Here is a 72,089-nt window from a genome sequence, read left to right as displayed (position 1 = left end):
TGTCAAAACATATGGTCCAAACAGATAATGAGACAAAACACAAAGACAAAAAATACATAAACCCAAGAACTAATAATAATTAACTTTAGGAAAAAAAAAAAACCACTAACTACGTTATTGTGTACGCATGCACTAAATTTACGTATGCAATTACTTAATAATTAAAAATAATATAATAACAAAACTTTATTGCTTATTATAATCAATATCACTTTGAAACACCCAAGTGAACAATACACCTCATCATATCATATAAATTAATTTATATATATATATAATATTAAAACTAAGGTAAATTATGGAAACCCACATATGCATACACACAAACATATATATATATATATAATGTTATGTCTCTTTGTTATTTATTATTACTTTCTATAGAGAGCAAATCGTTACATGACAAACGTAAAGTTTGACTTGAGAAAATATAAATTGTGTAACAAATTGGGTAATTGACCCCTCCATCACTAATAAAGATTACAAAAGAATCATATAATATTAATCGAACACACTACTATACCAATTAAAAAATAAATTTAACGATAATATGTCATCAAAATATGGTGTTTAACTAATCCAATAAATTAAAGAAAAGTGACCATGACCATCAATCAAGGGTGAGTGCCTGTAACTGAGCTGTGTCCATCACCAGGGCTTGGTCCCGAATCTTTGATTCCTCCAAGGATATCAACATTCGTAAACTTGTGTCCATCACCGGGGCTCGGTCCCGAGTTTTTGATTCCTCCAAGAGTCTTGGCGTTGGTAAATTTATGTCCCCCACCGCCAGAGCTCGGTCCTGAGTTTTTGATTCCTCCAAGAGTCTTGGCATTAGTAAATTTATGTCCCCCACCACCAGAGCTCGGTCCCGAGTTTTTGATTCCTCCTAGAGTTTTGGTGTTGGTAAACTTATGTCCCTCACCAGGGCTTGGACCGTCCTTGATACCTCCAAGGGTCTTGGCATTAGTAAATTTATGTCCCCCACCGCCAGAGCTCGGTCCCGAGTTTTTGATTCCTCCAAGAGTCTTGGCATTGGTAAATTTATGTCCAGCACCACCAGAGCTCGGTCCCGAGTTTTTGATTCCTCCTAGAGTTTTGGTGTTGGTAAACTTATGTCCCTCGCCAGGGCTTGGACCGTCCTTGATACCTCCAAGTGTCTTGGCATTAGCAAATTTATGTCCCTCGCCAGGGCTTGGGCCGGCCTTGATGCCTCCAAGTGTCTTGGCATTACTAGATTTATGTCCCTCACCAGGACTCGGACCAGAGTCTTTGATACCTCCAAGGGTCCGGCCATCTACGAACCTGTTACCATCACCTGGGCTCGGCCCAGATTGCTTAATGGACCCAAGAGAAAGCCCATCAAAGAATCCCACAATCCCTCTACGAACAATATCACTTTTCCAGTCCTTCTTCCCATTCAAGATCCGGGCTTCTGTTCCATTAACGAAGGAGTTGATCAACAGAAGAAATAAGAAGAAAGTAAAGCATCTGGGCAATAAAGTATTCATCATAACAATGTTTGGGAAGTGAGAAAAGAAAGTAATGAGAGAAAATGAGAAAGACCCAGAAAGGAGAAAAAAAGCCAACTTATTTTCTCAAGTGTGTGTGTGTGTGTATGAGTTTGGTTGAAGCAAAGAAAGAGAAGTAAAGAGCTATTTATAACACTTTGTGAGGTATGAGATTATGCTATAGTATGTAGGGGACACAAGGAATTTGTAGATTTTCAAAACGTGAAGAAATTAAATTTTAGAGAAAAGGAAAGATCTAGGAGGGTTCGTATGGAGACTACAAAATGGAAAAAAAAAGAAGAAAAAAACCCATTAATTATGGAGTCCAAGTAAGAAGATTCATAGAAAAATATAATACATTTGATTTTGGAAAACAAGTATTGAATCTATTTAATATTTATTTTATGTAAACAAAAAAAGAATGGAATTGCCGGCGGCTCAAGTGATGGTTGTATAAGTTTGGTTTTGGTGGTGACCGAAGACCATGCGTAAATGAGAGTTTGAATTCCAATAGTAAGAGACGGCAAAAATGTGCCATTGGCATAGTGTGACTTGTTTTTCTCTTTGGGGATTATAAGGCATAAGCAATGACTTGTCAACACCACTGAATTGGGTTATGATGACTATTGGGCCATGTTGGCTTGGCTTGGCTTGGCTTGACTTGAATGCCCTAAAGAAAGATTCTATTTCTATATACTCATTACTACTCATCCCTCTACCCTTTTTCACAATCAATATCTCTATATCTACTTATCCCTAACTTTTAGCTTCCACCTTTTTAGATGCTAAGCTTGAATAGTATTCCATCAATTAGTACACAATTAAGTCTTAAATCAATAGCACACTTTAATATTGTCAATCAAGGTGATGAGTGTTTTAGTTATGTCGAGTTTAAATGATTTTATTCTAATTTTTATGTTGTTGATGTATTGAGCTGGACTCGGTTGTAGCTTAGGCCATCTCCAATCGCAACTTTATTTTATCACATTTTTCGCTTCAAATTATTATTTCATCTCAAATCACCACTTCAAATGTTACTTTAAATTTTACTTTAAAAAAAATATTCTACTTTTATTCTTTTTAATCATCGATAAATTTTAGTAACAATTGTTGATTTTTTTAATTGTTGTTGATTTAATTTAGTAATTTAAATTTGATAATGTTATTGGTTTTTTTATTTTTATTATTAATTTTTGTGTTGTATATTTTTTTTATTTTAATTACTAGTATAACATAAATTTAAATTTTATATATGAAATTTAATTGATATAACAAAAATATATAATTAAAACTTATAATATCATATATGAGGATATATTTGTATTTTAAAAAAAATTATTAAGGCTAATTTAGACATTTAATTTTAACTTTAAATGAATAGTAGTGTCTTCATTAATGAAGGTAATAATATTTTCTTTTCATTATAAAGATAAAATTGAAGCTTGGTTGGAGATAAATTTTTGATAAAAAATGAAGAAAAAATAGTTTTAAAGATAAAAATAGAATCTCATTGGCATCTTATTATGAATTTATAAACAGTATAAGAATTCAATAAGATTCCATTCATTTTCAGTAGCATCTGAGATTACTAAAAAAGCAAATGAGTATAGTCACCAATTTAACAATTATTAATTATATATATTTATCTATTTGTGTACTCTTGAATTATCATGATTCTCACCTATTAGAGTCAAAAAATTCTATCTAAATCATTTTGACATTAGAAAAAACAAAACAATATTAAAAAGAAAATTGTATATCTTTTCAATGAAGTTTACTAAGAAAGTGGAGTTCAATTGAAACAAAGAAGATATTAGAATAATTTGCTCAAAAACTGCTAGTCAAAAATAACTTTTTCTAAGCATATTTTTAGCTTTGGGCACGTTATTGTAAACAAGAAAATTACCTTTTTACTTCTATAAAAAAGAAGGGTTGGATTGGTCATTGTCCTAAACATACATTAATTGTCAAATTTGTTTGTCATGTGACTAGTCTTATGAAAGCTATACTTCATTATAAAAATCTCTATACACTTATCTAATGTATTTAAAATTTAATTATTTTTTTTTGCTAAATATATATAATTTTCCCACTTTGTTTTACATTTTCTTATCATCTCAAATTTGATCAATAAATATAAATATTTATTATTATAGCAATGACTTTAGCTCCCAAAATAGACTGACGTGTTATACCCTTTCCTTTCAAAGTTCTCGTCCATGGATTTCCCAAACCAAAGAATTTTTGGTCCACTTTAAGGTGTGAGCAAAATGTGATTTGGGTTTGGTATATATTTGAATTAATATATTAATATAATATTTACAAATTTGAATATCATGTATTTCACACATGCGGTGTATTTCAAATTTATTAAATTTATTTACCAATATATATATGTATATATATAAATATATATATAGGGGGAGTAATTTCCTAGTGGGGTGTTTGTCTCTACTCGTAGGAATGTCTCCGAATTTAGCACGTAGAAAAATGATAACCTACTTTTTTTTATGTGACGGTGTACGTTGTAGTTATAGTAGACATTACACTAATTTTTGAAATTTTTTAAATAATTTATGGTACTGAAAGCATGGTTCAAACAATTAGTTTCATTTGTGCTTGTTTTTTTATGAGTAATGATATATACATCCAAAATATACACCAAAATATTACACACAGTGATGTGACAATTTAGCCTAGCCAATCACATTTATTAAAATTGAGACTCGTTGTTTTAAAAAACAGTGATACGTCATTGTGTGTAATATTTGAGTGTATATTTTATGTGCACATATCATTACTCTTTTTTATTAGCATACAAATGATTATTTTAAAGTTTGTTTTTCAGCACTGTAAATTATTTAGAATTTTAAAAAAAATTGGTAGGTAGTCTGCTATAACTACAAAGTACATCGTAATATAAAAAAAATTGGATTATGATTTCTTTATGTGCTGAAAACAAAAACACCCCTTCAATAGGGACAAAAGTAGCACCCTACTATAAAATTTCCCTATACATATATATATATATATATATAGAAAATTTACGTTGGTAACACCACTTTTGCCCTTACTAGTAAAGATGTCTCTATTTTTGGTACATATAAAATTATAACCCAATTTTTTTAATATGACGGTGTACTTTATAATTATAGTAGGTATCCCACTAATTTTCATAAAATTTAAAATAATTTACGGTGCCTAAAAACAAAGTTCAACTAATGAGTTGCATGCGCATAAAAATAAATAAATACACGTGCAACTAACTATGTTTTCAGCATTATAAATTATTGGGAATTTACTCATTTGGTACCCTGTATTTTTACAAAGTATCATTTTGGTACTTTCTATTTTTAATAATACTCATATAGTACCTTGTATTTTAAAATTATACATATTTGATACCCTAGATTCAGATTTGATAGATAAAATTTTGTCAATATGATCAAACTGTCATCAGTTATATGTAATTAAGTAATTAAATTTAAATTTGGAACTTACATAATTGACAGCTGTTTAATTAAATTGGTAAAATTTTATTAATTAAATTTGAGTTTAGGGTACCAAATATGTACAATTTTAAAATACAGGGTACCATATGAACATTATTGAAAACAGATGGTACTAAAATGATACTTTGCAAAAACACAGGGTACCAAATGGTTACTTCCCTAAATTATTTATAATTTCTAAAAAATAAATGGGATAACTGATATAATTACATTGTACATCTTTATATAAAAGAAACGACCTCCTAGTAGCCCCTACTCATATATATTATGAAAATCATTTTGGACAAGTATTTTATTTTTTTAGTAGAGCCTAAGTGAAGTGGAGAAAGAATAAGGAAAATATATGATCATTTGGTGTGGTGGGGCGGGGTGGGGAGCCGTCGGCGGAGTTTGGAGGGACAACCAACCGACTGGGCCGACAGTGATGAGGTTATTAGGGGGATGAGTGATGCGAGCGGTGTACGAGTGGAAATGGGACTCAACAAACATAACAACAACAACGTAATCTATGTCTATCACTCAATACCCATTTTTGTCTATGTTCCAAATTCTCATATATATACACAAACCCACACCACCCCCCACGTGTTTCTCCCAATTTTCTTTCTCTTTCTGACAAGTGTTGAAATGCTAGTTGAATACAACTTGAGAGTACATAACTCATAATTTATGGTGAAATTTTCTACCAAGCTGATAAGGATGTCAATTTAACCTGCCATGTCCTAAACTTGTGGGTACTCGTCCTAATCGGGTGGGGCAGGAGACATGATCCTTGCCCCGAACCTGCCTGTTTATATTTTTCTAATAATGTAATTTTAATTTTTTTTAATTAAATGAGTATTCTTTGAGATTGTTAGAGTTGTTGGAACCCGTAACTACGACACGTGACGGGGGTGGGAGAGCCATCCCATACCCCCGTCTGCCCTACTCCATTCACATTCCTATTAGTTAAGCTAAGACATGAGCAGTAATATTACAATTATACAATATATGAATCAGATTTACGCTTAGAAAGACAGATAATAAGGATCTAATGTTCCTAAGACAATCCAAAAAATTATCTCTCTTTCCTTGCTTTCAACAAATTAATTCAATTTTTTTAAATGCATTAAGAGAAAGAGTCATTTCAAAATCTTTACAATTGATTTGTGGTACCCCAAATCGCTAACAAATTGAAGAATATAGAGATTACATAATGTAACAAATTGAAGAATATACATTTTTAAATATATATATATATATTTATTTATAAAAGAAATCAATTGTAAATTAATAACCTCAACTAGTTGTTTGGCCACAACTCACCACAAGATAGGTGAAGTGACTAGTGGAAGTCACATTAGTCAAAAATAATAAAAGTGCAAAAACAAGCCTCCATGAAGTAGGTGTTAGTGTCCAATCTTTTTCTTAAAAAGTATATTTAGTTGGCCCTTTTTCCAAGCATCATTGTAGAGTTTTCCTTTTCTCTTCTTTACTATGGTTTTGCAAATAATAAAAATATTTTTATTATTATTATTATTAATAATTAAAAAAATTATTATTATTTTCCCTAAAAAAAGGCTGCTCCATTGGAAATATTATTCATGGAAAAAACAGTGAATAATATCAACTAGTAGTGCCTCTTTTCCTAAAATGACTTAGATCCACCCATTCTGATTCTCATGATTTTAACATCTGTGGATCCAGTTTGGTCTCAATGTTGCATCACTCCTTTAATTTTTCCTTGTATTAATTTTTTTTATTAAATCAAAAAACAAAAAGAATGAAAATATATATATTTATTTATATTTTTTTATATATATTTATATAAATGTATGGAACAAGACATAAAAAATTCCCTAATTACCATATCCTCTCCATGTGACTACTAGTACACAAACTATTCTTCCCCACATATAGTTTTGATTTCATTTTATAAAATAATAAAGTATCAAATTATACTATCCTATTCAAATAATATCCACACGTAGTCTAACATAAAAATGTAGGTTCATTTGAAAAGGAATCAAAACTGTGATCACAAATTAATTCAATATATTTTGCCTTTAAACACAAATTTGATTTGGATACTATTTGATCGATTTTTTTTTTTTTGGATGATTTATATCTTATAAGAGTACAAAAAATATTGTATTGAGATGCCCTTTTTATTTTATTTTAAGAGAACTTGGATATAGAGTCAAAATTAATTTTGTTTAAATGGATTTATAAGCTTTTCTTTTTTTCAAATTTATTGCAATATTTGACTTAAAATTTTAATAATATATTAAATAACTAAAAAATTGAATTAGGACCCCCTTGTCACATTTTAGAATTAATAAAGTAATAATTCACTTTGTAAAATTAACCCCTTCCATCCAAAAAGTTTCATTATTTTACCATTACTTTAGTGGGTCTACACAAGTTGGAATGAATTTCAATCCGAGAATCTTGTTTATGCATGAAAGGTTCTTTTTTTACTTTCTTTCTTTTAAAATGCTAATCAATATTATTAGACTATATATGCTCTAATAACAAGGATAAGCATATTATTAGTATTATTAAATGAAACGACAATACCCAAAAGTTCAAAACCATTAATATTGGTACATTATAGAGTTTTTAATAATCATTTTATATCCAAAAAGAATGTGGGGGGTTTTATTATTGGTTTCATATTGATTTCTTTTTTATGGATATTTCTTTACATGTTGAGTCTGACTGATTGACTATAATTTCGCCTTAATTTCTCTGAGAGATACATATATATTTTAATACTAGGTTCTTTATTAAAGAATATTACAAGTTTGTTATCTAATTTTCCACTGATAACTTAGTAGTACATGTTTTTAGATTTGTATTATACTTGGATTATTTTCCAATGAATATTATTGATAAAAATCTTTTTTGATATAATAACATTGGGTACGTCTAAGGTGCACCCCCTCAAAATGGGCATGCACCCCCTCCTGTTTTTTGATACCGGAATGATTTTCGACAAATTTTTTTTATAACTATGTATAATATAATTATTTAAAGCTTCATGTAAATTTTCAGGAAATTCCGAATAGTTTACAGTGCCGAAAACAATGTTCAAATAGTATGTTACACGTTTGATTGTTTTTCTTATGCACGTGAAAGATAACCTGTTTGAACCATATTTTCGATTTCGTAAATTATTCAGAATTTCTTAAAAATTTGCAGGATGCTCTAAATAACTACAACGCACACGATCATAAAAAAAATTTACACAAAAAATCATTCCAGTACCGAAAACAAAAAAAATAGTGCAGTGGTGCTCCAAAAAACATGGGTTGGACCCTAGAGTTTTCGAATAACATTTATATTTGAAGAGACCGACCATACTATAATATTAATAATAATAATAATGTGAAAGTGAAACTCAAGAAAAATAATGGAGTCAAAGACAAACACTAACACTACTTCTACTACTTCCTCTTCATATTGAGAGGACCCACAAATGAAAAGCTCTTCACCGTCCTTTACTACCACTCAAAATCAAACCAAGACTATAAAAAGGGACAGAAGCTTATAATATGGAGATGCTAAACCAATCTCCTTCTGCTCCATCCTTTTTGGTTTACAGAATATTATATATATACATATATATATATATATATACACAACTCCAAAAGAAAGAATCATCATATATATAGTTATATACAAACCCATTCACCAAAAAACCAAACCCTAATAAACTCTAGCTACTACGCTCAACATGAGAAAACAACTCTTATTACCCTTGTTTCTCTTGACCATGTTACTCTTCACAGAGCTAAATATGGTTCGAGTGGCCGAGACCAGAGCTCTACGACGATCAAAGACGACCAAGAAGAGCCATAATAATGTTGTGGCTAATAACTCAGTCTCCAAATCCAAGTCTATATCGTCATCTGCTCAAAACGGCCGCGTTTTGGCTGATGATAGTAATAGTAGTAGTGATCGAGTCTATAATAAGTTCGCTTCTGGTCCTAGTGGGAAAGGCACCGGTCACTAGATAATCTCTCTTTGTAATTTTCTCTCTATTCGATTTGTAATACTATTTCTCTCTCTCTCTTTTTTTTTTTTATTATATCGATTTGTACACATTTTTAGTTGAGTTTTTTCTTTGAGTGTATATGCATGTAAATCAATATATATAAATGGGTCTTATTGCCCTTTTATTTGTAAATAATAACATTGGCTATTATTTCAATATTGAACAAAAAAAATATAATTTTATTGTTTATTGTTCTTGATATTCTACTCATCTTTTTTGGTATAGAGAAAGGAATAAGTAACAGAAATGAGGGGAAATATCAGTCTTTGATGATTTAAAAGAATATATACTTGGTTTATCATAATATGGTTATGTGAGATTGTTATAATTTGCTTAAGAAATTTTTTATTTTTTATTTTTATATATATATATATATGTAGTGGGAGTGGGAGTGGGAGTGGGAGCCAATTAAAGCAAATTTGGTACATTGCTAATAAGTCTAAGAGAATAAGAAAGCTTTATGCTTAAACCAACAAAACTAGCTGTGATATTGGTTGGTTCCTTGATGATTGGAGTCAAAGCTATGAATATATATAAATAATATATATATATATATGTGTGTATATATTCTCTTGCTTCTTTGGGAGAAAGTACCATGGCCATTGGTTGTAGCTGAAAGCCGTTCTTTTGTACAGAGCTTTTACTTGGAAAAATAAGTTAGAATTTTCTTAGGTTTAGTCATCACTTTTGATCTTAATTTAAGAACGTATTTTTATATTTAGTACTTGTAGAAATTATAACATTTTTTTTTATGCATGATAACTTATATTATAGTTATAATAGATATTCTGCCAATTTTTAAAAAATTTCAAATAATTTGCGGTGTCGAAATTAGAGTTTAAATAGTTAGTCGTACGTGTGTGTGATTTTTTTTATATGAGTGAAAAATAAACTGTTTGGACTCTGATTTCGGCATTGTAAATTGTTCGAAATTTCTTGAAAATTGGCGGGATACTTACTATAACTATCATGTACGTTCTCATATAAAAAAAATTGGATTATGATTTCTCTAAGTGCAAAAAATATAAAATGTTCATTCGGTAGAGGCAAAAATAGTGTCACTATCTAAGAAATTCCCAAAAAAAGTTAGTTTTTTTCTTAAAATATATTTATTTTTATTGTGAGTCAAAATAAAAATTTGAACCATTGGAAGCAAAAAGTATGCCATCTTTTTTATTTGAGGAGTTTGTACCGATTCCGTTTTAATTATTTTATTATAGATTATTCCAAAGTCTTTTGAGTATAATATAGTTGAAAATACTCTTTTATAGTGTTTTTTTAAATAATATTTAATAAAAGAATATTTACACCTTACCTTGTAAATTGAACTTTAATTACAAATTTACCTTATCTTTTTTTATTTACAAAAATATCTTATGGTCTTCACAAAAGTGACTACTTTTTAAAAATATTCCCTAAAAAAAAACTTCAAAGATAAGAGCACATCCCACAAAAATTGGGCTAAATCCCACAAAAATTGGTAATTATTTTGCTTGCTCGTCGCCCAAATTTTTTTATTTTTCTTGGGTTTTTCAAAAGCAATATTTTAGTTGCTTAAGACACCGATATTAGTTACATTTTTATAAAAAGACTGCATTTTTAGGTTTTATTATCGTAATTTAGTTTTTAAGAAACTTTTTGGTCACCTTAAGACACTGATAATTAATTATCTTTTAAAGCATAATTTCATTTTTATGTTATATTATGATGTTTTATAATTTAAGAAACTTGTTAGGCTAAAGAGTGGTACTATCGCGATCTACTATTCGAGATGATTATTTTGGTATATTGCAAACATAGGTTTCTTGTCTTCATCGGAGAAGATGATTGGAATGAGTTGTTTTTATGTTGTGTTTGAAAAGTAACTTTGTAGTTGGTTTTTAATTTGGTTAAACATAAATTAATTTTAAGAGTTACCGAAATGTGTATTTTTTGTTATAATTAGAAAGTAACTTCTAAGTTTTTCTTTTCTGATTGGTTAATAAAAAAACTACTATTTACATGTAAATAACATTAGTGACTAAAAAGTGTATTATTATTTTTTATTTTCAAGTTACCATGTATTATAATAAGCTTTACGATAATAACAAAAAAATAACTAATTAGTTTTTAAAATGGATTGAGGTAACAAAAAAATATTTTACATAATAAGATACCATAATATAACATAAAAATGAGTCATGCTTTAAAATGTTACTAATCCACATATTAAGGTAACTCAAAGGTATCTTGAATAATGAGATACTATATTGTAGCCTAAAAATTAAGTTTTTTTTTTTTTGAAAGTTAGCCAATAAGTAATTTAAGCAACCAAAATGTAGCTTTTGAAGAACCTACACAAAAGGGGTTGCAACCAGGCTTTCCCTAAGTCTGATCTGGCGAAAATCCCCAACTTTTGTGAGATGTGCACCCAACTTTCATATTTTTTTCTTCTTCAAAATCATGTATAGATTATTTTTAAATAAGGTAGTTGTTATCCTGTTTTCCCCTCGGGACACGTGGCATGACGCAATGGGTCCATGGGCTCCCTCAAAGAGATCCAGGCCCATCCGGAGGCTGAAGAACATGGAAGAAGAAAGTCCTGACGGCCCAATAGTCAATGAGCCCAACAATATTCGATGGGCGCGACCATAACAAGGGAACCCGGACTAAGATGCAGGCCTAACTCATCTTCCCGCCCCAACCTATCCGTATCCTTCGGGATACCAATAGAGGTAGCAGGCTCGCTAGTCTGGGAATTGACCTTATCAAGAATGAACCCGTCCTGGTGAGCGAACTAGGAATCCGGTAAATGAACCAAGATATTAGTAAAGGAACGCGGACCAGACATTCGGATAAGGCAAGTTTGATCTTCCCTGACACTGACATGTCCCCGAGAAACACGGAAGTTGGTCTCCTTAACTAACCTGCAGAAAATGGCACACATGGAACATACATTGTTCCTAGGAAACAATACTGCCACTACTCTAATAGATCCTGTCCCCAGGATCTCCTTAGAAGCCCACGCGAACCAGTCCGAGCTAGCGTACTAAGGCTTGGCCATGCCCAAGCTGGCCAAATGGGCCCAGATTACTATATTTTATTATGTAACATTATTTGTAGTATGACTCCATTAGTGATTAAACCGTGATTACACCTCTATTGGGTCCGAATTAGTCCGGCCCAAGCCCATTGCACTTGACTACTTATAAATATGACCAGTTGTGCACTGTGGTAGGGATCCGACATTTTTTCTTGTAAGCAATTATTCTGCTAAAACTTGCAGAAAAACTCATTGTCAAAAGCTCTCTAAAATCTAATACAATAGACTCGTGGACTAAGGTTTATTAACGCCCCAACCACGTAAAAATTATGTTTGTTTCTCTTTGATCCTTTCTTCCTAGCTCTTATTTCTTAATCTATTTCTAGTTTCCAAAAATCTCGGTAAACAGTAGTTTTATGTTATTTCCTTTAAATTCAAATAAGAATAATAGTTGATTTTTGTAAATAAAGTTTGTTTTAGGTATACTATTGTAAAGATCCCTTTAATATAATATATACATATATTTTGCAAAGTAACACCTTCAACACCTTGTTGATGTTGTCTGCGTGTTGGAAATAACATTTTATAACCCCTTTATTTAAAAATAGACCTTTTGATGGATTGACATAAAACATGTTTTTATGGCAAATACGCTTATTGTTTTAAAAATTTGATAATTATCCTGATTACATTCTAGTTGAAATTCTGTGAAATACAATCCTAATTAAATCTTGAAAAAACATTCAAAACTACAACAATAAAAATATGAGCTAGAAGCTATTGGTATTTTCTTCTTCTTCACAAGTATAGGAATTTTTATATACTTTACATACATATGGCAAAATGATATTTTTAAAAAAATATGAGAATGATCTTTTGAAATATGAGATTTTTTTTAATTCATATATAAAATTATAATCCCGTATTTTGCGAAGTACAAGAAAATGAGTTTCTGCCACAGAGATCACCCCAACCCTCAACCACCATCACACCCATGCCTAAGATCCACCACCCCAAGTCCTCGATGATGAAGACGTTGAAGACCTAGCCACCAACCAACGACATCTCACTCTCGTTCTCTCCCCCTGCTACTTCTTCTATCTCTATAAGTCATGATTTCGGGAAATCTGACAACCACGAATGGACTTGAAGAAAGTGATAACATAATCTAGGAAGTTTTTATGGCGAAAGAGTTGTAAAATCAATGGATGGATGTTGCGATATTGGGATCCTAATATAATATGTATTATAATAGGATCATCACAACGGTGGTTGGAGGAAGACTCCAATCCATTAAATTAACAAAGTACTAATGTGGTGGTGGTGGCTATAAGAGTGTAGGATTTTGGGTGGTAATGCAATATTTCCCAATATAAGAAATTTGGTCTATTGAGCCATATATTTGTTTGTAAAAATTTCATGTGCTTACCTTTGGTACATTTGTGATCCTCTTACAAAAAATGTCTGCTCATGTAGAGAAAAATTGCCTCTAAGGCAACTAGTGACTAGTATACTCAAAAGGAGATTTACATTAGGAGTCATGATCTTTAGAAACATTCATTGAAGCACCAGTCAATTACTTTGATTTTCCACCAAAATCAAATCATGTCATAGTAATGTTATCATGTAATTCACATCAAGGAAGACAAAATAATTTGATAGTGGTAACTAATTACCACCACAACACTATCTTAAATAATTTTTTTGAAAGTGGTAATAGGTTACCCTCACATAATTTTTATTTAATTTCAAAATGTAAGGTAATCAGTTACCTATATTTGTAGTAATATAGGTAACTAGTAACCCAAAAATTAAACACAGGCATTAAGCGTAATTTGTTATAAAATTCTTAGTTTTATATTGTATGCTAACCGGTTACCTGAAGTTGCAAAAATTAAGGGTGTGATTGGTTTATGATTTGAAAATAAAATATTTGGATTTTGAATTTGATCTGAAAAGAACTATTTGAAAATAATATTTCAGCTTTTGCAATTATTGATTGGTTTGTGATATTGTATTTATAATAGCAGTGGGGCCCATTTATTTTAGTCTAAATTTTGAGGATTTGTAGAAAATTGTTGTTTTTTATTTGCATGTGTAATTGTTATTAAATTTCAATTTTTTTTTTGAATTTAGTTTTGGAAATGACCTACCAATCAAGAATTATGTGAGCCCATTTATATTATAGTTTTAAAAAACCTTTGAGGAAATTACATTTTATATGAGTTTTTTATAAAGTTTGCAAAAATATGGCTTTTTTTCAAAAAAAGTTATTCTATAGCTTTTTCTAAGAGTTTTTACTTTTATGGGTTTAGTTTCCCATATTTTGTGTAAAAGTTATTTTAGCCATAGTTTTGCTCTTAATCAAGTTTCCCGTATTTAGTTAGATAACAATTATGTTTCCCATACTTTGTTTTTTTCTTTAATAAATTATTCCATACAAATTAAGAAAAATATAATCCCCATATTTTTGTACAATAATAGCATAAAAGCCATATTTATGAAAAATCCCCAACTTAAAATTGTATATAATAGCATAAACCAACCACTCCCTAAGTAACAAGTTACTTGTGGACTTAAATTAGAGCCAACTCCATCCGGTCTCTTGCGAAACCACTAGGCCCAGGCCTATACAGGCCCATTTTTAGGCCCAGCCCAATATTACTCCCTATTGCTATTCATGGAGTTTCAGAGGGAAAGGAATCGAAGACTACAGTGTATATAAATACCGGTATCAGAACAGAGTTCTTAATCCATTGCAAAGCATTTCGTTCAAGAAAAAGATAATACAATTCAATACATTTCACATTATCCATACAAACCCTAATTTTTCGTTATCGAGCGGAATTCTCAGTCCTCATTTGGGGGAACGATTCACCAGCTGTCAACTCCGACAAATTTTCGCTCAGAGTCGTGGTGTCATCGTCAATGTCGATGGTGGAATCCAGTGACGGTAAACGCCGGACGTCAGGCATTACGAACGCCAATGAATGCGTTATCGTACTGTCTTCGTGGAGTTCTCTGGGCACCGGCGTTTGTTGATACCGCAATGCGTACTCAAGGTCCCAAATCACGTCGACCATGGAGGGTCTATCAGCTCCTTCATCTTGCAGACATTTCTCCGCCGTTTCGATAAATTTGTTCAGAGAATTAGGGTTTATCTGGCCCTTAAGTGAAGGGTCGATGATTTCTTCGATTACTCCTTTGTTCTTGCAATGTTTTGCCCATTCAGCTAAATTGATTTGATCTCTTGGTAGAAGGTTATCAATGACGGGTCTTGCGCACAGAACCTCCAGGAGAACAACCCCAAACGAGTAAACATCAGATTTTTCTGACAATTGTTGGGATTTGAAGTACTCGGGATCAAGATAACCAAAAGTGCCTTTTACTTTTGTGCTTATATGGGATTCTTCGGGAGGACCTGATTTGGAGAGTCCGAAGTCGGCGACTTTAGCTACGAGATTTTGGTCTAGCAAGATGTTGGTAGACTTGACATCTCGGTGGATGATTACTTGAGGTGAGTCGTTGTGGAGGTACTTGAGGCCTCTGGCTGCGCCTATACAGATTTCGAGTCTTTGTTTCCATGGTAACCGAGGTAAGTCTGAGTTGCAAAGGTGGTCTGTTAAGGAACCTTTTTCCATGAATTCATAGACCAATATCATCTCTGATCTTTCTTCGCAATACCCAATTAAGGAAACTAGATGTTGATGGCGGATTTTGGAGAGAACCATTATCTCCGTTTGGAACTCAGACAAGCCTTGGCCTGAACCAGGTGCGCTTCTCTTTACGGCTACTTGTGTGCCGTCTGAAAGGGTTCCCTTGTAGACGATACCGAATCCACCTTTGCCTATTTGCTGCTTCGGACTGAAGTTCTTCGTTGCTGACTTAATTTCAGAGAAAGAAATTGTCAGTCCCAGGTTTAGATTTGGAACAGGGTGTCTTGTGGTGCTGGATCTTCTGCTTGAAATTATCCAGCCAAATGAAGCATGTCTCCAAATGGAATTTTCGATGGAGTTTGGCCTTCTGCATTTTATAAAGAAGCAGAACCCAGTTGCCAAAATGCAGAGAAGTGCAACACTTCCCAGAACTGAACCTACAACTAAAGTCTTGGTTGAGTGGTCCTCTGTGGCTGTGGGCATCGAAGCCAATGCGTCCATTATCTCGAATATTTCTAGCCCATTCAGAAAGGGATTTTCTCCATATTTTGGAGTGGTATGGCCTATGCTCACGTTCATGACTCCAGAATCGTAGGAACCAACTTCAAGATCAATGTAAAATGGGATTGAGGAATCCTTGAGATAGTTAGTGTAATTGATCTCTCGGCTGATGTTACTATTTATGTACACATTGAACGCTAGGAGATTAGCGGCTTGAGTAGCAAAGTCAAAGAAGTGTGCTCTTACAAGGTGTCTCGCAGTCTTATTAACCACAAAACCCCACGTGACGTTTGAACTTCCGTTTATTGCTCTGGCAGTTTGGTAGACCCATTGTGGAGCAGCATACTTCATTTCCTCCGACTGATATCTAATAATGACGGAAGAGGTCTGAGTAAATGTTTTGTCTTTACCATAGAGATAACTGTCATCTGTTTCCCAGTTTCTCCATACGGGGTCTTTATCTGAATCAACAATTGATGTGGCACCAACGTCGATCCTGTATATTGTTTGCAGAAATGTAGTGGGTGCAGTTTTCAAAATACCCCTAGTGCTCTTAGCTTCCCCGAGGCTAAAGTTTAGTGGAGGAGCAGGGAAAACTTCTATGGCATTTACAAATGCAAAGGATGATTGATTAGGTGTAAAAGATATTTGGAACTTGCTGGTGTTGGTTGGGAGAAAAAATTCCTTTATTAATGGAGATTTTTTACTACTTTGAGCAGTGAAATTATGCAACAACAAGAACCCAGAAGCCGAAACATCAAAAACTGCAGTAGACAGATCAGTGTGGGAAGAGAAAGCAAAGAAATGGAGGCGTACCAGGTAAATAGTAATAACACCTTCGACACTAACACTTTCGAAATTAAACACATATGAAGATTGTTCCTGGAAAATTCTTGCTGTTTTGTACAGACTAGATATATTTTGCTGATTTTTGCTTGAAACGGCGCTGCTGTGCTTTGTAAAGAAGAAACCAGTTTTTGAGTAGCCAGAGTTTCCGTCCCCAGTGAAGTTCCGACTGCCATTGTTTACGGTTTCTTTTGAGCCACAGTTGATGAAATACTCGTCTGGGATTTCGTAAGCTGAAGAGGAGATTGAATGAAGGGTTAGGAAGTGGAGAAGGAAAATAAACAAAGGAGGTTTAGGGATATAAGTTCTGTGGCTATGACGCTTCTCCATGAGACAGAATGGTATGTTGTATGAATTGGTTGATTTCTACTAACTTTAAAAGACTAACTATGGCTATGCTCATCTGAGAATGGTAGAGATTTGAGTTGAACGATCATCATACATATAAAGCAACTCAGGTCGAGAGTCGGGTCTAGGGTGAGTTGAGCTTTGGAGTTGACTCTTCACCTATCAGTTCTTAACTAGTCAATGGTAAATTTTCAATCCAGAAATATCAAAGAGGAAGAAGATTGTGGCCGTCAAAACAGTGGACCAATTGGGTTTTCATTTGATGCTTTTATTATTTATTGTGATATAATGAAATGAATCCCACCTAAAAAGGCAGGACGAAAGGGACATCTACTTTGGTTCTTAGGGATAAAGAAAATGGACATGTTTAATAGGTGGGACAAGTTTGCTGCTATATCCTAGTAGCTACCACTAACTGCCATGTGTACTCGAGTTTTTTTCTCCAATATATATCCTTTTGGAATCTTATATACTATAAAATTAGTTAAAAGTAGTCTAATTGTCTTTGTGTTTGGCCTTTAGTTGATGAAACAAGATTCCATTAGCAATATAACTTCAGAGCCCCCCCACCCACTAGATGTATTAATGAGAGAAATAAAGCTTGAATAGTGCTAAATTCACCCCAAATTATAGGTTATTTGTGATTTTTTGTTGGTTCCATGATAGTTGAAATACAAGGCATATTTATGATTTTCTCATATTGATTGGGAGAGGGAGAGAAATGTGGTTAATTTCATTGAAGGGATGGGGTGAAAGAGCTACAATATAAAGAGAAATGGAGCTTCATGATCCAAACTTTGTGCTTTTCCCTTTAAAAAAAAAAGAAAAAAGAAAGAAAGAAAGAGAGAGAAAGAGATGAGAAAGAAAAAAATCCTATGTGCTTTGTCAAAAAAATGGAGCTTCACCCTCACTTTATCTTTATGAAGTCATTAAATGTATTCAAATATATAATTAAATTAAATAATATATAATAAAAATATCTTGAATTCGAAACCAAATTTAAATTCAAATTTTAAGATATTTATATTATTTGATAAATTCCAAACATAAAAGAGTAAGATTTTATCTCAAAATTTTAAATTCAAATTTAAAATATAAAATTTGAATTTTAAAATAATGATATTACCTGATATAAAATTTTAGATTATTCCCCATAAATTTTGGAATAATCAGTTAAAATTTTGATTTTTTAATAATCTATTTATATATAAAATAAATTATTGATAAACAAAAATATATAAAGAGATTTCAAGACATAAAATTGTCGCCAAAATGATCAAATTCTAAAACTATGTGAAATTGTATGAAATTTCCAAATCCCAAATGAGTTCATCAAAATCAATTCAAATGATGAAATATCATTCCAAAATTTCAAAGAGGTCATTAACATCACAAAATCTCAAAAATTGTAATTTTACCTCAAAATTAAAATTGTACTAAAATTCAAAGCCATAATAAATGGTATCCCAAAAAGAAGTCATTCACTTCTTAACTTTCAAAGCATCACAAACATACTCTTGAACTACGTTTGACTTGATTCGTATAAAAAGATACGTAGGCAATTTAGTTGCTGAAGCTAAGTGCAGTCACAAAATACCACAAAACGGTATAAGACACAAAATCTCAAAATTCCATAAATGGTCATTCACCTCGGAATTTTTTCCAAATTTTCGAAATGACAAGGATTTCCTGAAAAAAATGGTTTGATCATTCATAAAGAATATATGTAGGCAGCTCAGTTAACCAAAATTACTGAGTTCAGCTGCAATTCCAAATGGAAAATTTGACTTTTTATGCTTAATATGGGGTTGTAATTCAAAAAAATGCTAGGCATTTTTATTATTACAAAATAATGCCAATTCATTTTAGGATACCCAAAATGCCCCTCTCACAACTATCTCCTCTCTTCCCTCCTCCTCTCTTCTTTCTTCTTGTTTCTTCCTCACTCTCTTTCACTCACCTCACCTCACCTCACCTCACACCACCACTAAGAGCACCACGGTAGAACCCCATCGAGCAAGGGACTGCCACTAAGAAAGCCATTTGTAGAGGGGATCAAGACCAAAGTAAAGGTTGAGAAATCTTGGAGAAAAACTTAATGGGTAAGCAATTTTTTCTTAAATACTTGGATTAGTGATGTTTTCTTTAAAATTTTTGAGCATTTCGAATAGATCTGAGCAATATTTGTACATTTTTTTGGGTTTTTTCTGGTTTTTTGTCAATCTGCGTTTTCTGGGAATTTTCTGGGTTTGTGTTGTGCTCGATGCCTGCTCGATGCAGGCTCGATGGCACATCAATTTTAGGGTTGCATGTTGTAATATCCAACATTTTCATAATACATTTATTTATTATAAATCAGAGTTTTAATACATAAAATGTACAAGTTTACAAATTTAAGAAATAGTAATGGAAGAATAGTGTTTAAAATATGATTTTATGTTTTTAATGAGATTAAAGAGAGAGAAACTTGAGTAGTCAAGTATTGGACCCAAATGTCATATAATTTTAATTGAGGATTTTTATAAAATTAAGAAAGTTTTGCTAAAGGGCTTATTTGAAAAGAATTTTAGTATTTTGGGTCCAAGTGTAATTTAAAAAATAAATAATAAATAAATAAATAAAATAAAATAAAAGGCTTCAGCCTTTCTTTTTACCCGAGCCCCTCTCTCTCTCTCCTCAGAAAATCTCTCTCTCTCTCTCTCTCTCTCTCTCTCCTCTGCGTGCTACTGTTGCCGACGACGCAGGAGTACTTTCCGGCCACCACTTTTAGCCACGCGCCGGACCGTTGGATTTAGAGGCCTCCGAACTATCGACCCATGCGGGAATCTAGAGCTCACTCGCCGATTAAACACCTCAACTGGTCGATTTAAGTTCGGCCACCCCGCGACTTCAAAGTTGCGATTCGGCCACCTCGGGCATCCGTTCGCCGATCCGTCACCACCATCGTGTTCCTCGTGTTGTGGGCTTCAAAACCCAATAACTTGTTCCTACATCTACCATAGTTGGGTGGTGGGCCCACCACGAGCCACCGCGATCCACCATAGACCGACGGTCGAAACTTAGTGTTCGAGGTTCCGAAGTACGTTTTGAGTTTCAGAAAATCATCGTTTGACTTGTTGTGGAACCCGATCATTTTGGTATAATTTCTTTAACCTATATATTGTGATTTAATTGTGATTGATTAGAGTAATTGTTATTATGTGTATTTATAGTATATAATTATATATTATTGATATATGGAATATTTTCTGTAATTTACTGGCTGTCTAGGATTATATGTTTTTTTTTTTATACAGGTTTTGATTTTGGGATTTGTCCACTTTATAGCCGTTGTGCTGTCCAATTTTCTAGAAAATATTAGATATTAAATAAAGTATAAAAATACATATTTGATTGATTTTATATTAATATGGAAATTATTATGATTAATTAATTTTAATTATTATTGTTATTGTTTTGTTAAGTAAATCAAGAATACAGATTCATATATATATATATATGAAAAGTGTGATTTATAGTAAACCTATTATTTAACCATTTTTATTGTATATTAATATTTGAATATTAAAATAATATCAAATATTAGTTTCTTACACTTATTGATATTTGTAAGACCAGTGACTTTTGGAGAAAGTATATTTATTATATCACTGGAATTGATATTATGACTAATTAATAATAATATAAATATTTATATTTATATTATTGTCACTATATTGATTATTACAACTTTATGTTAAAAATATGATTTCTTTTATAAAATGACTATTTGAATATATATATTCATATACGTATTGCTATTGAAGTATTTTGTTGTTAATATCGAAATAAGTTTATTTATAGAAGATAATTATTATTTTGTTGGGATTATTATTATTATTATTATCATCATAAGAGTACATTATCTTATGAGCAAGGTTTAAAGCATGGTTTTATATGAAGAGTTATTTGCATTACGTTGATAATAATTATTATTATCATTTATATAGTTTCTGGTATTATTAATATACACTATCAATAGTGTATATTTACGATTTTGATAGAATTTAATAAATGATGTGCCTTGAATAGGATTTGTATGGATTTGATTGATTGACTCTTGGCGAGCAATTTTAAAATAAGCTGAGGACCTAAGGTAAGTAAATCTCACATTTTTGTGCTTAAGTGTAAGATGCATGACTACATTGATTGTGTACATCTAATGAGTTAAGTATGGTATGATGATGATGCATATGATAAGTATGTGAAGAATGGTTATATGAACACCATAAGGGTGTTGTGTGATATGTAATTGATGAATTCCGTGATATGTGAAAGATGTCTTACTTGGTTAAGAATGATATGAATTATGTGCAAGTATGTGTTCTTATGTTGATGGATATGTGGATTACTTTATGTTCATGATTTGTTATATGTTATGATATATGAAGCGTTTAAGTTTTTAGGCTGGAAACCTTAGACCTGAGCCATAGCTCTACGTTAAGGTATAACAACGCCACCAACCCAAAGCTTCATGTATTATGACTAAAGATGTTTTGAGTTATATGAGATGTGATACAATGCATTGATTGAATACCATCAAACATGAATCATGAACATGAACATTGACATTTCAGCATCAGCATGTATGCATGGCATGTACAGTTATGTGATACATTATTATGTGATATAAGACCATGCATATAAATATGAGGAAAATTGTGAAATGCATTGAAATGTCTTATGTGAAGTGAACATTTTAATGACACAAGGCTTAAGCAAAGTGATAATAAGATGTTTAAAAAGGGTGCCACTGTTTTGATGAAGCAATCAAGTAAGTTCAGTAAAGAAGACGGAAGTCTATAAGACTTATAGTGGCTGCCCACTAGTGTGGGCTAGGTCAGAGTTGACCATTCAGATATGTTTGCCATGTTTCCGTCTTTCTCCTCCATATGTGTAATAAGTATGGCAGCTATGGCAACGATGAAATGAGTGTTATGATGAGCCTAGCTGAGATGATGGCTAGCCGGAGGAGAACCCATGGGATTCTACATGATATGTGTAACAAGCCCTGCAGGCATTGGCTGAATCAAACAGTGTGCACAAGTGATATTGGGCCCATAAAAATGTGAAACTAAAAGAAAGAGCATAAAAGTAAAGTTTGAAAGTGCTTGAGCAATAAATGAAATGCATAAGTATATAAGTCAGCATATTAGTATATGTGCACTACAAACTCACGACATTCATGTGTATGTGTATGCATGAGATTTGCTTACTGAGCGTTAGCTCATTATGTTATTTTCCAACATTTTTCCAGGTGTGGCTTTAGCTGTTGAGCAACTTGTGGAGCACGGACTCAGTAGCAATGCAATAATGGTTTAGAGTTTTCATATGGCTGCCTTAAATTTAAAGTATTCATACGTGTAATAATTTCTACCAATAAGTTTATATAAAAGTTTTAATTTTTTCTGTATTTCTTCGTATCATTTTATTTAATTCTTTTGGTCAAGTGCCTAACATACTCGTAAACTCTAGAATTACGAGTATGTGGCAGACGTACCCTACCTTAGGGACGTTATACATGTTCTGCTCGATGGTTACTCGATACCTACTCGATGGTAATGTGCATTCTCACTATTTCATGCATGCTCGATGGATGCTCGATGCAGGCTCGATGGCACATCAATTTTAGGGTTGCATGTTCTGCTCGATGGTTACTCGATACCTACTCGATGGGTACTCGATGGCAATGTGCATTCTCACCATTTCATGCATGCTCGATGGATGCTCGATGTAAGCTCGATGGCACATCATTTTTTACGTTGCATGTTGTGCTCGATGGTTACTCGATACCTATTGGATGCAAGCTCGATGGTAATGTGCATTCTCACTATTTCGTGCATGCTCGATGGAGGCTCGATGCCTACTCGAGGGAGGCTCGATGGTCATGTTTTTCAGCATCGTTAAGATACCATTTCCTACCATCTGTTTTTCAGCTAATTGTATTTGTGTTTTTTTATTTCAGGTTCTACTGTTTACGTATTTGTTTCTTACAATGGTGTTTGGGAAATGCATGGTAGGAAATGGTATTTTAAGGATGCTGAAGGTGAAGTGATACCAGTAGAGAATGATGTCACTTACTTGCAACTACTTGACATATTGCACGAGACATTTCAAGTGGATAGAGAGGTGTATGAATTGAAACTCGAGGTGCCATACGTATGCGGCGACCAACCATTTGCACCAGTTCAATTGAAGAATGATCGTCAAGTTCGTGTATTCTTAGGAATAAGCTTGAAAGAACGGGTAGTCTTATGTGTGACTCCAATTAAGAAGAATGTCATATCAGATCCTTCTCCTAGTGTGAACAAAAAAGACACGACCAGTGTCGATCCATCTCCTGCAGGTAGCAATTACAAGCATCTTAGCGAGGTGGGCACTTTTGTTCCAGTTACTGATCCGATGGCTACTATTCAGCTTGATATACCACAAAGAGGTTCCACAGGTGTGCTTGAGGCATATGAGTACGATCCCTATGTGAATGATGATCCAGTTGGTAATTGCTTTGAAGATAATGATGATGGTTCCGAGGATGACTCGTATTATAGTGCAGATGTTTCAAATGAGGAGTTAGACATTTCCCAAGCCCAACAAGTAGAAGAAGAGTCAGGGCTGCCTCTTGCACAGGCACACCTCCCAACTCAAGGACGCCGAGCACTTGCTCAAAGCAATACTCAACCTGCTAGGACAGAAGATAACACTGGGTGGAGGGAGACAATTGTATCAAGAGAAGATCACACCAGATGGAGTGCCCCAATGTTTACAAAAGAAGATATTGAGGCATCTGCTAAAACCCATTCCTCATCATCTGGTGGACCAGTGGGAGAAATATATGTTGGGAAGACTTTTGAGGACAAGATTGATTTAAAAACCAAAGCTGCTCTATTTGCAATGAAGAATAACTTTGAGTATATGGTGAAAAAGTCTGGTACTTACGTGTGGTATATCACATGCAACGATCTTGACTGTTGTTGGAGACTGAGAGGAAAAAAACTACCAATGTCCCCCATGTTTGAGATCACGGTATACAAGAGCGTACACACATGCTCACTAGAAGTGCGACAAAAAGGTCATCGTCAAGCTGCACCGTGGGTCGTTGGACACCTCATAAAGAACAGATACGCAGTTGATGGGACCGGTTACATGGCAAACAACATAAATGAGGATATGAAGAAAATTTTTGGTATTGATATGAGTTATGAAAAGGCATGGAGATGTAGAGAGAAGGCACTTACGTATGTTAGGGGGACATATGAGGATTCGTATTGCAAGTTACCATCCTACTTGCACATGTTGCAGCAAAAAAATCCAGGTACAATTACTGATTTTGTCACTGAAGATGATCGTTTCCTATATTGCTACTTTGCCCTTAGAGTTTGTAGGAGGGGATTCAGATTTTGTCGTCCTGTGATATGTGTGGATGACACGTTCTTGAAGAATAAGTACGGTGGCCACATGCTATGTGTCGTTGCTTTGGATGTGAATAGTCATTTATATCCAATTGCATTCGGGTTGGTGGATAGTGAGAACCACAACTCGTGAAAATATTTCATGACGAAGTTGAAGGAAGCCATTAGGGACGTTGATGACTTGGCTTTCGTGTTAGATAGGCATGCTAGTATTATTCATGCTCTAGAGGTTGTCTTTCCTGATGCCTACCACGGCGTATGCTACCATCACATCAGTATGAATGTGAAAGCCAAGTTTAAGACTGATCACTGTCACAGTGAGATGTGGGCAGCAGCCTATGCATGGAAGAAGACCGAATTTCTAAAGCATTTTGAAAATATTAAGCGAATGGATCCTCCTATAGCGCCTATTTGGAGAGAATTGGTTTCGATAAGTGGTCTCGTCCTTTCTTTCCTGGAAAACGATACAATATAATGACAAGCAACTACGCTAAAAGCTTCAACAACAAGACCAAGGATGCAAGAACCTTTCCAGTTACAATTTTTTTAGAATTCATTCGGTTCACACTACAATCTTGGTTTTCTGAACGACGTAGTGTGACAGAGAAGACTACCACCAAATTATCCACCCTGATGGAGGCAGATGTATCGAACAATGCTGACAAAGGAAGGTTCATGAATGTCTATGCCCTTGGTCAATTCGAGTTTCATGTAACTGGTGCAGACAGCGATGCTGAGGTGAATTTGATGACGAAATCATGCTCATGTGGGGTATTCCAGCTCATAGGCACACCTTGTCCCCATGCAGCTGCAACAGCTATAGAGCGTGGAGTGAACCTTTACTCTTTGTGTTCACCGTTTTACACCATTGAGTCATGGAGGAATTCGTACAATGAAATCATTTACCCAACTGGGAACGAGGATGACTGGATACTTCCAGATGACATTAAGAATATGGTAGTTGGTGTATCCATAGAGAAACAACAATTTGGTCGACCAAAAAAGCCAAAGCTAGGAAGACCAAGGACAAACTGTTGGCCATCTGGCGGGGAAAAACCAGTTACAATGCGTAAGTGCAGTAGATGTGGTGGTCGTGGCCACAACAAGTCCTCATGCAAAGCTCGGCTTTGAGTTTATTTTTTGTTGTATTTTATTTAAAGTTGAAGGTTATTTTTCGTTTTCTTTTTTTATTGTCGTTAATGAATTTTGGTCGTTAATTGTCGTTAATAAAAAGATGCTCGACTCAAAAAAATTTCTTAATAATCTAGATTTTAAGCAAATAAATATAACAACAAGAGAATGTTCAATGTCTAACATCCTGATACCATAAGTCAACTGTCCATTTGTTTCTGAACAACTCCATGTTGTCATCGCAAATTGTGTCAAGTGGTAGCCTACCCAATAAGTGTTCGATGTGCTTGATGGCATACACACCACAATCTCCATTGTAACCAAAACATAAATTGCATTAGTAACAAAATCAACATAGAATTTAATTTAAAAAATTTGAATAAAAACTAGACTTTTGATTACCTGACTTTGGTTTGGGGTACTGAATCAACTGGCATGCGGTGCACATTGAACTCTTTGCATCTTTTAGCTCCAGGTGGAATCGTCAACCGAGGGTGATAAATGAGTTTTAGACTCATTTATCTATGTGTTTTTAAGGTAAAGTATTAGGTGTTTGTTTTTGTTGACTGTGTTTTTAGCCAACGACGTGAGAATGTCAAATACGACAAACCTTCAAGAGAATTTAAATAACACATACAGTTTAATCAAGAAAAGTAAATAACACACAAGATTTTATAGTGGTTCAGCCCCGATCAGTCGGTAATAGCCTAATTCACTTAGAGTTGTGATTATAAATCTGTACTCAAGATCAGATGGACTGAGCCAACTGAGTTTCTTCAGTACAGATTACAAGAATACAAGAATCCTTTCAAATACTAACACTTTCTCTCTCTAGAATACTCAGACCCAAATTTTCTTTCTCTAGAATACTCAGACCCAAATTTTCCCAAAAGTCTAGAACGAAGAAGCAGAAGCCCCTCTCTAATCCCATAAGCCCTCTATTTATAGGCTTAGGGTCATACATCTGATATCCCCTAGAATCGGGATATTTTATTATATTTATTACATTTAAATTACAAAAAACATTCAAAATGTAACAAAACCCCCCATTTGTGGGAAGAATGAGAGATTCTCGCATATCTTGTTGAAGCTGTTTCTGGGAATCTTGACTTAGTCCTCCTCTAGCTAGTTGATCCACCTCACCTCCACTCTGGTCGATCATACACATGCTGGTCGGACATACACTTGCTGGTAGGACATGCAAGTGCTGGACATGCATTTCTCTCCTCTAACATGACACTCTTCTCTAGCATGCCATTTCTTTATTTGGACAACCATGCACTGGTTGGACATATGCATAAAGACCAAATTCTTGGGCTCTCCTAGGACCACTCTCTTGGGGTCTCCTAGGACCACATCCTTGGAGTCTCCTAGGATCACTCTCTTGGGGTCTCTTAGGACCAAAGTCCCCTGGGCTCTCCTCGGACCGCATCCTTGGGGTCTCCTAGGACCACTCTCTTGGGGTCTCTTAGGACCAAAGTCCCTTGGGCTCTCCTCGGACCACATCCTTGGGATCTCCTAGGATGCACTCTCCTTAGCTTTCCTAGGGCCACCCCCTTGGGGTCTCCTCGGACCACACCCTTGGGATCTCCTAGGATGCACTTGGCTTGGTTATGACATCTTTCAAGCAGTCCAAACTCTTCACTAGTCTACCGGGTCACTTTATCACAACTCTGAGGAGTCAATGTATTTATTGACTATTAATCTGTCTTTTACTGACCATGCACTGCCACTTGTCACCTTTATTGCCACGTCATTGATCTCCAATTTTTGGGGATAACAGTTTTGTTTTGTTCTATTTTATGCTGGTTTTTGTATGTTTTCAGGTGTCGAAGGGCTTAGGTGACTTAGGTGTGGAAACATGGTGGAAAAATCGACAAAATGACAAAAAGTGGTGGAAAATGTGTTTCGGAGTACTTCCTGCGACCGCAGGAAGTGTGCCTTGTAGCCGCAACTTCAGAGGAGTTTTACATTTCTAGAGCATTCCTGCGACCGCAGGATGTGTCTGAAAAAGAGAAAAACGCAGATTTTTAATTAAGGGTGTTTTAGTCATTTCATGTTTAACAAAACACTAATTAGGTTTAAATGACAATAAATGAGAGGGAAGGAGGCACTTTTTGATATCTGGACTGGGAGAGGAGGCTAAGGAGGCTTTGGATTGATCATCTAGAGTTCTTTTATTTTATTTTCTTTTTAATTTTAGTTTATCTTAATTTCATGTTTATGGATTTCTTAATGATAAACATGAACTAAATTTCTGTTTAGGAGTTCTAATTGACTCTCTTGAAACTCTATTATGATTTAATGCATTTATCTATTTCTTCTTCATCTGAAATTTATTCAGTTTGTGTTTATGGTTTATGTAATTGATTGATCACCTTTTACATATGAATTATGAATTTGAATCAAAATCTGAAAAGTGAGATTTGAATATGCTAAAATTGAATAGACATAGATTTCAATTTAGAACAAAAGTATCAAATTGGTTTATGTGATTTATGGCTGTATTCATTGCTTCCTATTGTTTGAATTGACCATAGAAATATAGGGAATTCACATTAGGTCGAGTTTTCTATTTCTTCATTCGAATAGTTAACACTTTTGCATGCCTATCATTTCAGTGAGAAGAATTTTAGTAACAATTAAATTAAAGAATAATAGAGTGGATAGTAGAGAAGATTAGGATTCCTAATTATTTTACAGTGAATTTAATCTTGTGTTTTTGTTATTATTTGATTTATGCAGTTTTTATTTATTTCTATTTTCTTGTTTTAAAAATTCACAAATCTAGGTTTCATTAGTCAAATAGAAACTAAAAATTAATTATTTGGTAATTGATAAATCAGTCTCTGTGGGAACGATATCGGTCTTACCGGAATAAACTACAAAAGCGATTACGTATACTTGCGTAACTTAATTTTCGCAACAGAGGGTTGTCCTTGAAAAGTTGTGACTGCAATAACAACGATGGGAACAAAGTAGACCATGACTTCATAAACGATTGCAGTTGTTTATCACTTATCACTGTCACGTCCGAATCATAAACATTCAGAGTCTAAGTAGAAATGGAGGCTTCAACTGCAAACCAATGCGCTTGAAGGTAGTTCTGGCACCAATATACAGTGTCTACTCCTTTCCACGATGCTAGAAATTGATTGTCAATTCCCGTAATCATTGATATCACATCTGAATCCCACAAAAACCTTTTCTTATCCCCTTCCTTGGCATTCTGATATGCATCATAACGGGCCGGTACCACTTGTGAGAACATAATATTCATCACAACAGTATCTTGCCGATACGCCCCGGGATAGAACTGTCGACGCCTACGTAGCATATGCTTGGCCGCATCAATATGCTGCAAAAATGATAGGAAATCAATTAATCAGCCTATTGAAACCCCTATCGAAACCATATCGAACCCCATCAAAACCCCTATCGAAACCCCTATCGAACCCCATTAAACCCCATGAACCCAAAACATCTGCCTATATAACCCCCATCGAACCACTATTGAAACCCCTATCGAACCCCCATCGAAACCCCTATCGAACCCCATGAACCCAAACCACCTACCTATCGAACCCCATCGAACCCCACTCGAACCCCATGAACCCAAACCACCTGCTATCGAGCCACTATCGAACCCCATCGAACCCCATGAACCCCCATCGAACCCCTATCGAACCCCCATCGAACCCCTATCGAACCCATGAACCCAAACCACCTGCCTATCGAACCCCGTGAACCTAAACCATCTGCTTATTGAACCCCTATCAAACCCCATCGAACCCCAATCGAACCCCATGAACCCAAACCATCTGCCTATTGAACCCCTATCGAACCCACTGTTTATACCAGATAACAGATATTAATAAAATTACTTACCCCATCATCGATCCAAAACTGTGGTGTCTTCATCGTCAGAAACTAACTCGAACCATACACACCAGTTTGGACATCCCTCTTCGTCTTGTTCAGAATATCTCCAAGAAACCACTTGCCGACCGTCCTGTACTGTGTAGCAAGTGGCTTCTTTAGAGGGACGAGGACTAATGGCACGTCATCAATCGCATCCAAACGAGTTTTCTTTCTGGTTGGGTCGGTGTAGTCTTCAAATTTCTTAGGTTTGCGTCTTTTCCTCTTGGCCAATTCAAACTCTACACCAACAACATCCCCAGGTTCTAAAATAGCAACACCTGGGGTCTCAGGATTTGCTGTGAGTACTATCGGGGGAGGAGTGCCTATGTCATGTGAGAGAAAATCATCTGGGAGGTCAAGTGAGTCGGAATCAGAATCATTTGGAAGATCTTGTATGAATGTCAAGATCTTATTGACAGCATCCATGATGACCGCCTGATTCTTTAGGATGGTATCTTGACGACTCTCAACTTGCTCCAACCTCTCCAACACCTCCCGTAAATCAGGTTGATCAGGACTGGGGTGTACCGATGGGGCTGGGGCCGAGGGTGTGGGGCCGATGGGGACTGGGGTATCCTCATCATCAGGGCCATCAACAAAAATATTAGCTGCCTTCGCAACCTCAGCATCTATCTCCACCACCTTCTCAAAATCAGTGGGAGTTTCTACCTCTTCTTCTTGGCCCAACCCGGGATACAAGGGAGCATCACCCTCCGTTAGAGCGCTATAATAATCTATCTTCGATGGCTTGAGCTTCAACATGGACAACACAATCAACTGCATCAAATACAAAGCATTAAGTTAGTTTGAAACCACCAAAGAATACACTATTTTGACATAATATAGCATAACTTACACTCGTCTTCTTGAACATCGGTGCAAGGTCGGCCTTCGAAATAGGACGCTCCTTATTGCTCGACCAACTGAGCATCCTCGGAAACTGGTTTCCATGGTTAATACCATACTCATGTGCAAACTGCTGGATGACTTCGTATGCCCAATACTGCAATGTAGGGACATAACCATACAAACTGTATTTTGCTTCTTTCTGTTTCCCCTTAACTTCCTTCTTCTTCTCATAGTTCCTCTTTTGATGATGCATGTCTTTTTTACATGAATCCATAAGCTTGTTAAAAGACACCTTCCCCCATGAGTAAGTAAAGAAGTACTCAGTGTCCTCCACCATCTTCAGCGAATCTATTCAGACATTTAACTTGCCCTCTCGTGCAAGTAAAACCCCCTCAACAAAGAAACATAGGCCCAACTTATAGGCATCTTCAACTACAGTGTAGTTTTTTAAAGCACCCTCCAAATGTATTATCTTCACTGTTTCTTCATCATTAAAGTACTCCTTGATTAAGCGGTCACTAGTCAAGTGTTTCTTCAAATCAGTCTCAGATGGCCCGGAACTGAAGTTCAACCCCGTAACCAAAGCAAACTCGCCTCTACCAAATCTACAGGTTCTAGATCCCAAATGTAAATGCAACTCATCCTCTTTGATGCACTGGATCTTGCGCAACATTAATTGATGTATGAGAGATGCAGAGAAGTTTAACTTCTCAGCCATGAAAAATTGTTTGAAAGGGGATTCCTTCACCTTTTCTATCAACCCGAGATCCTCAAACTTGTCCTTGATTGTTTTAAAGTAACCATTGCCCCTATACATGACTCGTCCAGGAAAGTGATCTGTCAAGGGTAAAAGAAACTTCAGCATCTGCAAAAAATAAAGATAAAAATAATACAGTTAAACAAAGTCGCGTGAAAAATCCATAAATAAACATACATGCAACCATCGAACCCATATCGAACACCCATCGAACCTCTATCGAGTACCCATCGAAACCCCTATCGAACCCCTAGAGCATGCATCGAACCACCATCGAACCCAACATAAGACCTAATCCATCGAGCCCCCATCGAGCATGCATCTAATTTCTTAGGTTTAAACCTAGAACCCATAATGGGCCTACCCCATCGAAGAACCCCTAAGGCTTACCCTATCGAACCAACATCGACAACCATCGAACCCAACAAATACCCAACCCATCAAGCATGCATCGAACCCCCATCGAGCATCGAACCTAAACTTGGAACCCTTAACGGCTTAACCTATCAAACCCCTATCGAGCATGCATCGAACCACAATCGAGCAACCTTACCAGACCCACAAAAATCCCAGACTTCACTCTCACCATAGCCACACTAATCCATACCCAAAACAAACTAGATTCAAACCGAAAACCAGACACAAACACACAAACAATCCTAAAATATAACACTACAAACACAAATTCAATGTAATAAGCTTACCTTTGTTTTGGGTATGGAGAAACTCGAACCGTGAGTTTTGGATGACAGACGGACGGCGAGAGGCTATGGGTTTTGACGGACGGACGGCGAGAGGCGAGACGACGGGCAACAGGGCGGGGTTTCGACGGGGGCTGCGACGGGTTTGGGTTCTGGTTAGTTGAACAGTCGGGGGAGAGTTTGAGAGAGAGGGAGAATCAAAAGGGGGATTGGGGGGAATTGTAACAGGGGCATTTTGGGTACTAGCAAAACTTTTGACATTATTTTGTAATGATAAAAATGCCTACTATTATTTTGAATTACACCACACCATTAAGCATAAAAAGTCAAATTTCCCTTCCAAATTCCTCAAAATTTTTCCAAAATTACACAAGTACTTATTATCATCATAATTGGAATCAAAATGTTTTCCTTTAAATAAAAAAAAGTTTATGCTATAAAATTGACATAGGTAAAATTGCCTTGGGCATTAATTTTAATATATTAAATTAAAATTTTTTTTTCATCACACAAGAAATGTACATAGTATTAGAATTACAGCGAGAGCTTTAGGAAAGGACTTTTATGCGTTTCAGTTCGATATTAGAAGAAAAATGAGGAGAAAACAGATGAAACCAAGGGGACTCGGAAACTGAACAAGACTTATCTAGCGTCGTCCATTTTCAACTGGGAAAACACTTCACCAGCTGTCAAGCTTGAGAAATCGGCGCTCATGGCAATCGTATCATCTCTTTCATAGTTGGACCCGATCGATGGAAGCCTCCGGGCATCCGGTAACACGAACGCCGAAGCTGTGGTTGTACTGTCCTCTTGAGGTTCTCTGAGTCCTGACGTTTGTTGCAGCTGCAATGCGTACTCAAGGTCCCATATCACGTCGCTCATGGCAGGCCTGCTAGACCCGTCTTCCTGCAGACACTTCTCAGCCGTTTCGCTAAACTTTCTCAGTGAGTTGAGATTGATATTATACTTTATAGAAGGATCCAAAATCTCTTCGATCACCCCTTTCTTCTTGCATTTCATTGCCCAATCAGCTAAGTTCATTTGCTCTCTTGGTAGCTGTGTGTCAATGGCGGGTCTCGCGCTTAGAACCTCCAGAAGAACAACCCCAAATGAGTAAACATCTGATTTTTCTGTCAGTTGTTGGGACCTGAAGTATTCCGGATCTAGATAACCCAGAGTGCCTTTGACGTTTGTGCTCACATGGGTATCTTCGAGAGGACTAGATTTGGAGAGTCCGAAGTCAGCCACTTTAGCAACATGATTTTCATCGAGCAAGATGTTGGTGGACTTGACATCTCTATGGATAATTCCCCCAGATGAGCCTTTGTGGAGATAGTTGAGACCACTGGCTGCGCCTATACAAATTTCAAGTCTCTGCTTCCATGTTAAACGAGGAAGTTTCGGATCATGAAGGTGGTCCCTTAAGGTTCCTTTCTCCATGAATTCGTATACCAATATCATCTCTGAACTTTCGTCGCAGTACCCAATTAAGGAGACGAGATGGCGATGGCGGATTTTGGAAAGAACCATTATCTCCGTTTGGAACTCAGAGAAGCCTTGACCTGAACCAGGCGCGCTTCTCTTCACAGCTACTTTTGTACCGTTTAAAAGGGTTCCCTTGTAAACCTGTCCGAATCCACCTCTACCAACTACAAGTTTGGAGTTGAAGTTCTTTGTTGCTAACTGGAGTTCAGCAAAAGAAATCTTCAACCCCAGAATTAGATTCGGAACAGGAGAGCCGTTGATGGTCAGCTCTGTCACCCTGCTGTGAGAGCTCCCTCCTCCATATGTAGGGACATGACCCCAGCTTGAATTTTCGACTGTTTTCGGTTTTCTACGTTTGTAACATACGAAGAATCCCATCATCAAAACCAAAACAAGAGCTAATCCTCCCAGAGCTGAACCAACTATTGTAGGAATGCTTATCTTACTTGGCTCATGCTCTATGGGAACTGGAGCCGTTCCATCCATTATCTCTAATATTTCCAGTCCATTTAGAAAGGCATTTGGCTCTGAACTTGAATTTGAAAGGCCTATGCCGATGTTCATGACTCCAGAATCGGAAGAATGAACCACAAAATCAATGGTAAAAGGGGCAGCTAGCTGGGTGACATAGTCCATTGAATTGATCTCCACGCTGAAGTTGCCATTTATATAAAGTTTGAACACAAGAACATTGAGCGAAACACTAATTATGTCACAGAAGTGTACTCTTACAAAGTGTCCAGCAGTCTTGTTTACATCAAAACTCCAAGTTATTTTTGATCCTCTGCTTGCGCTGGGATTCATTTCTTTTGAAGTCTGGTAGACCAAATCCGGAGCAGCATACATACTATCTGGTAACTGGTAATAAGGCTTGTTGGAGTAAAACTGGCTATTCATTGCAGTGTTCTTAGTTTGGAGATAAACATCATCAGTTTTCCAGTTTCTCCATATTGTGTCGCTACCTGATGCAATTTCATCTCCTCCAACATTGATTCTGTAAACTGTTTGCAAAGATGAAGAGGATGGTATTTTGTAATGATCACCAACTTTGTGAGCTCGATCGAGGCTGAAATTCAGAGGAGGGGCAGGGAAAACTTCTATGGCATTTACAAAGGCAAAAGATGATTCTTTAGGTGTAAAATTTATTCGGAGCTTCTTGGTCTGGGTGGTGAGAAAAAATTCCTTTATCGATGGCAAGTTTGTACTGTTTTCGGCAGTGAAATTATGCAAGAGCAAAAACCCAGAAGCTGAAACATCAAAAACTGCTGTAGAGAGATTAGGTTGGGATGCGAAGGCAAAGAAATGGAGGCGTACCAGGTAAGTGGTTTTAACATTATCAAATTCGAACCCGTATGAAGATTCTTCTTGGATAGTTCTTGCTGTTTGGTACAGGGCTGATGTGTTCCCCAACTGGTTGGTGGGTTTGACAGTCTTGCTTGACTTTGGAGTAGAGAAAGAACCAGAGTTTGCATCTCCGATGAAGTTTCGGCCGTTGTCGTTAACACCTTCATTTGACCCGCAATTGATGAAGAATTTATCTGGAACAACATAATCTGAAGAGATCAAGTGAAGAAGGGTTGAGAAATGAACAAGGAAAAGAAGTAGAGGATATACTGGGATATGGATTCTGTGGCTCTGAGATTTTTCCATGATTACTACTATTACTACTACTACTCTCTCAATAGTTTAAGGCACAAGTATCACTCTCATTTGATAATGGTAGAGCTTGTAGTTGAAGAAGGACCATACATACACACAGAGTAGACTCAGTTGTTGACTTTTCATCTATACAATTAGAAGAATATTCAACCGAGAAAAATCAAAGAAACAAAGAAAGGATGCTATCCTACTATTACGTATGCTATTGACTCAAGTACCCCTTTTTATTTATAGATCAGACACGTGAACCAGAGGTCAATATTGGTTTTTTAAAATACTTCTTTGAGCGTTTGATATTGGCAAAAGCTTGGATAGTAAAGATGACTCCGATTGAAAGGGACTGGTACTTAATCTGGTGGGACAGGTTATGCAACTAGCTTAATTGAAAGCTTTAGTATCGCTTCACAATTGGTTTCATTGAAAGCTTTAGTATTGCTTCACAATTGGTTTCACTTTTCTTTTGTAGTCTTTCTGCTCTATGATGTATTTAAAATTGCAAGTCATAATAACTTGAAAGAAGGTTTATATAACAGTTGTACATATATACGTGTATGTTGGAAACGAGGATAAATTTCTCACTTCAAGAACTTCAGATAAATCTCGGTAAACTAAAGATAAATCTAAAAATACAAATCAGTAAGACTAATTATCAAACAATTAGAAAACGAAAAATATGAAAGCATAAATCAACACAAGTATATATACTGGTTTAGAACAAGATCATTGTGATCTTGAACCTAATCTAGTTTTAGGAACCACTATCTCTTCTTTATTCAATCAACGAAATGAGTACAAGACTTCAATGGAGCTTCTTGGAACAATCTTGGATCAAACTCTCTAAACACTCAATCACACAGGTGTTTTCCTCTCAATCCATGAGCAAGCACTTTCCCAACAGTTGTGCTTCTCATTACAGTTCCCCAAACCCAGCTCTCACAACCTTCTCAATACTCAATCTTGATTTCCACACTTGAGCTCTCTCGTCTAATCTGGCTTTTCTGTTGTTTCATCTGTGTAGTGCTCTTCAATGTGTTCTTCTCTCTTTGTTTTTCTCTTATCTATTTTTGTGTTTTGTGTCTTTCAACAAGTGAATCCCACAAGTCCTTTTATAGACCAAGGACTGAAAGCTAATGAGGTTGTTATGATAGTTGAGAACCAAACAACTCATTAACAGAATTAGTTGGGATTTGGAGAAACTACTCCCACAAATTCCACCTAGACTCTTCAAATCACAACCTAAATAGAATTCCACTTGTAGAGATAGTGATCCTAGAGTTCCAGCATTAGTTACCAAGGTTGAGCAAGTTTAAGCAATGCTTAAACTTGTTCACAGGTAGCACCTTAGTTCCTATATCAGCTGGATTATCCTCAGTACCAATCTTGTCCAAAGATATCACATCATCCTCTATCTTTTCTCTTATCCAAAACAAACGAATGCCAATGTGTTTGCTCTTTTCGTGGTATACTGGATTTTTACAGAGGTGAATTGAAGATTGACTATATGAGTATATCTTAGCTTTACCTTTCATCATCTTCAGCTCTTGTAGCAGTCCTTGTAACCATATTGCCTCTTTGAATGCTTCGGTGGTGGCCATGAACTCAGCTTCAGTTGTTGATAGTGACACCACTGACTGTAGCTGGGACTTCCAACATATGCAATCTCCATTTGTTGTGAATACATATGAAGTAGTTGACCTCCTTGTATCCTTGCTTGCTGCATAGTCTGCATCTACAAAACCTTCAAGTGTAACTTTCTGATTCATCTTCTTGTATCTCAGTCCCATCTCTGTAGTTCCCTTTAGATATCTAAGTAGCCACTTAAGAGCATTCCAATGCTCTAATCCGGGGTTGGACATAAACCTGCTAAGAATGCTTAGAGCATGTGCTATGTCTGGTCTAGTGCTAACCATGATGTACATTAAACACCCTAGCGCCATAGCATAAGGGACTTTTGCCATTTCCTTTGTCTCCTCGATAGTCTTTGGACTTTGATCTTTTGAAAGTACAAATTGTCCTCCTAGAGGTACTGAAACACTCTTTGAATCCTGCATGTTGAATCTCTGAAGTACCCTCTGAATATAACTTGCTTGTTTAAGATTTAGAATCCCATCTTTTCTGTTCCTTGTCACTTCTATCCCAAGTATCTTTTGGACTTGATCGAGCTCCTTCATTTCAAATTCATCTTTCAACTTGTCTTTGATGCCTTTTATCACTGTTTTGTCCTTCCCCATATTGAGCATATCATCTACATATAGTAAGAGAAAAAATGATGTAGATTGCTCAAGTTTTTTTGTAGTAAAGGCAATGATCAAACTTTGATTTAACAAATCCAATGTCTTGAACATAGGTGTCGAATCTCTTATTCCATTGTCGTGGTGACTGTTTAAGCCCATACAATGACCTTCTAAGCTTGCACACCATCTCTTTGTTGCTTGATTCCACCTGAAAATCAGGTGGTTGATGCATATAAATGTCCTCCTCTATAAAACCATTTAAGAAGGCAGTCTTGACATCAAGCTGCTTTACTTTTAAATTTTGTTGTGCTGCAAGAGAAAGCATCAATCTTATAATCTTATACTTTACTACAGGTGAGAAAACTTCATTGTAATCGATTCCTTCCACTTGTGTAAACCCCTTTGCGACAAGCCTTGCTTTGAACCTCAAAGGCTCATCTATACTCAGACCTTCCTTCACCTTGAAAATCCAATTACATGAAATCACTTTCTAACCTTTTGGTTTTGCAACTAAATCCCATGTTCTGTTTTTGCTCAATGAATCCATTTCTTCCTTCATTGCTTGACTCCATTCAGCCTTGTTCTTCCCTGAAAGAGCCTCTTCAACACTGTTGGGTTCTGGTGTGTCAGTTTGCTGCACTGATGCAAGTGCATAAGCCACCAAGTCAGCTTCAGCATATCTTGCTGGAGGTTGTATAACTCTTCTCTCTCGATCTCTTGCCAGTTGATACCCAGATAGATCAGGTTGTTGTTCTGTTGCATCTAGCTCAGTTTCAGATTCACTTTGGTCATTCATATCAGTAGTAGCTTAAGTATTTCCTTCAAAGTTTCTCAGCTTGACTTCCAACTCAGCCATGTTCCTTTTACTTGTTCCACCTGCATCATTTGAAACACTACCAATCTCGGCTTTCAAGTGAGGAAAATCATGCTCATTAAAGATAACATTTCTTGAAATTATAATTTTAGGCTTACCATTTTGATTAACACAAAGTCTATAACCTTTAGTTCCTATAGGGTAACCAAGAAAAATTCCCTTGACAGATCTAGTGCCTAGTTTATCATTGGACTGGTGTGCATATGCTGCACAACCAAAAACTCTCAAATGTTTCAAGCTTGGGGCTTTTCTATACCTCATTTCATATGGAATTTTCAAATCTATAGATCTATTAGGACTCCTATTTATCAAATAGCAAGCAGTAGCAAGTGCTTCTCCCCAATAAGATTTAGACAACCCTGAACTTACTAGCATACACCTAACCTTATTCAGTAGAGTACGATTCATCCTCTCGGCAACTCCATTCTGTTCTGGAGTACTAACTACTGTCCTATGTCTAGTGATACCATACTCATTGCACAATATGTCAAACTCATGGTTTATAAATTCTAAGCCATTATCGGTTCTAAGAGTCTTAATTCTAGAGTTTGTTTGATTTTCCACCTGATTTTTCCATAGTTTAAATTTTTCTAGACATTCATCTTTAGTCCTAAGTAAATATACCCAAGCACATCTAGAATAATCATCTACTATAGATAGAAAGTAATGTTTACCTGAGTGTGTTAGTATTTTGCTAGGCCCCCATAAATCCGGGTGAATGTACTCCAAGACTCCTTTGGTATTGTGCTTTGCTGCAGTGAATTTAATTTTATGCTGCTTTCCAAATACACATGCTTCACAGAAAGGTAATGCACAGGTCTTCAACTTGTCTATGCTTCCTTGTTTGTGAATGTAACGCCCTGTCTACCCCAGAACAGTTACGGTGAACAGTGAACCGGAAATTTGACTCGCTACCCGAGTCCTTTGGTTAAAAACGTGATCTAAGTGTTATTATTAGGTTAAGGTGAAAACCAGTAAAAAGAAAGGATACATTTTGTTAAGTAAATAAACTGCTCATGAGCCTTTCAAAATGTTTACAAGCTGTTCATAGTACAAAAGAGTTGCTACTGTTTCAAATTTACAGTCCCCGCCGGCCTAAGCGGTAAAAATAGGGTAAACCCCTAGTCCCTCTGAGAACTCCCTGACCGTGGTGGTCAAGCGGCCCAATATGTACACAACATCGCCCAAGCTCTCCACTCAGGGTTGGGCGAGCTTCTCTTTCCCTTTACCTGCACCACATAGCACCCATGAGCCAAGGCCCAGCAAGAAAACACAATAAAACATGATATAATATCAATAATAATCATAATAATTGTTCAGGACCAGCAGTCCAAGCAGATAGGTGACAATAGCCAAAAGTCACAATAATGGGTATAGCTCCCTCCTGGCCATGTGACGATAGGGTCACCAGGGCTTAGCCGATAGTGGTTCTTTCATAAGTTTGATCAGGACAGGTGCATGGTGATTGGTCACTAACATAACCTTCCTCCCGACTCTAGAGTCGTAACTATGGACAGCGTCCCCTAGCCATGTGACAAACGGTCACCGGGGTCATATACCTTGGCTATGAACATCTGGTCTTAGACCAGGCAAGCGCTTATAAGTTCTTCGACCTTAGGGTCGGTCCCGCATTAATGCCATAGAGCCATTCAATGCGTGTTCATCGACTTTAGAGTCGGTCCCTGACTAGTCAGTGCCATAGATAGGTAATCAGCGTTCACTAGCATTTAATATGCAATCCATGTCCACATATATCAACCAACATGCTTTAATAACAAACCATGCATGTCATATACTTATACATGGTGCAACTGTATTCATACACTGTTTTCTTACCTCAGGTTCGAGCGAGAAGTAATATAAGAACGACCCTTAAGAACGATCAACCTTTAGATTTCCTTAGCGGTTACCTAATCATAACCAATTATAATCCATTAATAAATGGTTCACAATCTAAAACCACACTCCCGGGATCAATCCCTCACTCTCGGAAATCTTAATATACTCAAACGGGGCAAAGGAACCGAACCCCGAGCCTTAAGGATCATTCCGAGCCCTAAAATAGGTTTGCTGAAAAATGGACCAGCGATGCAACCCTATAAAATGGCGCTGCAGCCCTATTTCCAAGTCAGAGAGCCCAGCTCTCTGTCCTGCCTAGCGCTGCTGCGCTAATTACAGACCAGAAACTTTCTGGTTATTCTTCCTTGCGATTTCTCTTGAAACCAAACCAATCCAAAACCTTACTAAAACACCCAATTCAACCCCTAAACTTCATCTACCTCATACCCTCATCGAAACCCAATCAATCTTACACAAAAACTCCCATTGATTCCAACTATCCACACCAAAACTATAAGCTGAAAACTATCAAGAAAAACAAAGTATGGCTTGTTTTTCATGGATGAATTCTTACCTCAAATGGAATTCAAGTCCTTTTCAATGGATGAACCAAGTCTACAACCTCAACCCTTGAATTTCCTAGCTTAATACCCCACTTGAGCTCAAGAACACCAAAGAAGAATATGGAGAAGAGTGGTGTACGGGAAGGAAAAAGGAAGCCTTGTTTATTCCACAAGCTTCTACAGCCAACTAAAGGGTAATATAAATCCTTCCAAATGACTAAAATACCCTTAAGTCATCTAAAGCTCTAAAACCATTTTAAGGGTAAAATTGGTACTTTCCACTTATCCCGTTAATCATAATTAACGTTTCCCAATTCCCGCTAATCTCAATAATCTCAAACATCAATAATTCATATCCCGTTACCCTATTATCCCCAGTAACGCTTTAATCATTAAAACACCCCGAGACTCACCCCGAGCCCCGGGCTCAATCTTGTTATGACCAAACCGATAAATCACATTTAAAGATCGTCTCATGCCGAAATACTCGAACCAATCCACATTATAATGTGGTCTCACAATATATCATTGACATGCACACAAATATACAATTATACCCTCAACGGGCCAAATTACCAACACACCCCTGTAAACGAATGTGGACTCACATGCATGCATTTAACATCATATTATAATATAATTCTCATAAACATGCATAAATACATTTAATGACATAATTAAACAGTTATGGCCCTCCCGGCCTACTAATCCAGCCATTAAACCATATTAGGGAATCCGGGGCATTACAGTGAAGCTCTCTCAGCCCTTGCTCACTGATATGTCCCATCCGTTGGTGCCATAGATGCATCTCACTTTCCTGGGTCTTAACAACAGATGCTTCAACAATTGCTACAGTTTCTCCTTCCAGTACGTACAGTCCATTAACTTTCTTCCCTTTCATCACTACTAGAGAGCCACTAGTGATTTTCAAGATGCCATTTGTAGACTTGTAGCTGTATCCTTCATCTTCCAAAGATCTGAGAGAAATCAAGTTTCTCCTCAATTCTAGTATATGCCTCACATTTGTCAATACCTTGACCTCACCATTAAATTGTTTAACAGCTACCTTGCCAATGCCATAGACCCTGCAAGAAACATCATTACCCATTAGTACTTTACCACCATTAATTTCTTTATAATAAAAAAATGATTCTTGATTGGGACACATATGGAATGTGCATCCCGAATCAAGAATCCACTCCCTTGTCATGGTGGTTTCTGAGATGGAGAACAGTTCTCCTTCTGAGGCACGTTCATCTTCTCCTTCTGCTACAGCAGCTGAATCATTTTGAGACTTCATTCCTTTCTGGTATTTGTTCTCATTACGAAATTGATTGTAGATGGGTCTTCTCTGGTCCTGGTTTGATCTGGACCCTTGTTGATTTCTTAACAGATTGCAAAATCTCTTGATATGTCCTGCCTTTCCACAGTGGTAACATGTTCTTGAATCCTTTCCTCTTGATTTAGAACTTGAGTGAAATGGTGTATGGCTTCTTGAAGAGCTTCTCTTTGTTGATCTTCCATGAATAAAGTAAGCTTCATCCTTCTTGGATTCTTTCTCCAACTGAAGTTCAAAATCTTTGGACTTCAATGCTCCAAGAACTCCATCCAGTGAGATGATATCTCTTCCATACTTTATTGCAGCTTTCACTTCTTGGTATGCCATTGGTAATGAGCGCAACAAGATTATTGCTTGACTTTCCTCATCCACCTTGTGCTCGATATTTGCCAAACCTACAATGATTTCATTGAATTTGTCAATGTTTTCATCTAGAGACATAACAGGATTCATTCTAAAACCATAAAGCCTTTCAAGTAAATTAATCTTGTTAGAAACAGAAGGCTTTAAATATAATTTTTCCATCTTATCCCATAATCCCTTTGCCGTAGTCTCTGATGTCAATTTCCTTCGCACTCCATTTAATAGGTACATGATTATGGTGTAATAGGCCATTTCTTCCATCTCAGCTATTTCTTCAGGTTTCTTATCAGCCAGCAACTTCTGATCTCCAAGAATCTTGGCTACTTTCTGGTGTACCGAAATTCCTTTAAGACTTTCTCTCCACAATGAGAAATCGTTTGTACCATCAAATTTCTCAAGCTTGAACTTGGCCATGGTTGACATAGTCTTCTAACTTGTGTTTTGTATTAGTTGTAATGCGGAAGCTCTAGGATCTTGAACTTTCTTCTCCCGTTTTGATCTGGAACCTGGCTCTGATTTTGTTGGAAATGAGGATAAATTTTCTAGTTCAAGAACCTCAGATGAATCTCGGTAAACCAAAGATGAATCTAAAAACACAAATCAGTAAGACTAATTATCAAACAATTAGAAAACGAAAAATATGAAAGCATAAATCAACACAAGTATATATACTGGTTCAGAACAAGATCAATGTGATCTTGAACCTAATCCAGTTTTAGGAACCACTATCTCTTATTTATTCAATCAACGAAATGAGTACAAGACTTCAATGGAGCTTCTTGGAACAATCTTGGATCATACTCTCTAAACACTCAATCACATAGGTGTTTTCCTCTCAATCCCTGAGCAAGCACTTTCCCAACAGTTGTGCTTCTCAATACAGTTCCCCAAACCCAACTCTCACAACCTTCTCAATACTCAATCTTGATTTCCACACTTGAGCTCTTTCGTCTAATCTGACTTTTCTGTTGTTTTATCTGTGTAGTGCTCTTCACTGTGTTCTCCTCTCTTTGTTTTTCTCTTCTCTATTTTTGTGTTTTGTGTATTTCAACAAGTGAATCCCACAAGTCCTTTTATAGACCAATGACTGAAAGCTAATGATGTTGTTATGATAGTTGAGAACCAAACAACTCATTAACAGAATTAGTTGGGATTTGGAGAAACTTATCCCACAGTGTACATACATAATTTAAGCTACATGACATAGAACATGCTTCCAGTGGATATTATCATCTTATATATGACCAAATCATAATTAGGACAGGTTCAGAAAGACGACTTGAAATTTTGAGGCAGGAAACGTAAATGTACATAAGTAATTAGTACAATAAAATTAAATAATGTAACAAGAGACGACTCGCTAAAAATTTAAGCTAATGACTTTGAACCCAGAAAAGAAAAACACTCTCATATGCGAATGATTACAAGTTAATTAGTAGAAAACTGAGTGGAGAAAGTGTTTGAATCATTATCATCATACATGGAAGCATCATCATCATCTTCAACTGGGAAGGCATTAGTAGGCATGAGATGAACAGTTGGGAATGCCGATTCAAGTGAAGTGTTGGTAGTAAAAGTGTCTTCAAAACCCTCTCTTCGCGATGCATTTTGATGAAGCTGTAATGCATATCTTAGGGTCCATTCTACCTCATACATTGTAGGCCTATCCGAACCATTTTCCTTCAAACACTTCTCAGCTATATTCCCCACAACTCTCAATGAATTGGTGTCTATTTCAGCAGCCAATGAAGGGTCTATGAGTTTCTCTAGCTGTCCTTTTCTATGCCACTCTATACCCCATTTAGCCAAGCTTACATTTTCCTTCTGGGGTTGAGAGAATATGGCTGGTTTAGCACAAAGTACCTCAAGAAGTACCACTCCGAAAAAGTACACATCAGATTTGACTGTATATTGTGAGGTCCTAAAGTATTCAGGATCAAGATAACCAAGGCTACCTTTCAAAACCATACTTTCATTGTTGGGATCAGGAGGACCTGACTTAGAAAGAACAAAATCAGCAACTTTAGCATTAAATTTTTTATCAAGTAAGATATTTGTTGACTTCACATCTCTGTGAGTGATTTCCTCTGCTGAACCAGTATGCAAGTAGTAAAGGCCTTTGGCTGCACCTATACAAATTTGAAGTCTTTTCTCCCAAGATAATTTGGTCTCTGCGGGTGATATTGGAGATTCACTCTTCACATCATAAAGATGATCTCTTAAAGACCCATTTCCCATGTACTCATAAACCAGTATCATCTCATTCCCTTCATCACAATACCCAATTAAGGAGACAAGATGGCGATGGCGGATTTGAGACAACACCAGTATCTCTGTATGGAACTCTGAAGCCCCTTGTCCATGCCCAGGATGGCTTCGTTTCACAGCGACTTCAATATCTTCTTCTTTATCTTTAAGAGTACCTTTGTACACTTTCCCAAATCCACCTTCTCCAACCAACTTCTTTTCATCAAAGTTGTCAGTGGCACGTTTGATTTCAGAAAAAGATTTCTTCAATCCAAGTCTTAAGTTTGAAGCATTGGGTTTATTTTGATCAGACAATCTTCCTTGAGAACTCATTCCTCCATAAAGGAACTCACTAGAATCTCTTTTAGGCTTTGGTCTTCTACTTTTTAAAACCATCAAAACTGTGATCAATATGCCAACAATGACCACAAAAGTAGCACATGATCCTGAACCAAATATCAAACCATTTTGTTTCTTCTTAAATGGACTTTCCCAAGGTACTAGGCTAGAAGTCCTCTCAATCTCAAAAATCTCCACTCCATTCAAGTAGGCATTAGGAACACTAGACCAATTATTACTAGCCCCAAAACCAATGCTTATGTTGATAAATCCAGAACCATTTGTATCAACAACATAATCAAGGTAAAATGGGGATTGGAAATTGCCAATATCATCATATGCATTAATGGTCCTTTCGAACTTGTTGTAGATAAAGAGACTGAAATCAAACACACCAAGACCTTTACTAATAATGTCACATAAGTGAACCCGAATAAGATGTTTCATAGCACTCTTACTGACCGGAAAAGCCCAAGTTGCCTTAGAGAAATCAGCTTCAACATTCAACTCTCTTTCGGTCCTGTAAACATATTCTGGTGCACTATACTTAGTTGATCCCCCAGGCAAAAACTTAAGAGTACTATCATAATACTGACTCTTCTTCGCAGCCTCTGGTTTTATGAGAAAACCATCATCTTGTAGCCATGTCCTCCATAGCAAATCAGTCTCTGGTGTGACAGTTTTACCCCCAACATTGATTCTATGGATTGTATGGTACACCAAAGAGAGCAATTTACTTTGATTACCCTTTGTTCCAGCTAAAGTAATTACTATAGCAGAGTCTGGGAGAAGATCTTCTTCAGGGACAAGAAATACTTCTATAGCGTTAACAAAAGCAAGAAGTGAGTTCTGTGATTGGTGAAAGTAAAGCTTGAATTTTCCCTTTTTAATGGGGAGAAGAAACTCCTCAACAGGCTGAGTTCTGACACTAAAATTCGATAATAACCAATACCCAGAAGCTACAACGTCGAAAACTGCTTCGGAGAGATTAAACTCAGACGGAAATGAGTGGAAATGAAGGCGTACCATGTACGTACCGTTCTGGTCGACTTCGAGCTCATACGACGATGGGGTTTCGAAAACTCTTGCCGTTTTGTAGAGAGACGACTTGTCGTTTAAAGTTTCATCAGTGATGGCTTTGCTTCGTCGTCCTGGCGAGAGAAAGAATGGTGGGTGTGTTCGGTCTCCGACGAAGGTTCGGCTTTCGTTGGTGGTGACGTTGGAGTTGGAACCGCAAGCGATGAAGTACTTGTCTGGTCGAGTGTAGTTGGATTCGGATAATGAAAGGGTTTGCAGTGAAGAAAAATGGAGGAGAAGAAGGGAAAGTAGGAAGAAAACCAGGTGATTGGAGCTTAACATTTTCCGGGAAAGAAAGTAAGTAGCTTTTTTTCTTTTTTTCTTCCGGGAATGTTAGAACAGAGTAAAGGTAGGAAAGGAAAGACTTGTCGAAATAAAAAAAGACAATTGAAAAAGCAATCAATCATAGACATGCAAAAAAACGTTAATAATTTACAAGAATATCCTTTGTTGAAATGAAAAGTTGTTACTTGAAAATAATAAATAGTATTATGTTATTAAAAATAAATTTTGAGTCTTTGTTTCAATGACTAACGATAGGTAAGTCTATTAAGGAACCTTTTTTCCATGAATTCATATCATCGTCCTTTTCAACGGGGAAAACACTTCACTAGCCGTCAAGCTTGAGAAATCGGCGCTCATGGCCGTCGTATCATCTCCGGACATCTGGTAACACAAACACCGAAACCGTGGTTGTATTGTCCTCGTGGGGTTCTTTGGGCCCCGACGTTTGTTGAAGTTGCATTGCATACTCAAGGTCCCATATCACGTCGCTCATGGCAAGCCTACTAAACCCTTCTTCCTACACACACTTCTCTGCCATTTCGCTAAACTTTCTCAGTGAGTTTGGACTTATAATGTACTTTATAGAAGGATCCACAATCTCTTCGATTACCCCTTTCTTCTTGCATTTCATTGCCCAATCAGCAAAGCTCATTTGCTCTCTTGGTAGCTGTGTGTCAATGGCGGGTCTCGCACTTAGAACCTCCAGAAGAACAACCCCAAATGAGTAAACATCTGATTTTTCTGTCAGTTGTAGGGACCTGAAGTATTCCGGGTCTAGATAACCTAGAGTGCCTTTGACGTTCGTGCTCACATGGGTATCTTCGAGAGGACTCGATTTGGAGAGTCCAAAGTCGGCCACTTTAGCGACAAGGTTTTCGTCGAGCAAGATGTTGGTAGACTTGACATCTTTATGGATGATTCCCCTAGATGAGCCTTTGTGGAGATAGTTGAGACCACTAGCTGCGCCTATACAAATTTCAAGTCTCTGTTTCCATGTTAAACGAGGTGAGTTTTGATCGTGAAGGTGGTCTCTTAAGGCCCCTTTCTCCATGAATTCGTATACCAGTATCATCTCTGAACTTTCAGCGCAGTACCCTGTTGGAGTAATCCTAATGTCACTAGCATATGACGTGTTGTTATTAAGAGATCATTAAATAACTTATCTCTTCTGTTACTCTTTTAAGCCTAGTCAGTTACAACAGATTTTTAATCAGTTAAAACAGAACTGGTTTTTCTTTCAGCACATGAAAGAACTGGAGTTGCAGCTATATATATCCAGGGATTTCATTAGTTGAAGATATAAGAAAATAAGAGGTTTTGAGAGGTTTAGAAAAGAGAGAAAGAGAGAACAAGGGTTAATTTTCTTTGTACATTGTTGAGTGTGTGAGAGTTTACTGTGGTGTAAACTAAGTGCTCATAATTTGAGTTGTACAGAGTGTTCAAGAACCTTTGGAGAGGAAGAAGGGTTGTTTTGTATTGTAACATTGATTCATTATAGTGGAGAAGTGCTCGGACTGGATGTAGGCCTTATTTTAAGGCTGAACCAGTATAAATCTCTCTGTGTGATTCTTTTTATTCCCTTTTCTTATTTTTGTTCTCTAAGTGTTTGTGTTTTAGTACACTTTTCTGTGTATATTTGTTCTTGGTTTGTTTTGCAGGTGAATCTTGGAGCCTTGGGGTCGTGGATTGCTTTACCACAACAATGGTATCAGAGCCAGGTTTCGGAGATTGAAGAACAAGGCTCAGATTAGATTCTTGATTACTACACAGAAAGAAAGGAGAAGCAAGGATGTCGACATTGCGTTTCGATCTCGACAAGTTTGACGGAACTGGGGATTTCAGTCTTTGGAAGGAGAAAATGATGGCTGTTCTCATACATCAAAATCTTGATGGTGCTCTTATAGGAGAAACCAAGCTTGGTGAGAAAAAGAAGTCTGAAGAAACATCTGAAGGTACAAAGGTGATGATGAAGGAAAGCCAGATATGCAATTGTGATGCATCTGTCAGATAATGTGTTGAGACAGGTAATAGGAGAGGAGTCTCCTGCTGGTATGTGGTCGAAACTTGAACAATTATATATGACTAAGACTACATCTAACAAAATATATTTGAAAGGAAAATTCTATAGGTTCACAATGGATTCTAATAAAACCTTAAACCAGAATCTTGATGATTTTAACAAGATTGTTTTATATTTGAGTAATATAGGTGAGAAGGTTGATGAAGAAGACCAAGCTATAATATTGTTATATAGCTTACCTGATCAATTTAGAGAACTCAAGACAGTGATTCAGTATGGTAAAGAAACTCTGAGTTTGGAAGATGTTCTGTCTATTTTGAAGACTAAAGAATTTGAGTTGAATGTTGAGAAAGGCAAGAAAGAAAAAGATGAGTCTTTGTTCATGAGGGTAAGACAACCAAGAAGATCTTTCAGTAAAGGGAAAGACAACTCAAATCGGAGGTCTCCTACTCGATCAAAGTCAAGAGGAAAAGAAACAAGAAGGTGTCACCATTGTGGAAAAATTGGACACCTTAGAAGGTTTTGTTGGGATTTGAAGAAGAAAAGGAAAGACGATCAATACACAAATGAAACTACTGCACTCGTAGATGGAACAAGTCTGGAATATTCTGATGGAGAAATGTTCAACATGACATCAACAAGAGACACAACTGAATGGATACTTGACTTAGGATGTACCTATCACATGAGCCCAGTAAAATAATGGTTTTTTGATTTCAAGAAATTGCACAATAACAAAGTACTCATGGGAAATGATCAAGCTTGTCAAGTAGAAGGAATTGGGTCTATAGCAATAAAACACTTTGATGGGGCAATAAGGATTCTTGAAAATGTGAGGTACATACCAGATTTAAGAAGGAATTTAATATCAATTAGTGCGCTGGATTCTCAAGGGTTGTGCTTCAAAGGAAGTGATGGAAATTTCATAATCTCACAAGGTTCAAGAGTAATAATGAAAAGCATAAAAAAACATGGTTTATATGTACTTGTTGGTAGTACTGTCACAGCTGGTGAAGCATCAATGGCCAAACATGATAGCTCAGAGATACTAGTTTGGCATCAAAGACTAGGCCACATGAGTGAAAGAGGTATGTCTGAACTTTGTAAACAAGGTTTATTAACTAACATAAAATCTTCTTCTCTGCCTTTTTGTGAAACATGCATTAGAGGTAAACAACACAAAGTCAAATTTGGAGTTGGAAAACATAAAGCATCTCAGATTGTGGAGTATGTTCACTCGGATCTTTGGGGGCCGAGCAAAGTAGCTACTCAAGGTGGAAATCGCTATTTTTTGTCCATAGTAGACGACTACAGCAGAAAGGTATAGATTTATCTTTTAAAACACAAGAGTGATTGCTTTGAAAAATTTAAAGAGTGGAAAAATTATGTTGAGAAACAAACTGGTAAGTTGCTAAAATTTATTAGGACAAATAATGGCCTAGAGTTTGATAATGAGGAATTTAATACTTGGTGCAAAAGGGAGGCGATAGAAAGGCATAGAACAATAATTCACACACCACAACAAAATGGGGTGGCTGAGCGAATGAATAGAACTCTTTTAAATAAAGTAAGATGCATGCTTATAAACTCTGGTTTGCCTAAACAATTTTGGGGTGAAGCTGTCACTATAGCTGCTTATTTAGTAAATAGAAGTCCAAACAGAGTAATTGGCCTAAAAACCCCTGAAGAAAAATGGTCTGGTCATCCCCCATCCCTAAGTCATTTGAGAATATTTGGTTGTGCAGCATATGCACACCAAGACACTGATAAACTAAGTTCAAAATCAGTAAAATGTTTGTTTCTAGGATATCCAAGTGGTGTTAAAGGTTTTAGGCTATGCTCATTAGAACAACCAGGGTACAAAATAATTAACAGTAGAGATGTTGTTTTTAATGAGAAAGAATTTCCACACTTGAAAGAGAAATGTAGTGTTTCATGTGATGCAGGAAACCTAGGTGAACAAAGTACCAGTATAGAGATAGAGTTTACGTCAGTTAAGTCTCAAGGAAAAGAAGACGAGTCTACTAGTCAAAGTGGAAGTCAGGAACCTGAGCAACATCCTGATGATGGGATACCTCAAGAAACTCTTGCTAATTATCAATTAGCTAGAGATAGAACCAAAAGGGTCATTCGTGTTCCTTGCAAATTGGGAGAAGCAGATGTCATTTCATATGCTCTAAATGTGGCGAGAAAACTTGATGAAAGTGAGCCATCAACATATCTGAAAGCATTTAAAAGCAGAGATTCAAAGTGGTGGATTAAAGCTATGAATGAAGAAATGGACTCCTTAAGGAAGAATAAGACATGGGAGTTAGTTTCAAAGCCTAAAGACAAGAAGATAATTGCTTGTAAATAAATGGATTTATAAGCTAAAAGAAGGGGCAACAAATGATGAGGCAAAAAGGTATAAAGCAAGACTTGTGGCAAAGGGCTTTACACAAGAAGAGGGGATAGACTATAATGAAGTATTCTCACCAGTAGTTAAGTATAAAACTATAAGGATCATGCTAGCTTTAGCAACCCAGCTAGATTTTTAGGTGGAACAAATGGATGTTACAACAACGTTTTTGAATGGAAAGCTTGAAGAAACCATTTTCATGAGTCAACCTGAAGGTTTTGAGGTGGAACAACCAGGTGGTGAACTTGTATGCAAGCTACATAAGTATTTATATGGTCTGAAGCAATCTCCTCGTCAATGGAATAGAAGGTTTGACAATTTTGTTACTGGTTTGGGGTTCAAAAGGTCTGAGTTTGATACATGTTTATACTACAAGAATTTAGAAACAAGTGATGTTGTTTTCTTACTCTTATACGTGGATGATATGTTACTAATTGGAAAAGAAAAGCAACAAATTGTTTGGTTAAAAGGACAACTCAGTAAGGAGTTCGAAATGAAGGATTTGGGTACAGCAAAGAAAATTCTTGGCATGGTCATTACAAGGAAGAACAAAGAGGAGAAGTTAATTATTTTTCAAACTGGATACTTGTCAAAGGTGCTTGACAGATTCAACATGAGTAATTGTAAACCTGTCAGCATGCCTATTGCTGGGCATTTCAAATTTTCAAATGATCAATGCCCAAAGACTGATGAAGAGACAATAAGAATGGAAAGTATTCCTTATTCAGAAGCAATAGGTTGCTTAATGGACTCAATGGTGGGTACCAGATCTGATCTAGCTTATCCTATAAGTGTACTAAGTAGGTATATGGCTAATCCAGGCGAACCTCATTGGGAAGGTTTGAAATGGTTGTTAAGATACATCAAAGGCACTTTGAATTATGGATTGCACTTCAAGAAAGCCAAGGGAAAGATTCAATTGGAAGGATTCGTGGATTCTGATTATGCAGCAAATAGAGACAATAGGAAGTCAGTAACTTCATTTATTTTCTTGTTGAATGGAAATTGTATTTGCTGGAAAACTCAACTACAACCTGTGGTGGCATTATCTACAACTGAGGCTGAATTTATGGCAGTAACTGAAGCTATTAAAGAGGGAATTTGGCTTCAAGGCTTACTCAAAGAGCTAAAGATGTTGAAGGGAAGAGTTACTGTATATTCAGATAGTCAGTCAGCAATTCATCTCAGCAAAAATCCAGTGTACCATGAGCGTTCAAAGCACATTGACATTAGGATGTACTGGATAAGGGAGAAAATTGAAAACAAAGAGATTGACTTGGAAAAGGTCCCTACTGAAGAAAATGCAGCAAACTTGGGTACTAAGATGTTGCCTTTGAACAAGTTCAAACATTGTTTGAACTTGATTGGTCTTGAAGAATGATGAAGACCGAAATTCGAGTATACTTCTCCACTAATCTAAGGAAGTGTCTTATGCCATTAATATAAGGATTAAGGTGGAATATGTTGGAGTAATCCTAATATCACTGGCATATGACGTGTTGTTATTAAGAGATCATTAAATAACTTATCTCTTCTGTTACTCTTTTAAGCCTAGTCAGTTACAACAGATTTTTAATCAGTTAAAACAGAACTGGTTTTTCTTTCAGCACGTGAAAGAACTGGAGTTGCAGCTATATATATCCAGGGGTTTCATTAGTTGAAGATATAAGAAAATAAGAGGTTTTGAGAGGTTTAGAAAAAGAGAGAAAGAGAGAACAAGGGTTAATTTTCTTTGTACATTGTTGAGTGTGTGAGAGTTTACTGTGGTGTAAACTAAGTGCTCATAATTTGAGTTGTACAGAGTGTTCAAGAACCTTTGGAGAGGAAGAATGGTTGTTTTGTATTGTAACATTGATTCATTATAGTGGAGAAGTGCTCGGACTGGATGTAGGCCTTATTTTAAGGCTGAACCAGTATAAATCTCTCTGTGTGATTCTTTTTCTTCCCTTTTCTTAGTTTTGTTCTCTAAGTGTTTGTGTTTTAGTACACTTTTCTGTGTATATTTGTTCTTGGTTTGTTTTGCAGGTGAATCTTGGAGCCTTGGGGTCGTGGATTGCTTTACCACGACATACCCAATTAAGGAAACGAGATGGCGATGGCGGATTTTGGAGGGAACCATTATCTTGGTCTGGAACTCGGAGAAGCCTTGGTGTAATGCCCCAAATTTCCTAATAAGGTTTAGGACCTTGATTAGGAGGCCAGGAGGGCCATAATTGATTTATTATGGTATTTAATGATTATATGCATGTTTACGTAAATTATATTATTATATGATGGTGAATGCATGCATATGGGAGTATTTATTATTATAAGGGTATTTTGGTAATTTGGCCACTGTGGGCGTAATTGTGTATTTTGGGTGCATGATTGTGATTAATTAATATAGCCACATTATAAGGTGGGTTGGTTCGAGCTATTCGGCATGAGACGATCATGAGATGTAAGTGTTCGGTCTAGTCATAACGGGTTTAAGTTCGGGGCTCGGGGTGAGTCTCGGGGTCATTTTAATGACTAGAACATTACCGGGAATTAAAGGGTAATGAGATATGATTTATTGGTATGTGAGAATATTGAGAATAGCGGGAATTGGAGAGCGTTAATTATAATTAACGAGATAGGCAGGAAATGACAGTTTTACCCTCGGAAGCCCTTGGAGGGATTTATTTGGCCTAGGGGCATTATGGTCTTTTGACCTTAAGGATTTATATCAGCTCATTTAGTTTAGAAGTGTTGATCCCAAAAGAGGGTGTTTTAATAATTAAACTCGCAAGTGCACGAATCGTTTCGGAATATAATGTTCATGTAAGTACGAGGTTGAACCCATGGGAGTTGACTAACATAAAAAAAAACTATTTCAAACAAAGCAATAATATTCTAACCTAGTTCCAAATATTTGATGAGATTTTGTTTTAGAAAAATAAAAGACAAGTAATAAAAAGATTTAAAATTAAATAGAAAATGGTTTTCAAATGATATATGTAAAATAAGATTATTAAGATGTTAGAATCCACAAAATGCAAGTTCAATAGTATTTATAAGTATATTGATTCCCAAGTTTTAATATAGTTGAAATAAATCACACTATATATTTTTTCAAAATATATTTTCTATTCAAGCACAAGTTACTCTTTTAAAAAAAGGTAGGATTTTTCTTCACTTATATAAGATATAATTTCTAAGCATTAGTTGTGTTACAACCTAATAAAACTACAAAAAATCAAAGAGATTATGTTTAGGCAAAATATGATACTTATGCTCTAAGAATTAGATGTGAACAATTTAATGAAAAACATTTAATCAAAGAATATCATATTTTTTGCATAATGAAGAACTAAGTGTAATATGCTTTAACACTCAATAATAGATGAAAAATGCATATCATTGATAGAAAAATCCATAAACAATGTTACACAAATGGGAAATCAACATACAATGAAAAATACTATCTAGTTACATTTTGCTTCATCATCATCTTAATAACCTTTGAAAAAGATTAGAAGCTCATAACTAGATAAAAATTACAAAATAACATACTTGACATGCTCTTCAAAAGATGAAAATGGTAGAGAGAAACTAGTGAAAAGAAGAGAGAAAAATGTGTAGAAGAGGTTGAAAAATATCAAGAAGAAGAGCCCCCCAAATGGTCTTACAAGACTCTATTTATAGGCAAAATATGGAGATTAAATTAATCAAATTAAAATAAATAAATTGATTAATTTAATTGTGTTGGGAAGTGGTAGGATAAATAGAGTAAGTGTAAGAGTATTGGAAAGATGAAATATTTGGTTGGGTAAAAGATTAGTGAAAAGTTAGGGTAAAAATGAATTAGGAATGTTTATTTAGGTAAGAAAAATAAGGAAGAGTGAATTGATATTTGAGTGAAAGAAGAAAGACATTGGGAAGAAAAATGTTATTTTTGGCTATTTGGTGATTTTGACTAATTCAGAAAAATACTAGTTTTTTTCTTTGGGCTGGTCAAAAGGCAGATGGGCCTTGCGTTTTGGCTGTGATTGGAAGATGCATATATGCTTGCTGCTGTTGGGCCTTGGAGGTAAGGCTGGCCCACGTTGGTGAGAGGCACGGGCCTTCTTGCTTTGCTGAAGAGTTGATGGTTTCGGCTGGGAGATGAAGGCTGGTGAGGAGTTGCTTGCTGTGGGGTGCTGGTGGCGACAGCTGGCGATGCTTGCTGAGAGCTTCATGCGGCTTGTTGCTGAAGTTGTGAAGCTGGAACTGGATTGGGCTCCTAGAGCTTGGGCCGAATGGGCCTGGCAGGGCCCAAGGTGGCTGAATGCTGATGGAATGAAGTGCATTCCTGAAGGAAACACGTGAAGGCTGGGAGAACACGGACGCTGATGGCTTTGATGGAGCTGATGCTGGGCCGAAATGGTACTGTAGCTGAGGGGTGTAACGGTCTTGGCTGAAGGAAAATGCCAGCTTTTTACAACCTTTTCTTTGAAAATGCCATTTCTTCTCCTTCAATTTTCTTATTTTTCAATAGCAAAAATACACCAAATTCCCTAACAAAATAAACATAAACTAAATCATAATAAAATATTTCCATTATAAAATAAATCAAGTTAATTCTTTGAAAATATTAATTATAAATTAATTTATATTTAACATTTAAATTCAAGATTACAACATTTTTTTACCTCAAACTAAATAATAATAATTCAAATAATTAACTACAACATTTTACAACAAAATAACTATAAAAACACACAAAAATCTATAAAATTAAAATAAAGCTAATAAATTCAAAAAGTAATTAAAACTTAATAATTTAATTAAAAACTTAAGAACTAAATCATTTTTAGCTTAAAAAGTGTGGTAAAATAACTCTAATTTCTAGAGTTATCAAGAAGGCTGTGGAAAGTGTAAAACAGAGCCCCATCCTCTTCTTCTTCTTCTCTCCCGTACATGTTTTCTCCTTCATTCTTCCTTTTGATTTTTGAGAGCCAACTTGAGGTAACATGCTAGGAGATCAAAGGTGGGGGCTTAGGACTTTGGTTCAATCATTGAAGGGGGTCTAAATCCAACTTGAGGTAAGGTTTCATCCAAGAACTTGAGCTATACCCTGTTTTTCTCTATTAAGTTTTCAGTTGATGATTTTGATGTGTTAGTTGAGAATTAATGGAAGTTCTTGAGTTTGGTTACTTGGGTTTTGATGAGGGTGTGGTGTAGATGAGGTTTGGGGGTTGAGTTTGATGTTTTGATGATGTTTGGGATTGGTTTGGAGGTTTGTTTTTCAAGGGAAATCGCAGGGGAGAAGACCAGAGAAGTTTCTGGTCTGCTGATGGCGCCCCAGCGCTAGGCAGGGCTGATTCTGGGGCTCTCTGACTTTGGGGCAGCGCCCCAGCACTAGTGTATTTTCCAGGAAGCATATTTTAGGGCTCGGGAGGACTTTTAAGGCTCGGGGGTTGGTTCCTTTACCCCGTTTGGGTAGATTGAGAGTCCCGAGAGTGTGGGATGGATCCCGGGAGTGAGGTTTTAGATTGTAAACCTTTTTATGATTTATTTTATTGATGGGATTCCACATTTGGTTATGACTAGGTGATCGCTAAAGGATCAAAGGGTTGATCATTCTCAAGGGTCGTTCTTTTACTAGTTCTTGGTCGAACCTGAGGTAAGAAAACTGCACCCTGTGTATATGAGACATGCATGGCTATTATCGATGCATGTTGGTTGATTATTGAGTATGACACGCATGGTTATTATTGATGCATGTTGGTTGATTATTATGTGTGACATGCATGGCTATTCTTGATGCATGTTGGTTGATTATTAAACGTGGCATGCATGGCTGCTATTGGTGCATGTTGGATTGTTGGATATATTGCATATGATGCATGAGAAACATGTGATTAGGACATGCTTTGTATACTGGGTATGATATTGTTCAGAGCTTGTGCCTCTGTGGTTGTGCATGGTCCTAATTGTACTAGTAACTGTTTAGCAAGCATGTTGAACACCTTAATTATGAGTATTGGACATATGATATATAATTGGTGGCATGACTTACTTGGGTATGGCACTGGCTAGTCAAGGACCGACCCTAAAGTCAAGAATCATGCATTGAATGGCTCTATGGCATTGATGCTGGACCGACTCTAGAGTCGAGAATCATGCATTGAATAGCTATATGGCATTAATGCTGGACCGACCCTAAAGTCGATGAACCTATAAGCGCTTACCTGGTCTAAGACCAGATGATCATGGCCCTGGTGACCCTATCGTCACATGGCCGGGGGACGCTGTCCTTAGTTACGACTGATGGACCCAAAACGGGTATGTTTAAATATTTATACTCGCAAGCGCACGAATCGTATTTATAGAATAGTTTTCGTGTAAGCACGAGGTCGAACCCAAAGGAGTTGACTTAAATCAAAAGAGAAAACTATTTTTACCAAAGTGAAATAAATTTCTAACCTAGTTCCAAAGATTAATGTGTTTTGTTTTAAAATAAAGAAAGAAAATACTAAAAAAAATTAAAATAAATAAACTAAAAAGATTTGTTTTTAATAGTTATTTATAAAATTATTAAGATTTTAGAATCCACAAAATATAAATAATAATATTTATTAATATGTTGACTTCCCAATTTTTAGTGATAATTGAAATTAATCTAATTACCTTTTCCAAAACATTATTCTTCCTTTAAGCTCTCTTTAATTCAAAAAATATAGATTTTCCTTCACTTCAATAGTATAACTTCAAAGCATTAGTTGTGAATCAATTTAATGAAACTACAAAAAAATCAAATAATGTTATTTCTAAAGCAAAATATAGTATTTTTGTTCTAAGCATTGGATGTGAACAATTTAATGACACATCTTAATCAAAGAATACTATGTTTTTGCACAATTAAGAACCAAGTAAAATATGTTCTAACAATCTAAAATACATGATATTATAGATGAAAGAAATATTTAGAAGAAGAAAAATCATAAACTTTATTGCTCATTTTGGGAGGTCAACATAAAATAAACACTATATAGTTATATCTTGGTTCATCCTCCACCTTAATAATTTTAAGTGGATTAGAAACCCATAACTATCAAAAACAAAATAAAAATTACAACATAAATAGGAAAATTTGGAGGAAGAACCTCCAAATTATTCCTCTAAAAATACATAAAAACTAATCTAAGAAAAGAAAAAGATGGAGAGAATAGAGAGATGGAAGAAGTGGTGTAAGAGAAGGTGTGCTTGAAATGGTGAAATGAGACTCCTATTTATAGATAAATTCTTTGGTAAAGGATAACACTCCTATTGGTCTAAAAAAAAGCACATGGATTCATGCTCAAAATTGTCATCTTTTCCTATAGTTACAAATCCAATGGTGGAGAAAGAAGCACATGGATTGATGACATGGCATTGTCAAGAATTGGATTGGGCCTTTCATTTTGGGCTTGCTTTTTTCATTTCTTTATACCAACATTTTATCAACATTTCATTTGCTCCAACAAATACACCTACATAAAGAAATTAAACACACATAAATTAGTAACAACATAATTAAACAAAATAAATACAAAAATTAAATAAAAATACATAAAATCAAAATAAAACTAATAAATTCAAAATTACTTAAAAAATTGATAAATTAATTTAAAACTCAAGAACTAAGCAACAATTGGCTTATAAAATGTGGTAAAATAACTCTATTTTGTAGAGTTATCACACCCCCATACTTAATGTTTTGCTAGTCCTCAAGCAAAAGAAAAATTAAAAACACACATTTTTTTTTTTTAATTGGAGATATCAAATGTTTTCCTCAAAAATTTCATAATGAAAGTAGCTCAAAGAAAATTATGAAGAGACATTAAGCTCATGTAATTAATCCAATAGTCAATCTTGCTTTCAACAACTAATTTTCAATATGGAAACACAAAACTATTTACCAAGTAATCATGTGGAATTTTGGAAAAATTTATGCAAAGATAAAATAATTAAATCTCAAGGAATGATGAATTAATTTTTTTTTCGTAACAAAGTCCCATAGGTTCGTTTTTCTTATCTCTCTCCACTAATGTAGAACAACACAAAATCAAGGATCAATAGGACTTTATAGGCTTGTAATGTGCGGGTAAAGAAAAAGGTGAGAAAAATGATATTGAATTTAAGCTTAGATCACTTTTTCCTAACACATGAGTATTTCCGAACTTTTCACTAGACATCACAATATTTCAAGTATACGCCATAACATTTCCATAGTAATTCTTTCCACCCATTTGGAATCTTCAATTTTTTTTTTTTAGCTTGCCACAATATATATATATATATTTTTTAAGATGTGGCTTTCCGAATTTCTTTCCTATTTTCACTTTGGTAACAAATCAAGATGCATAGCTCTATGATATTTTCTCATGTGTAAAGAATGAAATTTATGAAGAAGTTTTAGATTTCACATATAGGTAAAACAATAACGAGGCTTGTGTTTGGCTCAAATGGGGTAAACTAGGGAATAATGTGCGTAACGGTGATTAAGTAAAAAGGCTCAAACGTTCCAAAGATAGCCTAAATCATTTCCCTAATGATGTGCTTTTCTAGGATTTCGCCTCAAGAGATAATTAATCGAATTCTAGGACTTGTGAGATTTACAAAATTTTATGCTTATATAAATTAATCTAAATTACACAAAAATTCTTAGAAAGATAGAAAGTGTTCTTTTATGAAAAATCTATATTTAAGCAAGACTAACCCAAAGATTAAAAATAGAGCTTAAGAAATATTCACATTTTTCTAAGAACTAAATTCAAATTCAATTTATCATCTAAAAATGAAAAATCACCAAAAAATTTTTTTGAACATTTTATATAAAAAAAAAAACACACAACACTACCCCCAAACTTAAACAAAACATTGTCCTCAATGAGCAATAAATTTGAAAAAGTTAAGAAAACTCCCTTGAATGTATGCTTCCATGATTTGGCTCCTTCGTTTTTGGGCTAGAAGTTTCCTTCAAACTTATTTGAACTTGAAAAACATGAAACAAACACACAACAAACGTGAAATACAAAAGGAAATACAAAATGGAACTTGAAACTTATGGGTTGCCTCCCACAAAGCGCTTTAGTTTATAGTCTTTAGCCCGACTATTTTTTTTTATTTTTTTTTATCCTACACCCAATCGATGGTGTAGAATTTCATTTGTAGGGTGAACTATAATGTTGATGCAAATGCCATAAATAAGAATTGAAAGCATCACACCTACGAAGTAATTAGAGACATGCAATTTTGGTGGTATTTCAATGAAGTAAGAAAATTGCACATCTTTTTTATTCTCCTTTGGACTTTGAGTGAATATGTAAATTGGTTCAACTATTGGCTCATGAAATACAACAATATCTTTTTCTTTTTCATCATGAGCCACAACAATCATTTCATCCAACTTCTTAGTTTCAAGAATTGGTTGGATGCTTATCAACGGTTCTCCTACAACTTCATTCATTTTTTCACTCTCATTTTGACTTAATGGGTCGTGAATGGGTTGACTAGGAAGAACTTGTTTTTCTGACTCGATCATAATAGTTGCAAGTTGACTCATTTGTGTCTCAATTTTCAAAAGGGATTGAGATTGATGATGCAAAATTTGTTGGGTCGACTGCATGAACTGTTGTAGGGTATCCTCTAGAGATGGATTAATTTTTGGTTGAGGAGGATATGACAGATCGGGTTGGGCATAACCCAGATTAGGCGTGTTGAATTGATGCACATGGTTGATTGGAGACATGTTTTGACTCCATGTAGAATTTGGATTATAGGTGGGATCAAATGGGATTTCTGAGGAATTCTCATAAGCATGCACATCATTGGTTTCATTATAATCAAAGTGCGATGATGCATAATAGTTGTACTCAGGCTTCCAACTAAAATCAATGGGATTTTCCAATGGATGACTACAATTCTCATGGTGATGAGAGTGAAATGCACTATTTATCTCCCTATGGTCATCTTGAGTTTGCCTAGCTTGTAAGACATCTAGTGTTCTAGACAAATTTTCTATTTGAGCGTTGATGTCTTCTCTTTCCCTAGGATGATATGCATTGTCAAAATTCCTAGTACTATTCCAAGGGCATCCATTTTGGCTCATGTAACCTATGCTACCAATAGGAAACATGGCAATAACTCAATGACAATTTTTTTTGTGAAAATCTCAAGAAACCTTTTCTGATATGGAAGGTCAATTGGAATTGCAACCATAGAGCATAATTAGAATTTCAAGAGATTTAAATTTTTTTTTTTTTTTTGCAAATTAAAATTACAAGAAATAAACACAATTAAATAACAAAACAAAATTAGCAAACATAAATGAAAAATAAAATTAAATGACAAAGACAAGAAACATTTTCTGATGTGGAAGATCAGTCGAAACCGCAACCACAGAGCATACTTAGATTTTTTTTTTTTTTTTTGACAATAAAAAATAAAATAACTAGTAGAAGAATTTTACTCACCTTGACACAAATTGTTTCTCTTATTTGCAACTCCCCGGCAACGGCGCCAAAAACTTGATGGACCCAAAACGGGTATGTTTAAATATTTATACTCGCAAGCGCACGAATCGTATTTATAGAATAGTTTTCGTGTAAGCACGAGGTCGAACCCAAAGGAGTTGACTTAAATCAAAAGAGAAAACTATTTTTACCAAAGTGAAATAAATTTCTAACCTAGTTCCAAAGATTAATGTGTTTTGTTTTAAAATAAAGAAAGAAAATACTAAAAAAAATTAAAATAAATAAACTAAAAAGATTTGTTTTTAATAGTTATTTATAAAATTATTAAGATTTTAGAATCCACAAAATATAAATAATAATATTTATTAATATGTTGACTTCCCAATTTTTAGTGATAATTGAAATTAATCTAATTACCTTTTCCAAAACATTATTCTTCCTTTAAGCTCTCTTTAATTCAAAAAATATAGATTTTCCTTCACTTCAATAGTATAACTTCAAAGCATTAGTTGTGAATCAATTTAATGAAACTACAAAAAAATCAAATAATGTTATTTCTAAAGCAAAATATAGTATTTTTGTTCTAAGCATTGGATGTGAACAATTTAATGACACATCTTAATCAAAGAATACTATGTTTTTGCACAATTAAGAACCAAGTAAAATATGTTCTAACAATCTAAAATACATGATATTATAGATGAAAGAAATATTTAGAAGAAGAAAAATCATAAACTTTATTGCTCATTTTGGGAGGTCAACATAAAATAAACACTATATAGTTATATCTTGGTTCATCCTCCACCTTAATAATTTTAAGTGGATTAGAAACCCATAACTATCAAAAACAAAATAAAAATTACAACATAAATAGGAAAATTTGGAGGAAGAACCTCCAAATTATTCCTCTAAAAATACATAAAAACTAATCTAAGAAAAGAAAAAGATGGAGAGAATAGAGAGATGGAAGAAGTGGTGTAAGAGAAGGTGTGCTTGAAATGGTGAAATGAGACTCCTATTTATAGATAAATTCTTTGGTAAAGGATAACACTCCTATTGGTCTAAAAAAAAGCACATGGATTCATGCTCAAAATTGTCATCTTTTCCTATAGTTACAAATCCAATGGTGGAGAAAGAAGCACATGGATTGATGACATGGCATTGTCAAGAATTGGATTGGGCCTTTCATTTTGGGCTTGCTTTTTTCATTTCTTTATACCAACATTTTATCAACATTTCATTTGCTCCAACAAATACACCTACATAAAGAAATTAAACACACATAAATTAGTAACAACATAATTAAACAAAATAAATACAAAAATTAAATAAAAATACATAAAATCAAAATAAAACTAATAAATTCAAAATTACTTAAAAAATTGATAAATTAATTTAAAACTCAAGAACTAAGCAACAATTGGCTTATAAAATGTGGTAAAATAACTCTATTTTGTAGAGTTATCAACGACTCTAGAGTCGGGAGGATGGTATGTTGGAGACCTATCACCATGCACCTATCCCGATCAAACTTATGAAGAACTACCTATCAATTAAGCCCTGGTGACCCTATCGTCACATGGCTAGAGGGAGCTGTACCCATTTCTGTGACTTTTGGCTATTGTCACCTACCTGTTTTGGACCGTTGGTCCTGAATGGCTGTTACAGTTACTGTTGATATTATATCATGTTACCTGGTGATATTACATCATGTTATCTGTTGATATTATATCATGTTATATTGTGTTTCCTTGCTGGGCTTCGGCTCACGGGTGCTACGTGGTGCAGGTAAAGGCAAGAGGAAGCTGGACCATCCTTGAGTTGGAGAGCTTAGGTGATGATGTGTACATATGCAGCTGCTCATCCTCCACGGCCGAGGTTTAAAGTGGAACTAGGGTTGAACCCTGTTTTGTCGCTTAGAACGACTTGTTGTAAATACTTTCTGTAATAGACTCTGAAACTATATTTTCGGGATCCCAGTGTATATATTAAACGTTCTAGTGAAACGTTACATCTTAACCAAAGTTTTTAATCCCTAAACCGCTAATCATACTTAGTTCACGATTTTGGCCAAATGACTCGGTTAGCGGGTTTAGCACTGTTTACAAGGCACACCGTAACGGTCTCTGGAGTTTGGGGTGTTACACTTGGCCTGAACCAGGTGTGCTTCTCTTCACAGCTACTTTTGTACCGTTCAAAAGGGTTCCTTTGTAAACCTGTCCGAATCCACCACTACCAATTACAAATTTGGAGTTGAAGTTCTTTGTTGCTGCCTGGAGTTCCGCAAAAGAAATCTTCAACCCCAGAATTAGATTCGGAACAGGAGAGCCGTTGATGGTCAGCTCTGTCACCCTGCTGTGAGAGCTCTATATGTAGGGACATGACCCCAGCTCAGTTTTCTGCATTTGTAACATACGAAGAATCCTACCATCAAAACCGAGAGAGGAGCTACTCCTCCCAGTGCTGAACCAACAACAGTAGGAATGCTCATCTTTCTTGAGTCATCCTCTTTAGGAACTAGAGCCGTTTCATCCATTATCTCTAATATTTCCAGCCCATTTAGAAAGGCATTTTGCTCAGTAATAGTCAAATTTGAAGGGCCTATGCTGATGTTCATGACTCTAGAATCGGAAGAATGAACCACAAAGTCGATGGTAAAAGGGGCAGCCCACTGAATGACGTACTCTATCGAATTGATCTCCTTGCTGAAGTTTTCATTTATGTAAAGATTGAACATAAGAACATTGAGTGAGACACTGATTATGCCACAAAAGTGTACTCTTACAAAGTGTCCAGCAGTTTTGTTCACATCAAAACTCCAAGTTATCTTTGACCCGTTGCTTGCGCTGGGTATTCATTTCTTTGGAAGTCTGGTAGACCAAATCTGGAGCAGCATATATACTATCTGTTGATTGTTAATAAGGCTTGTTGGAGTAAAATTGGCTATTCTTTGCAGTGTTCTTAGTTTGGAGATAAACATCATTAGTTTTCCAGTTTCTCCATATTGTGTCGCTACCTGATTCAACTTCAGCTCCTCCAACATTGATTCTGTAAACTGTTTGCAAAGATGAAGAGGATGGTATTTTGTAATGATCACCAACTTTTTCAGCTCGATTGAGGCTAAAATTCAGAGGAGGGGCAGGGAAATCTTCTATGGCATTTACAAAGGCAAAAGAGGATTCTTTAGGTGTAAAATATATTCAGAGCTTCTTGGTCTGGGCGGTGAGAAAAAACTCCTTTATCAATGGCTAACACTACTTTATAAGTACAAAAAAGTGTTATATAATCTATTTATAAATAGCATAATGAAATACTTATCTAACTATTAAAATAACACAACAAAAGTGTTATTCGTAGGCTATGCCATAACACATGTCTATAATTATGAAAAAGTGTTATGCAAAGTGCTCCGACCTATTATAACACCGCTTTCCTTTGTATTGTTTTTGGCATTGAATTTATGCAAGAGCAAGAACCCAGATGTTGAAACATCAAAAACTGCTGTAGAGAGATTAGGTTGGGATGAGAAAGGAAAGAAATGAAGGCGTACGAGGTAAGTGGTTTTATTAACATCATCAGTTTTGAACCCATATGAAGATTGTTCTTGGATAGTTCTTGCTGTGTAGCACAGGGCTAATGTGTTCCCTAACTGGTTGATGGTTTTGGATTAGAGAAAGAACCAGAGTTTTTGTCTCCAATAAAAATTCGGTTAATGTTAACATTTTCATTAGACCCACAATTGATGAAGTATTTTTCTGGAACAACATAATCTGAAGAGATCAAGTGAAGAAGGTTTGAGAAATGAACAAGGAAAAGAAGTAGTGGATATAATGGGATATGGATGGTGTGGCTTTGAGATTTTTCCATTACTACTACTACTCTCTCAAGAGTTCAATGCACAAGTAACACACTCATTTTGGAGTTGAAGAAGGACCATATATACAGAGCAGACTCAGTTGTTGACTTCTCAACTATACAACTAGAAAAATATTCAACAGAGAAAAATCATCAGAAAAATCAAAGAACGAAAGAAAAGGATGCTATCCTATCCTATTATTACGTATTCTACTGTCATAAATACACCCTTATTATTTATAGACCATGCTCATAAAGCTGAGTTCAGTATTTGTTTTGTAGATAATTCCTTGAGCGTTTTATATATTTGTATGGTGTAAAGCTTAGTAAAGGTTGCTCCAAATGATTGGGACCTGTAACTAGCTTTAGAAAGTTCCCTCGTTGCTTCTCAATTGGTTTCATTTTTTTCTTTTCTTTCTATAGATATAAATATATTTACATTTATCCCTCTATTTATGAAAGCCTAGACCTAAGAACAGGAAATAAAAAGCTTAGACCTACGACCATCCTGACTATTTTATGTGCCCATTATACAAATAAAATATATATAATACTATATCAAAAAATCTTACCTAGATAGAACATTTCTCATCTAATATTTCTCAGAGTATTTTTAAGAATTAGTATATAAAAGCAGCCGTGAATCCATGAACATTTTGCATTGCATTTTATCAAGGATAAACTTGAAAATGACCATTTTTCAATTTTTGTTCTTTATTACTTTACAAAAAGTTTTGGTCTTCATACCAGCTTCTCCTATTTTCATATTTTTCTTTCCTATCATATTTTTCTTTCCTACTTGTGGCAACATGACATGACATGACATAACATAACATGCATCCAAAAGTTCCACAGAAAAATCCAAGTCATTCAAGCACAAAGTCCTCCTCCTACTTTTCCAAGCTAGTATATTTCATGCCATGAGTATCAGAAGAAGAAAACGAAAATGGAGAAGAAGATGACACGCTTTTTTGGTATTCTTATTTCTGTGTTTCTTGTCCAGTTTTTGTATTATCTTCCACTTGCCTTGGCAGATTATGCAAGTTCCACTAAGTACTTCGTTAACTGTGGATCAATGTTCAATGTTCATGTTGCTGATGAGAACTGCAACTTTGAAGGTGATACCTTCTCTGTTCGACCAGCCAAATCTATCAAAGACGAAAACCCATCTCTAACTACACCTCTTTGATAGGCCACCACTTACTTTTGTGTATGCTAGAAGGAAGGGAAATAGTGGACTGGCTGCAAAGCCAGCCGAGGGCAGTATAGGGAATTAGTTTAAATATGGTTAAGTAAATTGTGTAGCCTACGAGCATGTGCAGGGAGTGCATGGGTGTATTGGGCAGTGGGGAAATAAGAGAGAGGAAATGTGTAACGCCCTAGTTACCCCAGAACAGTTACGGTGAATGGTAGACCGGAAATTTGACCCGCTACCCGAGTCCTTTGGTCAAAAACGTGCTCTAAAAAGGAAATGGATATTTTCATTACAAACTGCTCTGCAGAGCTAATTAAAACATTTACAAGTTGTTCTCAGTACAAAACAGTCATTATAGTTTCAAATTTACAATCCCGCCGACCTAAGCGGCAAAAATAGGGTAAGCCCCCTAGTTCCTCTGAGAACGCCTTGGTCGTGGTGGTCAAGCGGCCGCATATGTACACATCACCACCTAAGCTCTCCACTCAAGGCTGGGTGAGCTTTTCTTTCCCTTTACCTGCACCACATAGCACCCATGAGCCAAGGCCCAGCAAGAGAACACAATAAAGCCTGATATAATATCAACAATGATCATAATAATCATTCAGGACTTTCAGTTCAAACAAATAGGTGACAGTCACAAAAATCACAAATATGGGGACAACTCTCTTTAGCCATGTGACGATAGGATCACCAAGGCAAAATAGATAAGTGAACATTTCACTAGCTTTAACAGGATAGGTGCATGGTGATTAGTCACCAACATAACCTTTCTCATGACTCTAGAGTCATAACTATGGAACATCATTCCCTAGCCATGTGACAAGCAGTCATGGGCCTTATGCCCTGGCTCTCAGTAACTAGTCTTAGACTAGCCAAGCGCTTATAAGTTCATCGACCTTAGGGTCGGTCCAGCATTAATGCCATAGAGCCATTCAATGCTGATATCGATTAGATCTAATCTTCATTTGGCTCGACGTTCATAACGCTATGCCATTTCTGACCCTTAGGTCAGTGTCCCTGACTAGTCAATGTCATAAACAAGTAAGCAACATGCTCTAGCATTTAATATGCAATCCATGTCCACATTTATCAACCAACATGCCTCAATAACAAGTCACGCATGTCATATATATATACAGGGTGCAACTGTATTCATACACTGTTTTCTTACCTCTGGTTCGAGTGAAAAATTAATATAAGAACGACCCCTGAGAACGATCAATCTTTTAATTCCCTGGCGGTTACCTGGTCATAACCAAAATATAGGATTCATCAATGAAAATGATAACAAAGGGTTCTCAAACCAAAACCTAGCCTCCGAGACATCGAATCTTACTAAATTGGGTAGTAGGATCGATCCCGAGGCCTAAGGCTTGAATCCCCAAGCTAAAAACACATTTCTGGCCAAAAATGCCCTTATGGGCCGTGGCTCACCACAGCCATGCCGCAGCTCACCTCTCTGACAGAGGCAAATCCACCCCAGAAACCAACATAGGCCGCGGCTGTAATGACCCACTAATCTAGACTATTTGGACCATTAACGAAACTATACATAAAACTTACATTTTTATGAAAATACCATAATTTATTGAGTAACTTGCAAAATAAGAGTTATTTACAAATAAACAGAATACTAAGAAGGATTATGGGATCCCATTGTCTTTAAAACAAAAGATGATTTAAAATAAAAGACATTACATCATTGGTGCGGAAAATACACATAAAACCATAGAAAACATAAAATGAGACTACATCCTCGAATCGAATAACGCTCGGACCCTTGACTCCATTCATGATCGATACACATCCTCCAAGCGTCACGAATCTTACCGCCTCTAAGCTTATTTTCCTGCACATAAACAGAAAGGAGTGAGCCTAATGCCCAGCAAGGAAAATCTAACACAAAGTCATATACATAATTTCATAAAAACATAAAGACTTAACATAATACATATAACATACACTTATTATAATGGCCATTATTACTTGGGGTCCCATAGACTAAACAAGCATATGCCCATGGGATTAGTGGGGTCCTACTAGCTAAGTAGGTCATATGCCCATAACCCTTTTGGGGTCTTGTTAGTCATATGGGTCATATGCCCAAGCCTACAAACATACACATATACATATCATAACACATTAATAACATAAAACATATAAGCACATAACATACTGATTCTAGCCTATTTTCCTTACCAAAGTTACCGGGATATAATGGACTGAGTTGGGACTTTTTGGAACACTCCTAAAACCATAAGAAAGAGTGAGTCTAAAGAAAGGAGATGTAATGAAAGAGATGGAAAGACTAAACCATAAAAACATACTTACCGACTTATATGCTTAAGAACTTGGATTCCCTAACCAAAATAAGAATGAGGTTAGGGGACTGAGTAGAAGGTTTTGAGAAAGGAAATAACATGAAATAAATGAAATAGAGTTTCAGGTTTACCTCAAAGATTTGCAAGATCAATCTAACCTCCACCGAAATACTATAGAACTCACTTCCCAAAGTGTTTGATAAGCTTATGATGTTTAAGCTTATAGTTTTTCCCCAAACCAAGTGTTTACACTCTCACACTCACTTAACACTAGCAGCTTCTGAACTTAGAGCAAATGGTGAATAATGGCTGGGTACTAGGTCCTATTTATAGAGTTTGGGAATGAAAGTATCTTGATTTTACTTGAATAAAAATAATGGCTTTTTAGGTGAAAATCATTTGAATAATCGTTCAGCAGAGGCTGAAGACTCGTTCAAAAGATGCTGGACTATTGAAGGAGTTTGAATGGCTGAAAGGAAAAGAATTCAAAAACGTTTGAACATATGCTGGAGGAGGCGATATATCGCCCCCTATAGGCGATATATCGCCTGGACCATTGTTCCCGAGGCGACCGTGCATCGATTCGTGTTTTCCGTATCTACGTGCTGCGATATATCGCCCCCTATAGCTGCGATATATCGGCACACGCTGAATATTTAAACACGAAATTACACATTTTTAGCTAAGTTTGAATGGAGTAAACAGCCTTGACTAAGCCCTCAACGTACTCAAAGCTGCTGACTGACCCTATAACATTCAAACTTTACTCCTTATTAAATTAAATCCTCAAAAATCTTTAATCCTTAATCACCATTCATAACATGTGCTTAAAATCCTATTGGTTGATGTCTAAACCTTATAATATAATAAATATAATCCTTAATATCAGTCACATCAATCAAACCTTAGGTTATACTTAATATTCTTAAACTATAGATTAAACTTAGAAAATCTATAAGTACTACTATGAGTGTCCAAATAATTCCCGGTCTGAACCAAAAATCCATAGTAACAAAGATAACACTAAACATACTATAACACTACAAAACAATTAGTTAAGTAAAGTTCTTGGACTCTACAGCGGCTCACCATAGCCATGCCGCGACCCTTTACACAAACCAGCAAGCACCAGCTTTCTTCCCCTGCGTTTTTCCTTGAAACCAAACCTTCAAACCAGTTCCAAACCTCATCCAAACACCAGTTCCAAACCTCATCCAAACACTCAATCCAACCCCTAAACATCATCCATATCAAACCCTCATCAAAACCCAAGTTAAACATCAATCAAAACTTCCATTAATCCAAGCTATCCTCAACAAAATCATAGGTTGAAAACAAAAAGAAAACAGAGTAAAACCAGAAAACTTATGGCTGAAACTCACCTCAAACTTGAGATTAAATCCCCTTCAATGACTGAACCAACTCTATGAACTCAACCCCTTGATTTCCTAGCTTGATTCCTCAATTTGGGCTCAAAAACTCCAAAGGAGAAATGAGAGAAAATGATGTACAAGAAGGAGAAGTAAGGACTCTGTTTTGTTCTGTTTTTCTACAGCCAACTAAAGTTTCATATAAATCCAAACCAAATGACCTAAATGCCCCTAGGTCACTTAAGCTTTCTAAAGTCATCCCAAGGGTAAAATTGGTATTTTCCACCTATCTCATTAATCATAATTAATGCTCTCCAATTCCTGCTAATCTCGATAATCTCAAACACCAATAATTCATATCCCGTTACCCTATAATTCTCGGTAACACTCTAATCATTAAAACCACCTCGAGACTCACCCCAAGCCCCGAGCTTAAGCCTGTTATGACCAAACCGATAAATTATATTTAAAGATCGTCTCAGGCCGAATAACTCGAATATATCTCCATAATAATGAAATCTTATTCACAAATCACGTTATGCACCCAAATACACATATTCACCCTCAATAGGCCAAATTATCAAAATAGCATAATTATTCAAATGTGGACCCACATGCACGCGTATAGCATCATATCATAATATAATTCACACATACATGCATAATGTCATTTAATGGCATAATTAAACAAGTATGGCCCTCCCGACCTACTAATCCCGCCATTAAACCATATCGGAGAATTCGAGGCATTACAACTATCTCCTCCTTACAGAAATTTCATCCTCAAAATTTACTTGAACAGCTCGGGATACTGATTCTGCATGTCTGACTCTAGCACCTAGGTCGCTTCCTCGACCTTGCTGTTCCTCCACAATACCTTAACCAAAGGTATCATCTTGTTCCTGAGGTCCTTATCTTTTCTGTCAAGTATCTGGACAGGCTGTTCCTCATAGGAGAGAACTGCCTCAAGCTCCAGATCTTCATAGCTCAAAATATGATTAGCATCAGGCACATACCTCCGAAGAGCTGAAACATGAAATACATTATGCACGGTAGACAACGCCGGAGGCAAAGCTAACCTGTAAGCCACCTGACCAACCCTCTCCAGGATCTCAAATGGACCTACATATCTGGGGATCAACTTGCCTTTCTTCCCAAACCTTCTCACCCCTTTCCATGGCGAGACTCTAAGGAAGACATAGTCTCCTACCTGGAACTCCACGTTCCTGCGTTTGGGATCCGCATAGCTCTTCTGTCTACTCTGAGAAGTAAGCATTCTAGCTCTAATCTTCTCTATGGCCTCATTGGTCCTCTGAACTGCCTTAGGACCTAAGTATCTCCTTTCACCTGTCTCATCCCAATGAATGGGAGACCTACATTTCCTACCATACAGCATCTCATAAGGTGCAACCCCAATGGTAGACTGATAACTGTTGTTGTAGGAGACTTCTATTATGAGATGCCCTCAGCAAGATCCACCAAAGTCCAGCACACATGCCCTCAGCATGTCCTCCAAAATCTGGATCGTCCTATCAGATTGCCCATCTGTCTGAGGATGATAAGCAGTACTGAACTTCAACTGCGTCCCTATGGACTTCTGCAAACTCCCCCAAAACTTGGAAGTAAAAGTAGGGTCCCGATCTGACATAATCGACCTAGGCGCACCATGGAGCCGCACGATCTCTCTCACATAGAGATCTGCGTACTGCTCAACTATATAAGTAGTCCTCACTGGCAGAAGTGAGCTGACTTGGTGTAGCGATCCACTATCACCCAAATAGAATCATGCTGACCAACAGTCCTGGGTAAGCCCATCACAAAATCCATTGTGATGTCTTCCCACTTCCACTCTGGGATATCCAGAGGCTGCAGTAGCCCTGCCGGCCTCTGATGCTCAACCTTGACCTGTTGACATGTCAAGCAC

General features: G+C 36.0%; 5 protein-coding genes, 1 long non-coding RNA gene and 1 pseudogene across 6 annotated transcripts; all 7 read right to left on the bottom strand.

Annotated features, from left to right (window-relative positions):
* Positions 1 to 335: 335 nt before the first annotated feature.
* Positions 336 to 1,750, bottom strand: LOC133812821 (uncharacterized). Its single transcript, XM_062246637.1, has one exon. It carries the CDS (start codon positions 1,509 to 1,511, stop codon positions 615 to 617), a length of 897 nt encoding a protein of 298 aa, XP_062102621.1. The 5' UTR covers positions 1,512 to 1,750; the 3' UTR covers positions 336 to 614.
* A 12,837-nt stretch (positions 1,751 to 14,587) lies between these two features.
* Positions 14,588 to 17,636, bottom strand: LOC133812820 (probable receptor-like protein kinase At2g23200). Its single transcript, XM_062246636.1, has one exon. It carries the CDS (start codon positions 17,412 to 17,414, stop codon positions 14,916 to 14,918), a length of 2,499 nt encoding a protein of 832 aa, XP_062102620.1. The 5' UTR covers positions 17,415 to 17,636; the 3' UTR covers positions 14,588 to 14,915.
* Positions 17,637 to 28,846: 11,210 nt separating this feature from the next.
* LOC133812819 (uncharacterized) lies at positions 28,847 to 32,565 on the bottom strand. The gene is made up of 3 exons (XM_062246635.1): positions 30,789 to 32,565; positions 29,900 to 30,709; positions 28,847 to 29,369 (listed from the first exon to the last, which is right to left on the bottom strand). Exons 1-2 carry the CDS (start codon positions 31,116 to 31,118, stop codon positions 29,942 to 29,944), a joined length of 1,098 nt encoding a protein of 365 aa, XP_062102619.1. The 5' UTR covers positions 31,119 to 32,565; the 3' UTR covers positions 28,847 to 29,369; positions 29,900 to 29,941.
* Positions 32,566 to 32,687: 122 nt separating this feature from the next.
* LOC133812818 (probable receptor-like protein kinase At2g23200) lies at positions 32,688 to 35,634 on the bottom strand. The gene has a single exon (XM_062246634.1). The coding sequence runs from the start codon at positions 35,372 to 35,374 to the stop codon at positions 32,882 to 32,884; it is 2,493 nt and encodes an 830-aa protein (XP_062102618.1). The 5' UTR covers positions 35,375 to 35,634; the 3' UTR covers positions 32,688 to 32,881.
* Positions 35,635 to 43,936: 8,302 nt separating this feature from the next.
* Positions 43,937 to 46,633, bottom strand: LOC133812817 (probable receptor-like protein kinase At5g24010). Its single transcript, XM_062246633.1, has one exon. It carries the CDS (start codon positions 46,538 to 46,540, stop codon positions 44,024 to 44,026), a length of 2,517 nt encoding a protein of 838 aa, XP_062102617.1. The 5' UTR covers positions 46,541 to 46,633; the 3' UTR covers positions 43,937 to 44,023.
* A 148-nt stretch (positions 46,634 to 46,781) lies between these two features.
* LOC133781918 (probable receptor-like protein kinase At5g24010) lies at positions 46,782 to 65,288 on the bottom strand (annotated as a pseudogene).
* LOC133812816 (uncharacterized) lies at positions 57,379 to 62,913 on the bottom strand. The gene is made up of 2 exons (XR_009884029.1): positions 61,422 to 62,913; positions 57,379 to 58,436 (listed from the first exon to the last, which is right to left on the bottom strand). It is a non-coding gene; the product is annotated as an uncharacterized LOC133812816 (long non-coding RNA).
* Positions 65,289 to 72,089: the final 6,801 nt, after the last annotated feature.

This window comes from Humulus lupulus, chromosome 1 (assembly GCF_963169125.1).
Source record: "Humulus lupulus chromosome 1, drHumLupu1.1, whole genome shotgun sequence".
Taxonomy (NCBI): Eukaryota; Viridiplantae; Streptophyta; class Magnoliopsida; order Rosales; family Cannabaceae; genus Humulus; species Humulus lupulus.
The sequence above is the reverse complement of the archived record's forward strand: the minus strand, read 5'-3'. Positions and strand labels throughout refer to the sequence as shown.

Coding starts and splice junctions, on each gene's coding strand:
- LOC133812820 (XM_062246636.1), bottom strand. CDS start 17,414: ATGGAGAAGCGTCATAGCCACAGAACTTATATCCCTAAACCTCCTTTG.
- LOC133812819 (XM_062246635.1), bottom strand. CDS start 31,118: ATGGTGGAGGACACTGAGTACTTCTTTACTTACTCATGGGGGAAGGTG. Junction 30,710..30,788: donor CGATGTTCAAGAAGACGAGT/GTAAGTTATGCT, acceptor TATTTGATGCAG/TTGATTGTGTTGTCCATGTT.
- LOC133812821 (XM_062246637.1), bottom strand. CDS start 1,511: ATGATGAATACTTTATTGCCCAGATGCTTTACTTTCTTCTTATTTCTT.
- LOC133812817 (XM_062246633.1), bottom strand. CDS start 46,540: ATGTTAAGCTCCAATCACCTGGTTTTCTTCCTACTTTCCCTTCTTCTC.
- LOC133812818 (XM_062246634.1), bottom strand. CDS start 35,374: ATGGAAAAATCTCAGAGCCACAGAATCCATATCCCAGTATATCCTCTA.